Here is a 72089-nt window from a genome sequence, read left to right as displayed (position 1 = left end):
TCCCACCCTTCAGTGACCTTCCCTGTGATAAAACAGAGGTACCTGCCAAAAATGAGCGAAAATCGTTGTAAAACGAATGTTCCGGAGCCAAAACACGCAGTTCGGGGTCCCGGAAATGGGCTGTTAAGCACCGAAAATTGTATTTGACCTCGAAGTGGGTTTCTCAGCCCCCAGTGTCCCTCAAAATGGATGAAATAGGATGTATGCCAAAAATCAGAGCAATAGGAGATGGTTAAGCGGTCCCGAACCGAGGCACACGGCCTGACGGCTCCGAAAACCGGGAACCGGACTCCGAAATGGGAAAAATGGCCTACGGCCACCAAATGTAGCCTACGAACATTGAGAGATGGTCTACGGGACCTCTCTCTCCCCTCAGGAAAAGAAACAGAGAGAACCGAGTCTGGTTCGCAAACCGAGACAAGGCACAGAAAAGGGTTCGGGAGTCCGGAGGCAGGGCTCACGGCCGCGACTCTGAAACTTCTGAACAAGCACATTATGCAATATCACCAAGTGCTCAACTGGTGACGTCTGAGTCTCAAGGTCGGTCAAAAATGGGGTGTCTACAGTTGCCCCTCTTTGACAGAACTCGGAAGTCACAAGTGACGGGAGTGAATGTCAAAGCCCAGAGACGACCCATTTTTGACAAGGCCGAAGACTTAGACAAACATAGAAGATAAACAGAAATGTGCCCGTAGGCAGGGGGCAAAATGCAAAATGATATGCGAGAAGGTTTTGAAGATTGGACTTATACGCTACGCGAAGCCGGTTTTTGAAAGTTGGACTTATACGCTACGCGAAGCCGGTTTGAAGAGTTGGGGATTCATGCAATGCACTGTAACGTAGTGGCTAAAATGCAATGTAATAGCTAAGAGGTAAAGGTACCTTACAGGGGCAATTGGCAATGACTTACCTCATGCTGCTGGGGATTTTTCGCTCCTTCTTGGTTGAACTGCAGGTACCACTTTTCTTCCTGACCAAGGTCGCAGCTTTCCCTATTCTCCAACGGGGTGACAGACTAGGTTGGTTCAGTATCCAGAATTGAGGTGCATACAGATGCTATCTCAATCTATGGGGCTGCCATACAGATTTCAAGCCGAGGATATACCCCTGGGTATTTAAACCAGACTTTAGTCTCGGAAATCCCGAACCTTTGTGTTCTAGGCATAAGCCATTCAAACTCTAGTTTCCACCGTCTCAGTTGGTCTCCTAGGAACTCACCGCAAACACAGGCAGGTGGCTATACCAGACCACCGAAAGTCGTTCGGGCACGACAAACACCAAAGGAATTGCACCTTTAGAGGATTTAAGGTCTCCTAGACCGGGGAGTGCACAAGACAGTGCGATGCAGAGTGAATGCACAAAACAGTGCTAAACAGATGCACAAAATAGTGCGATGCTAAAGGTGTACAAAACAGTACGAGCAAGGTGAATGCACAAAACAGTGCGATACAAATAAGGTGCGCAAGATAGCGCGATACAATGCACTAACAAGTACAGGTGAGATGCGCAAGATAGCGCGATGGAATGCATGCAAAATGCAAGTAAAGTGCACAAAACAGTGCAATGCGCAAGAAAGTGCGAGTGATTTGAAATGCACAGGACAGTGCGATACGCTAAACAGCGCGATTGAAATACACTAAACAGTGCGATTGATTCGAAATGCACTAGACAGTGCGATGCGCTAAACAGCGCGATTGATTTGAAATGCACTAGACAGTGCGATGCGCTAAACAGCGCGATTGATATGCACAAGACAGTGCGAGTGATTTGAAATGCACAAGAAAGTGCGATTGAGGTGCGTAAAATAGCGCGAAATGTAAACTGTGCAAAACAGTGCAATGCCCAAAATGGCGCGATTGAAATGCACTAAACAGTGCGATACGCTAAACAGCGCGATTGAAATGCACTAAACAGTGCGATACGCTAAACAGCGCGATTGATTTGAAATGCACTAGACAGTGCGATACGCTAAACAGCGCGATTGATTTGAAATGCACTAGACAGTGCGATACGCTAAACAGCGCGATTGATTTGAAATGCACTAGACAGTGCGATACGCTAAACAGCGCGATTGATTTGAAATGCACTAGACAGTGCGATACGCTAAACAGCGCGATTGAAATGCACTAAATAGTGCGATACGCTAAACAGCGCGATTGATTTGAAATGCACTAGACAGTGCGATACGCTAAACAGCGCGATTGATTTGAAATGCACTAAACAGTGCGATACGCTAAACAGCGCGATTGATTTGAAATGCACTAGACAGTGCGAGTGAGATACAACCACAAGATGCACAAGACAGTGCTAGTGAGATACAAAGTGTAAGTGCACAAGATAGTGCGAGTGAATGCATGTTCTATGCAAATGAGGTGCATTTTCTATGCAAATATGGAAGAGTGCATTTTCTATGCAAGTATGGAAGAGTGCATTTTCTATACAAGTATGGAAGAGTGCATTTTCTATGCAAAAGATACGAGCATTTTCTATGCAAGAAACAGGAGCATATTCTGTGCAATATTGAAAGCAAATTCTATGCAGAATCGAAAGTAGGCATATTCTATGCATGAATCATAACGATGTGTGGCACGCATGCAACAGAAGTGTATATGAAAGTGCACATTCTATGTAGTAGAGGAGCATCAAATATGTACTCTGGTGCCTCTGATTTATCTCTTAGAGGACTTTGCAACACACTCAGCTCAAAAGGGGCACACCCTGTTCATATTGGCGGGAGATAACATCTGCTGCTGCTGCTTTAATTGCCGTTCTGACTTGAAGCATGCTTAAGCTTGGAGTAGAGGCACACTCATTCTTCAGGGCACTGGCAAGGCCTGAAGAGGTACATATGGAATGCAATCTCAGAATTTTCTGAAGGTGAAACACACTCAGATGCTCAAAATTTTCCCTATTTTCTTTTGCTTTGCAGTCCGGAACTTATATAGTTTCAGATAGGTCCTTGTTTTGCTGTTCTGACATGACTTGGGCTGAACCCTGCGGTTTTATGAAAGAATGAATCTTGTTTTGCACCAATGTGGAGAATGGCACAGCACTCTGAGCACAAGATGATTTTTGAAATTGAGAAATGAGTTCTCGACCGAGTATTGAGCCTACAATTGAACACAGCAAAACGACTCAACAAGGAAATAAAAGGCACACAACCTAGACACATCGGGTAACACTCGAAACGACTCAAAACAAAAATTGAGATAAAACAAAAAGACACGACACTCAAATGTGCACAGGGAGCCTGTTTCACCGGGTAGTGTTTCCCACCCTTTCTTATTTGTGGTTCTCACATCACTCGGCCCTCAAGCTCCGTTTTTTTTTTTTTCTGAAAAAAAAAAGCCCCTTTCTCACTTTTTCTCTCATCGTACATCTCTCTATTCTTCAATCTCTCGTTTTTCATCCCTCCCCTGGGTGGTTGATGGATGAACAGGAAGTTGCGGGCTCACGCCCAACATAATCAGCTCGCGGCTTTTTCCTTCGGTAACATCTGTCGATGCGCCGGATGAGGGAATGGAGCATCTTGATCCATTCCGAATTATGCTTCGCACTCGGCTTGATACCTCGTTGCTTGGAGGATGAGAGAGCTTTCAGCCCTTTGTTGTTAACTTCAGTTGTGCCCTATTCTGGCAGGTAGAATGCCCTTCTTGGCAAGAATGCTGACAATGGGAAAGACAGGAAGCCTGACTCAACTGTGCCCGTAGTTCATCACTTTAGCCATTTTTTAGTTTTAGTTTTCTCCTAAAAAAAATTTGACCAAAATGAGAGTTAGATTAACATACTTGTTCAATTTTCTGATTTAAAATCATGCAAGTTAGGCAGTGAGCACTGAGAGTTTTCCTTTTTTGGGTCCAAGAAATGGTCCAGTTTTAAAAAATGGAATACTTTTCGAGAAGATTAGTCAACCTCAGTAAAAATTCTCAAAAACTATTTTCGCAAATGACCACTGCTCAATGAGCATGGGACCTACTCTTGAGATGCGCAACCTCGGATCTATGGCAATGGAAAATTGCCCCTTGTCTGAAGGACACTGCATGGCAACGGAATGTTGCCCCTTGTTTGAAATGACACTGCGGCGTTCTGAATGGCAACGGAAAGTTGCCCCTTGTTTGGATAGCACCGCAGCGCATTGAATGGCAACGGAAAGTTGCCCCTGGTTTGAATGACACCGCGGTGCATTGAATGGCAACGGAAAGTTGCCCCTTGTCTGAATGGCACCGTAGTGTATTGTAGTTAGTCCTCAGAGCGACGAACGCAACCAGACTCTCAGATATAGAGAAGGCAAAGATTATCAGAACCATTACATGGACACGATTGAGTTTGAAGTGTTTTACGGCTGGACTTCAGAATGAAGTTGCCTACGTATCCCAAAGATGGGAATCAAGCCTCACGTAGTTCAGGGTTAAGGTACACTCGGGTATTAACCTCTCCTTTTTAGGCTCCAACTTTTGCCAAGGCGCCCGTTGCGGGTTTTCGACCTTGCGAGCTTTGTTCTTCTTTTCTTTTCAATTCTTTTCATTTCTTTTTCCTTTTTTGATTTTTTCGTTCTTTTCTTTGCATCTTTCTTTTTTGTTCTCTTTTTTTCTTTGTGCATTTTTTTGCTTCTTCTTTCTTTGTATTTTTTTTCTTGCTCTAACTTTTGCCTGGGTCGCCCTTCCGGGTTTTCGGCCCAGCGAGCCTCTCAAGGGTAAAAGTATAACAAGTCCATGCCAAATGGTTTTGAGATCCTGGAGTCATCTGAATCCGGGAGAATGGCTGCTGCTTTGCTTTGTAAGCTTCTTCTGATGAGATCTGATCTTCTTGACCTGACTTCGATGCCTCTTGTTCGAGGGCTGCTTCAAATCTAGCCACGCAGGCCTCACATCGTTGTTGACCGTCGAACCTTCTGATTTCAAGTTCAAGGTTTGGAAGCGAAGGGGTTGAGTCTCAAGGCTGAGAGCGATCCTAGGCTGCACAATCTCAAGAGCGATTCCACACAGGTCTTCGCAAGACCGCGCAAAACATTTTGTTTTTGAAAGTTTTTAAGAAAGCGACAAATCGCTCGCGCTGAAGGTAGTGTGAAACCAGTCTGGATCAAGCCAGGGTCCTTCTCAGTACTTACGCTAACAAGCATGATTTCATTCATTAAGGGCTTAGCATGCCTCTCTTTCTCTCAAATGATCAAAGTTTTGCAAATCCCGAGGAATTCCTTCCTCTTCGTTTTCACCGCAGTGTTCGAAAAGTTTTGAAAAACTTAGGTCAATGCAATGATTTCGGGGTGCAGAAGAGTAGGCGAAAAGTACTGCTGTTTCATTCAAACTTTCTAGCACAACTGGCACATGGCAGAAGCAAATATGAGAGTGTGGAGATCACTGCTGTTTCATTCAAAATCTGTTGGTACAACTGGCTCCCTGGCAGAAACAGACCCAAAACAAAACGAAAAGACAAACACAAAACAAAATGATGATGCCCGAGGTAACACCCCCCGGGACCACCTGACTCCTATACAACAGGACTGACTCGATACAACAAGACAGACCCGAAACAAAAAGAGACTGACTCAAAACAAAAAGACAGACTCAAAACAAAACAACAAGACTGACCCAATACCCGAGTCAGAAACTGGCATTCGCAAATGCTCAAAACAGTGCATGCCCTTCCCACATATCTGGAGTAAACTGAGCGCTGCCCGCAGGTGGTTCATCCCTCCAATCACATCACATTATCCCCTACAAATTCACTGATCAAGTGCCGATAGACTTTGCAGGACCTGGTGCGGGGATGACCCCATTGTCAAATAGATCCTGTACTTCATGGCGAAGACGGAAGCAGGCGTTGGTAATATGGCCAGTTTGTTGATGGTACGCGCAGTACTGGGTAGTATCATGTGTAGCCGGAAGAGGGTTCGGGAGAGGCCGAGGCTCAAGGAGTTTGAGATGGCCTTGTCCAACAAGGATTTGGAGAGCTTTGGACAAAGGCATATAGAGGGCATGGAAGACCCTCCGACCTCGGGGTTGGTATTTCAAGGTTTGTGGATTGTTGCTGGACGCACCAGCAAAGGGATTGGCGGGTGCTGGCCTAGTTTGCCGATCTCTTCCAAGTGGATGATTAGAGCTAGTAGGATCGTCTCTAGTATGATGACCTTTCTCCCGGCTTGCCCCTTGATTCAAACTGCCCCTAAGTTGAGTAGCGAAAGTGTCGTCCACAGCTTTTGCAACAACTGCGAGCACTTGCTCTTTGTTCAGTCCCTCGGCTTTCAAAGCCTCAACAGCCAACAGAAGATGTTCATTGGGCTCCATGCCCGCCGCTATCTTGTTCCTCCCACTCACCTCCACTCCTCCAAGGGATTGGCTTTCCTCAAATGCAGCCCGTCCCAACATCGGGGAGTCTCTTGACATGAAGTTCTCGGTATGTGGTGTGGTCGATGATGGAGCCAATGTCCCGGAGGCCAGATCCGTCACGTTTTTTTGAAGATCTTTAATCATTCCCATCAACTCAGAAGTAGTGGGTTCACGGGTTTGAGATGGTTGAGGTTCGGGTGTACCCATCATGCATAAGTCCATGCTTTCTGGGATAAACACCTCAGGCTTGGGTAGATGGGCCGGGGTGATGTATATGCTGGGGTCAAAGGTGGATGGCAGTATGTGGATGTGATTGAGGTAGGCAGGAGATGTTTGGTCATTGGGGTCCGAAGGTGGAGCTATCGTCCGGTTGTCGATGAGATTTTGGATCTCATGACGAAGGCGGTAGCAACGGTCGGTGCCATGACCGCGCTGCTGATGGTACACACAGTACTTGGCGGGGTTATGTCTGGCTGGGAGTGGGTTGGGAAGAGGTTGAGGATCGAGGGGTTTGAGATGCCCTTTTTCCATCAAGGCTTTTAGTGTGCTAGTCAGGCTCATATAGAGGGGGGTGAAAGTTCTACCCTGAGTTCGGACTGGGCCAGCTGTTTGTAGGCTCGGTTTGGCAAAAGGGTCGGCTGTGGTGACCGTATTGATTTCGGTGGGTTTGGGAATGCTACTACCAGCGTTGGTACTCCTTGAAATTACCTTCCTTGTCAGTTCCCTTGTCCTGGGAATGATCCCGCTGTTGAACGCATTCTCGACTTGAACCCCCAGCTCATGCAAATTTTTGAAAGTGAATAGTGGAACGACTATCAACTTTTGCAACATATCATGCTCGAGGTTTCGGACCATCATCTGCACTTGATCCTTCTCAGAAGGGCGACGATCTGTCATTTGTGCTGCCTTGGCTCTCCACCTTGCAATGAATTCCACAAAAGGCTCTGTTGGGTTCTGGCGGGTTGCTTCAAGCTCTTGGATGGTCATTTCAACTTGGGTATTGTAGGAATACTGATCGACAAAGGCCTCAGCCAGTTCTTCCCAGTTTTGCTTCACTGTATCCTCCAGTTTGGTATACCAAGTAGCTGCTACACCCGACAGGGTTCTTCCATACAGAGAGAGTTTCTGTGGCTTAGTCAGACCCATCGGCTTCAGGACATCCAAAAAAAGTCGGATATGTACCATTGGATCTCCAGACCCGTCGAAACGGTCGATATATGGCATTTTGAATCTGTCTGGGAGCCGGATGGAAGCCTCGGTGTGCCCATCCTCAATGCCAGGAATGGAGTTAAGGCCCTGTGCCTTTTTGAATTGCTTCTCAAGGTTTGCAATTTTCACTGCGGTCAGATCGGGGTCATTAGCATCAAGGGGATAACACCTCTCATTAGGCTGCACCAGGGGTCTAAAAACTTGAGCTTGAGCCAACCCTTCTCGAGGATCTGGATCCTGCAAATCTTCAACCGGCGGAATTGGGTCAAAGTTCGGCTGGGGTCCCAAGGCTGGATGTGAGGTAGATGCCCCAGATGGGCGCTGCGTTTCAATACTGGTCTCAGCCTGCATGGCAGTTCCCTGACTTAGCGCTGCTGTCACGGCCGCAAACTCTTCCGAACCTTGTGCCATCACAGTCTGCTGAGTCTGAACAAAGGTGATGTGACTGGCGACTGACGGATTAGATGAACAGATGAGCCTTGACCGGCTTTTCTTTACCTTGCCTCAGCGAAAGAACACTGATTACCCTTGAACTGAATCTCTGACCTGGCAAAGTCTATCAGCACAAGTTCGATGAACCTCGGGGGATATCGGAGCCTTCTGAAGCGACAGTTCCAAGACTACCTAGCAAAAGAGAAAACAGAAAGCACCTCAGCCTGATTTCACCTGAACAGATACGAGCATAGTTGAATGAGTGTGCCCTCTACTGAATTCTGCACAAAATTCGGCCTCAAAATCTGAGTCTGATACCCACAGGTAAAGCTGACTCCCAAATACTGATAGTAATGCCCGCAGGCATGATGCCAAAATTCGCAAACTGGTGCCCGCAGGCCTGATGCCCAAACTCATATACTGATACATGCATTCCTGTAGAGACGCACTCTAAAGCACATAACAGATAAGTGAGAGCCAAAACACCCCTATGTTAGGGTAAGGTTTCCCTGTCCTATTTTGTCAGGAGCTAGGGTTTCACTATGCACACAGCGGTTTCAAACAACCTATAAACGGGTAAGCAACCTGTCCTAATTTGGAATAGTCACTATGGATCCGAATATGCATTAGGCCGAATGGTCAAAGAGGGTGCCCCGGTAAAACCGGGGTTTGTGTTCCCATACTGGCAGAGCCCACAACCGGTCAGCCTTATGGTCATGCCTTGACAAGACAAGCCTCCGGCAAACCGTTCAGGAATAGCAGATGGCAAACACGGTGTCCTAGGCGCACCAATGCAAATGCAATGCAAAGAAACACACAAGTGTAGTCAAAAACAGATATCATGAGTTCGAGTCAAGTTCTCTAAATCCCCAGCAGAGTCGCCAGAAACTGTAACAAGCCCGCGGGGGACCTCGCTACAGCTCGGACTCGACTTTTCGTCAGTCACGGTTCTAAGTCTGAACCAAAGAGTCCAAATCCGGCAAATCGTTTTTGAGAAAAACAGATTTTTGAAAGAAGTGCCAAACATGGACTGCTTTGCCAGATACAGAGTCGCCACCTAAATATTTTATTTTGGGAAATTTAGGAAACCCTGACTCGGTGCCAAAAGGCCACGTGTCCGTCATCACCAAAGTTGCCTCGGCTCGGGAACTTGGGTACGATTGGGGAAGGTCACTTCGTGAGCACCCCCGCTCGCCCGGTCATAGACCGGCCTCTACTAACCATGATATCAATTTTTGAAAACATTGTGAGTTCTTATACCGGTTATTAGCCTAGGTTACTATGTGATGCGCACAGCATATAAGTATAGACCGGGTCGCCCGAATTGGAACAAAACATTTCATGCTTGTTTTTGAAAATGGTTTGCTACCCGCAGGTAGGCTTGAAACATTTTGATGATTCATTCCAATTCAGATAACCCAACCTTCACCCACAGGCATTCAGGCAGATATATCAGATAAGCACATAGCCTCATGGTAAGCATGCTATCATGGCATTCACTCACACGCATGCAAGGATGCTAAAGCATAAAACTTACCGGGTACTCCAAGCCAAAACAAAGAATTACATTAGAAATCATGCATGAATCCTAAGTATACAGAAATGCCTAATGCAACACATGCAAAAATGCAACTATAGTAGGCTCGGCTATTCTAAGATGGCATATGAAATGCTACAATTAACATGTATTCAACTTTGAAATTGAAAGTACAATGCAGTTAGTATGATGCGCCGAGCCCGGTGCATGCAATACAGATGAATGAATGCAAACATGCTGTCATACTGTATGCCAATTTAAATATGCCCTAATCTAACCATCGTAAGCGGATAAATAAAAGGGAGAAAGACGTGGGGTTGGAAGACATACATCACACTCACGCACACTTATTACAGTTGTGCCCTCACTCGGAGGGTCCGAATAAATAATACAGTCCAAATATTACAGTCCCCAAAATAAAAGAATATTACAGTCCAAAATATTACAGAATTCTAATTAATTAATGAATTAACTAGAAAGCAAATAAACTGGCGTGCAAGCCAGGGACTGTCTTGCTTCTGGTGGATGATGCATGTCCGGGTTGTCTTGCGCGGAAATCCACCGGAATGCCCCAATTAGCCTCTGTTTACACCTGTTATTTTTTGAAAAGCGTGCCAAGTCCCGGAAAGTTGCTGATTCCTGATTTTGCTGCAACAGAGAGCAAGAAAGGGGCATAGCAATGTATTTGCACAAATATATGCATGTCTCGATCCTCGTGCCACCAATCACGCATACCGAGGCATGATGGCAGAGGAGTCGAAATGCACAACTCAATATAGGATGAATGCACATGAAACTACAGCTAAAACCTAACTCCATCATGGATAATCCGGAGTGTCGGTGACTGGGGGAATTGAGACACATTCCGTCACTCGGAGTACGAAATGTACCTCGTTTCCCGTGCCCGGGCTAACTCCTATTCCGGACACGATGCAATATGCATGATATGCATGAAATGCAACTAAGATATAACCCTAACATACACAATGCTATGGAATGACATGCCTCGAAATGCGTGTACACGGGCACGCGAATCGAGAAAATGACGGAATGCTGAAAATGAGATGCCTCGAAGTGCGTGCACACGGGCACGCAAACCGAGGCGATGACAGATACAATGAAAATGAGATGCCTCGAAGTACGTGCACACGGGCACGCAAACCGAGGTGATGATAAATGCGGTGAAAATGAGATGCCTCGAAGTACGTGCACACGGGCACGCAAACCGAGGCGATGATAAGTGCAATGAAAATGAGATGCCTCGAAGTACGTGCACACAGGCACGCAAACCCAGGCGATGATAGATGAAATAAAAATGACATACCTCGAAGTACGTGCACACGGACACGCAAACCGAGGCGATGATATGTGTCTCGAAATACGTGCACGCGGGCACGCCAACCGAGGCAATGATATGTGTCTCGAAATACGTGCACGCGGGCACGCAAACCGAGGCAATGATAGGATTTGATGAAATGATATGGAAATGACAAATGGGCTTATACCAACATGAGTGAGCCTCAGCCGCACTCACATGGGATGCCGATCGGATAAAAATGAAGTGCCTCGAAATGCGTGCACACGGGCACGCAAACCGAGGCAGTGATAAAATACAATGAAATGGCATGGAAATGACAAATGGGCTTATACCAATATGAGTGAGCCTCAGCCACACTCACATCGGATGCCATCGGATAAAAATGAAGTGCCTCGAAATGCGTGCACACGGGCACGCAAACCGAGGCAATGATAAAATGCAATGAAATGGCATGGAAATGACAAGTGGGCTTATACCAACATGAGTGAGCCTCAGCCACACTCACATCGGATGCCATCGGATAAAAATGAAGTGCCTCGAAATGCGTGCACACGGGCACGCAAACCGAGGCAGTGATAAAATGCAATGAAACATGGCAAAAATGATATGCAAGCATGCCAATGGAATTTCAGCAACAAAATATGGGGGAAAACAGTCCCGAAATGAAGCGAAATGACATGAAATACAAGGAAATGTCCCGAAATGCAACATTAGGCACCCGAAATGGCCTATAGCTATGCTAAACATGCACAATATGGACATGCAATGCAAAGAAAGAAGCTAGACAGTCCCAAAAGATGCACTTTCACAGTTATAAACATGGTCAAACTGCAAGTATAGGTAGGGGAAAAATAGCATGCAAGAATAGGGGCCAAAAGAGGGGTAATGAAGCAAGTGGTATAAGAAAAACCCAAACTGAAAAATTTCCTTCTACAACACTGAAGATGGACCAAAAATATGAACATTTACAGTATATGGCAGCCTCAAAATCAGTATAAAAACATGCTAAAAATATGATGCAAAATGAGGCTCAAAAGGTGCTAAAACATGAAGTATACAAAATAATCACCAAACAGAAAAAAAGTGTGAATGAAACATGAAGTATAGGCCAAAATAAGGCCACTTTCAGTTCGGACCAAGGTCCAAAAACAGAAGCAAAGAGGGCTATCAATTTATGCAAAAATGGAGCCAAACAAGGGATATAACTACAAGTGATACATGGAGACACCAAACAATGTTGAGCCCTTCTCCAATGTTGAAGAGGGGCTCAAAATAAGCCCTAAGTCAGTTTACCACATGCTCGAAAATAAATTTCTCATGGGTCAAAAATAGCATGCAAAACTATGACATACAAGATGGTCAATGAAGCAAGTGTATTATGGAGGGCTCAAACAGGGTTGAGCCCTTAATGAGAAGTGAAGATGAACTCAAAATATGGCCCTTTTCAGTTAGGGCCGGAGCTTGAAACCAAAAAGAAATGAGGCTTAGAAATGGAACAAGATAAAGGGTCAAAAGGGTAAAAGTGTAACTTACCCTTGAAGATCCGAATTTTTGTTGCTTCTTGGGTTGATTTGCAGCTTCTTTAGCCTTCTAGAATCCCTCCTTGCTGCTGGAAATGAGATGGTGGTGGTAGAGCTTGGTGGTGTAGAAGGAATGATGGTTAGGGAGTTAGGGTTTTTTGAAGAATTGATAAGGAAGAAGATGGAGTTGGCTATGGAAGCTTGAAGAGCAATTTTTCTAACCCTTACAAAGGAGGCCACCAGCTGGTTATATGGACAAAAAGAGGGTGTAAAGGTGGGGCAAAAAGGAGGGTAAAACTCCCCCACAAAATATCCCCCGGACACAGAAAATATCTGGGGGATATTGCCCCACAGCTGTAAAGTGCACAGTGCAAGGAACACGGCCGGCCTATCACTTTTTCTGCAGGTGGCCGGCCAGCCACCCCTACTAGCCGGCCAGCCACCCCCCCTAGCCGGCCAGCTAGGGGTCAAAAGGGTCAAGTTGAATTAATGGCCGGCCACCACTTTTTAGTGGCCTCCCATGTGTGTACATCACAAATATGTGGTTCAAAGTTTAAGAAAAAAGGTCCAAGGGGTTCAACATTAGCCCGGAAGAAAGGGGTCAAAAGGGTCAGGTGACCTTAATGGCCGGCCACCAACTTTTAGTGGCCTCTCAGGTGTGTAGATCACAGATATGTGGTTGAAAGTTGGCAACGCTAGCTCTAAGGTATTCAACATTAGCCCGGAAGTGCGAAAAACGGGCGCCGGGAGGCTCGGGAGGAGAGATAACTGGCTGCTGCAACAATTGCTGGCCTCCCACCCTTCAGTGACCTTCCCTGTGATAAAACAGAGGTACCTGCCAAAAATGAGCGAAAATCGTTGTAAAACGAATGTTCCGGAGCCAAAACACGCAGTTCGGGGTCCCGGAAATGGGCTGTTAAGCACCGAAAATTGTATTTGACCTCGAAGTGGGTTTCTCAGCCCCCAGTGTCCCTCAAAATGGATGAAATAGGATGTATGCCAAAAATCAGAGCAATAGGAGATGGTTAAGCGGTCCCGAACCGAGGCACACGGCCTGACGGCTCCGAAAACCGGGAACCGGACTCCGAAATGGGAAAAATGGCCTACGGCCACCAAATGTAGCCTACGAACATTGAGAGATGGTCTACGGGACCTCTCTCTCCCCTCAGGAAAAGAAACAGAGAGAACCGAGTCTGGTTCGCAAACCGAGACAAGGCACAGAAAAGGGTTCGGGAGTCCGGAGGCAGGGCTCACGGCCGCGACTCTGAAACTTCTGAACAAGCACATTATGCAATATCACCAAGTGCTCAACTGGTGACGTCTGAGTCTCAAGGTCGGTCAAAAATGGGGTGTCTACAAGAACGTTAGCACATTCATAAATGTGCCGAAACTAAACACTCACGTCCTAATGCATGGACAACTGTAATTCATTCCACGTAAGCACATAAACACATAAGCACTTACGAATTTCATTTCCGGATAATGATAGTCCCGAGGCGTTACTAGAGTTCCGGTTAGAAATAACATTGATCAAGTGCTTTTCCAACAAGACTCCCAGAAACTCAAGGATCCAATCAACATCCCAGAAATTAAATCCCATACCCACATAGTCACATAAGCATGTTATCAATTAAGCACGTAGCATATAACACTACATCTAAGTCTCTATCAAGCGAGACAAACCCATTGTGATACTAATCACTTCCCACATACCCAAAGTATTCGAACCCGGTACGCTCTGATACCAAGTTGTAACGCCCTCAAAAAAACAACATTAAACTAACCACATTCTTTTATACATTAGAGTTCCATTACATAAGTATTACATGTTAACATCAAAACAAAATGCCCTACGGGCTTACAGCTTTCCAAGTTAACACTTGGTTACACAAAAAGGAGTACTAACTCATACACTTTAAGCCCTTGGCTTGTATTTACATGTAATACATCAAAAAGTAAAACGACAACATTATGTCCGCCTCTAGCCTCCCAAGCTATGTCCTTGGAGGTGGCATGCTTCCTGCACCTGAAAATGATATTCCCATATAGGGTGAGCCACAGCCCAGTAGAGATACACTAAACCAACCATTAACAATGACTAAAAGATTAGCAATTGATAGATGGCTAACACAGATACGTTCACATAAATTACACATTTATGTCATACAACTTATGAGTCTAAGTTTCATTTTCCCTTTTTCAACAGATAAGCATGCTAGCTCTATCATCATTTCCACAGATATGTATAAAAACTATATCCCACATTCAGATAAGCATATTAGCTGTATCCACACATCACAAAGATAAGCATATAAGCTCTATCTTCACTTCTAGACAAGCATAAGAGCTGTATCTACGGAGTTCATCCCCTATCTTCTCCCAACACTATCCGGTTTAGAGGTACATCCCCTATCTTCCCCTAAACCGCGGAGTACATCCCCTATCTCCTCCTCTACACATAACGTATATAAACACATTGGTTCTATATACAATCACCCAATACATACAGTTAATGTATTCTATCAACCGTCAAGTTCCATGACACATTTCATTGATTAGTTTCAGTTTGCCTAATCACCATGCATTGTCTACAACAATCACGACTATCCTCCACCGAAAGCCCAAGCAGTTATTTCTAAACAGAAAATAAATGCACCAATGGATATTCAATCAACATTTCATTTCCTCATTTCTCACCATTAATTATCCCAATTAATCAAACAATGTAATTAGGCCATTTTCCATAATTACCATTTCAACCCTTAGGTCCCATTTTTCATCAATGATTTAACATTTATTCCATTTCTCTATTCCAAACATGCACTTAGGTTTATTATGAATAAAACCCCAACTTTTGTAAAATTACACAAAAGCCCCAAACTTTCACAAAATTACCAAACCAACCCCAACATCTCAAAATACCAAACTTTAAAGACAAAATCCATAGATAGGAGTAGGATATCCCTACCTCGAAGTTTAAGCCAAAAAGGAGATGAAGACTCGAAGATCAACGTGCTCCAAAACCAAACTTTTTCAGATTAAAACGAAGCTCTCAATGCCCTCTATCTTTTTTAACAAATGGGAAATTTGGCTTTGGATTTGATATCTAAGAAAAAAAGGGAAATTTGCCCTTATTTATGTTAAATAATTATTTTGTACAGATAATGAAATTGATATGGAAATTATGAAATTGGGACGATATGTGATTGAATGGTGTAGTTAGATTTGATAAATCACACACCTATGGAAAATTTGATAATTTATCTGTTGATAAATAGTATATCTGTTTAGAAATATCTATTTTGGGCTATCGGTGAAGGATAGCGATGATTGTTGTAGAAACTGCATAAGGATTAGGTAAATTGAAATTAATCTTTTGAATTATGTCATTGAATATGATGGTTTGACTAAACCATTGAATATGTGATTTGGTTAATCATTGTATATGATGACGCTTTTAAATACATTGTATATGTATTTTTGTTTGGGAAGAGATAGGGGATGTACTCCATTGTATGAGAGGAGATAGGGGATGGACTCCATTGAAAATTCAGTTGGCCGGAGTGTCCAGGGTGAAAATCCTGAAATCTTATGTGTATATGGGTGTGTAGACGTCCCCGAACGCCCCGGGAGGATGAGTCCCGTTCTGTTCATTTGGGGTTACTACAGTTCGGACTCGACTTGTGTCACGGTTCTTAATCTGAACCAAAGAGTCCAAATCTGGCAAATCATTTTGAGAAACAGATTTTTGAAAAAGTAGTGCCAAACATGGACTGCTTTGCCAGATACAGAGTCGCCACCTAAATATTTTTAAAATGGGGAAATTTAGGAAACCCTGACTCGGTGCCGAAGGCCACATGTCCGTCATCACCGGAGTTGTCTCGGCTCGGGAGCTTGGGTACGATCGGGGAAGGTCAGCTATGAGCACCCCCTTTCGCCCGGTCTGAAGACCGGCCTCTACTAACCGTGATATCCGTTTTTGAAAACGTTATGTATTCTTATTCCATTTATTAGCCTAGAATTACTATGTTATGCTCGCAGCAAACAAGTATAGACTAGATTGCCTAATTTGGAAAGAAACATTGCATATCCGTTTGTTTTGAAAATGCTTTGGAATTTGCTACTCGCAAGTAGGCTAAAACACGGATTTCAATGAGTTTTTCCAACTCAAACAATCCAACCTCCACCCCCAGGCATCCGAGCAGTTTATAACACATAAGCATCTAGCCACATGTTAAGCATGCTGTCATGGAAATATTCACACTCATGCGATATGCTAAAGCGGAAATACTTACATCGTACTCCGTGCCAAAATAGAGAACTTGTTAGCAAAACATGCATGATCCAAGTCCATGTTAAGTGCCTAATTTATCGCATACAAAGTGTTGCTAGAATAGGCTCGGCTATCCTAAACATGGCATGTGAGAATGCACAACTATCACATATTCAGTTTAGAATTTGAAGTACAAATGCAATTAGCGTGATGTACCGAGCCTAATGCATGCAATACAAATGCATGGATGCACGCATGCATAGCATAAGGTATGCTAAATTAAACGTGCCCTAATACTAACCATCAAAGCAGGTAAGTAAAAGGGAAGAAAGAAGTGGGGATTGGAAGACATACACACCACCCACGCACACTTATTACAGATTTGCCCTCGCTCGGAGGGACCAAATAAATATTACAAATTAATTAACTACGCAAGCTAATTAATATTACAAATTAATTAATTTAATTAACAATTAAATAAATTAATTAAAACAGAAAAATTGCCTCGGGAAACGCGCTGCCATGCATAGGCTGCCTCTGTTTTCCCTGCTTTGCTCCTCTGAAAACTGCCAAAGTCTCAGGGATGCCTCTCAGGACACTGGGGGATATCATCGGCTGAGCAGAATTTCCACCGGCAGTAGCATTTAGTCACCGGCACAAAATAGATCCACCGGCCATCGATTGACTGCCGGTCGGCACTAAATACTGCCGGCCGGCAATAAATTCCTGCAGAACCTGCAACTCACAGCAGCAGAGGGCAAGGCAAAGCATGGCAGCACAATTCAAGGCATGTATGCACCAACCATGTCCCTTATCATGATAATGACTCAAAGGGGCATGTGCCTCGATTCTCGGACCACCAATCACGCATTTCCATGCATGATGGCCCAAAGAACCAAGTATGCAACTTTGATTTCAAATGCATGCAAACCAAATCAAACCAAAGTCCTAATCCCTATCACCAAATCAAGGGACAAGGAATGCATACAAAATGCAATGCAACCTAAGCATACAAGCTAAGGATGCAACATGGCATGGGGGCAAGCTTATGCAAGCATACAAGCATACATATGGCAATGCAAATAGATGGAAAGATGGACTTATGCATGAATTAGGCAGCTCCAAATAGGCCTAAAACAGTAGCCATAATGCCTAAAAATGAAGGCTAAACATACATACACACATACACATGTTAAGGCCCAACACTTAGGCACAAAGCAAGCAACATTCAAGCACACTTGAAAGAGGCAATCATGAACAATTGGCATGCAAAGCGAGCTCTAAAATCATGTTATAAAATGATGCCAAATCACATTAAACAAGACAAGCAAGTGCATGCAAGCATGGTCCAAGTACTTGAAGCAAGTCATGAAGCTTTGAAGCATGTTTATCACAACAAACATGGCATGCATTAAACTACTAAAATAGTTTTTTAGCATGTCAAAACAAGGCCAAAGGACTCCTTAGATGGCATCTAAGTGGCTCAAATACAAAGGCATACATAGACACCAAAACATGGAGCATTGCTACACAAGCTTCCAAAACATTAAAGAGGCATGCAAGGCAATCAAACAAGCATGGAAATGGGACTGAAATAACATGTGGAGGGACCCCAAATCACCAATTCGATGCAAAGATGTCATGCTACACATGCACATACTCAAGGCTAACAAGCCCAAATACAAAGGAGCTATATCAAGCATGCCAAAATCGACCCAAACACTTATGGAAAGACCTAAAACATGGCAAAATAAGCACATAATCTTCACAAGACTAAGCCTAAAACATGCTCCCACAAAGGCTAACAACCTAAGGCACATTAAGGCATAAACATGGCATTACAAGGCAACTATGCTAAGCATGCATGGAATACCAAAACCAACTTAAAGTCATGTTATATTAAGGATATATAAGCATGAAAAACAGCCCAAACATGCTCAACACACACTCAAGCATAATGCTCTCTCAAGAGGCCAAAATATGCCCTTTTCAAGGACAACAAGGAGAGGGGGTGGCCCTCTCCTTCTTGGGACTTCAAAGCATCATCCTCACCACTGAAATCCCTCAAGATTTCAGTGGTGAAGAGATCTCAACACCAAAATCCCAGAGCTAACACAAAATGGCTCAAAATGAGGCCTTTCAAGGCCTAAGGGTGGTCAACTACCCTCAAACAACAAAACACTCTTAATAAACAACAAAGAGGGTCTAAAACAGAACTTTTTATGTTATACAATAAGCACAAAAATAGCTCTAAGATAGGAATAAAATCAATGCAAAAATGGGGGAAAATGGGACTAGATTCTCACCCTTGAAGCCTTCTTCACAAATGGTGCTCCAATGGCCTCCTTTAGCATGGATCCTACACCAAAACCTCAAAAATAGCCCTTTAGAACCTCAAGAGCCAAAGGAAGGTGAAACACTAGGTGTTTGTGTGCAATAGTAAGAACTAAACACTATTTTACACACACAAGAAGGAAAAGAGAGAGAGATAGGATGTGTATCTAATCCTAACCCTAAAACCAGAGCTTGGTGTGTATTTTTCTCTCCCTCCAATGTCCAAAATCTCCAACCCTTGCAACAAGAGAGAGAGCTCCTCTATATAGAAGCTTCTTGTCTTGTAAAGCTTACAAAACAAGCTTCATAAGAGGGAGATCCCTCCATACACGTGTATGGAGGGATGCAAAAGTAAGACAGCTGTCTAAAAATATCTGCAAAAGCAGATGAGCTGCAATCGGCCGGCCAAAAATGCCATCTTGGCCAAAAAGAGTGCCGACCGGCACAAAATAGTGCTGACCGGCAACAAAAAGTGCCGGCCGGCAATAAAAATTGCCGGTGGCAGCAAAATACCAGCCGGTGGCCTCTAGCCACTGCCGGTGGTGGGGTGGGGATGGTCTACAAGCCCCACCCTGCCTCTCAAGGGCAAGATGCAAGTGTTTGGTGCAAAACCAGACACTAAACGGTCGAGTTCGGGGATCCTGAGGCAAGGCGCGCGAGCCGAGACCTCCGGGAACTCCAAACGAACACAAACATGGAAGATCACCGTGTGTTCAAACGGTGACGTCCAAGTCTTGAGGACGGTCAAAAATGGGGTGTCTACAGGGTGCCGGTTCCCTCGGATGTGAATCCCGCAAAATGGCAAGAAAATAAGAAGTGTTGAATTGATGAATGTAGTAAATTGTGAACCACTGAGTTGAAAACTCATTTTGATTGATTAGATGATAATGAACTTAGTTAATTGATTTACCCAAAATGGATGATTGGAAACGAATCGATAATATGGTTATTTATATTGAATGGTCTTGCAGAGAATAAATGTTGGTTTAGAGTATTGCACATTTATCTGATGCTTATGCTTTAGTTAAATCTCATTTATTGTTTTAGCATATCTTTATTAGGCTTTGGCTCACCCTACTTGGAAAACCATTTTCAGGTACAGGTGACATGCCGCCTCCAAGGACATAGCTTGGGAGGTCTAGGGGTTGAAGACTTTATTTTGTTATTTTGCTTTGTACTAAATGTTTACTTCAAGCCGAGGGCTTTATATGTATAGAGTTTAGAACTTTTTTTTGTTATAACCAAGTTATCTCTTGGAAAGATGTATGCCCGTAGGGCATTTATTTTGTTATTCCTAAATTAGAATTACATGCTATAGTTTCAAAACGAACGTTTATGAAAGTGTTATGCATGTAATATCGTTTGTAATATAAACTCTGATGAATGAAACTATAACATTTCTATTTTGTTTATAGATCTTATGAATGGTTGATTTATATTATTTTTTTGAGGGCGTTACAGCTGAAATTTCATATTTGTCACGGGGAAGCTGTCCGTGACAACCACACGATGGTTTGGGGGTTGTTTTGAATTTCCACCCCCTGAACGCCATTTTTTAACTAAGTTTAAGGCGTTTTCTACTCTAAATCCTAATCTAAAGGTTTGAATTACATTCCATCTATTGTCACAGGTCACATTTGTCATGGGGAAGCTGTCCCTGGTAACCCACAAGGTGGTTCGGGGGCTGTTTTGAATTTTCGCCTCCAGAACGTCATTTTTCGACTAAGTTTAAGACATTTTTGAGTCTAACTCCTAACCTACGAGTGTTGTTTATATTCTGTCTGTTGTCACAGGTCGTATTTGTTTCGAGGATGCTGTCTGTGATAGCCACACGATGGTTTGGGGGGCTGTTTTGAATTTTCGCTCCTAGAACGCCATTTTTCGACTAAGTTTAAGCCGTTTTCGGCTCAAACTCCTAACATACGGGTGCTATTTACATTCTATTTGTTGTCACAAGTCGTATTTGTCATGGAGAAGCTGTCTGTGACAGCCATATGGTGGTTCGGGGGTTATTTTGAATTTTGCCTCCGGAACGCCATTTTTCGTCCGTGACAACCATTCAGTCCTTTTTTACATAAGGAAGAATTATCTGGGAGGGAGAGGGAGAGGGAGAGGGAGAGGGGAGAGAGAGAGAGAGAGTACCTTTGTGATGTTCAAATATATCGACGGGTTGGATGGATAATACAATTTTGTGGATGGATTGGTCAAAATCAAAACTTAAAAATGGTAGATACATAACTATATGAATCGAAATCAGTCAAAAACTTCAATCGGTAAAGAAAACAAGCACAATGATGAAGAAATCTACAGAAAATTGAACGAAGATTATGATATATATATATATACATAACTATATCTACATGTATCGAAATCAATCAAAAACTTCAATCGGAAAATGTGACAATCCTCACCACTGATTAGTGTTAATCTATGATTAAGCATGTTAAGTGACTGATTAACTGAAATTCTGACTGATTGATTAAGTATATTAGTTTAAATGCATTTCTATTTGTTTGACTGTTAATTGATATGTTCATGTTTTATGTTTTAAATGGCAAATTGAAGGCCTTATCGGCGACTAAATCTGAAATTGATTAGTGTTTTATGTTAATTAGAATTTATGTGAATTTATGGTAGATTTAATTTAAATTTGATTTGGCATAATTAAACTAGATTAAATAAAGCTATATTACATTAGTTACCCTAATTACTAAAATGCCATCTAGTGGGTCACTTCACCAATATTGTTGAAAGCTTAGTCTTGCATCTCATTCTTGTTCATCCTTGAGAGACCAAAACCGAGAGAAAGAGTGAAAGAGGAGAGACTTAGCTTCATTTGAGAATTGGCTTGGAAACTAGAAGAATTGAAGGTTAATTGTGCAAATTGAGCTTATATATCTTGCATTCAAGACCTAAGGTGGGACATTTACCTTCTTGTTTGTGAATTCAAGTTTGTTCTTGCATGGTTCATGGTAGATAGAAGCCTAAGGTCATAAATTGGTTTTAAATTGTTGAATTGAAGCTTGAATCATGCTTGCATGTACGCATTTGTGAGTTTTGAGGTTATTTTCATGAAAATTGTTACGTGCATGTTCATATCTTCATTATAGTTCATGAATTCATCATGTTTTTGAAAGAATTGACTCATTTGATCATGTATTTGAAGCTTTGAATTTGGTTGAACACATGCATGTTACATACACTTTGTGTTCTTGAAGTTTATTTGAAAATGGTGTTTAATTGAACTACCTTTGGGCTTTGATTCCTCAAATTGATCTTCAAAACATGTTATACTATGAGTTTACAAGAGTTTTCCAGAAAATTAGCCTAAGAGGATCGAATTAGATGCTTTAAAGTTGAGTTTTGAGCTTGAGGTTCAAATCTGGAAATTCCAGATTTTGGACTCACGCTCGAGTGGGGAACTCCACGCTTGAGCGTACACTATGGGTTCATGCAGTCCGCTCGAGCGGGGAAGTGACGCTCGATCGGGGAATGCGTGTATCTAGTACTTTGCATGTGTTTACAGTCCGCTCGAGCGGGGGAATGCACGCTCGAGCGAGGACTTGTGTCTCACGATCGAGCGAGGTCGAGCGCCCATCGAGCGTGAATTTCATGCATCCAGTACATTTGCAGTCCGCTCGAGCGAGGAAGTCACGCTCGAGTGGAGCTCCTTTGTCTGCATGTCCACTCGAGCGTAGAAAGCCACGCTCGAGCGTGGACCCCTATTTCAGCAAATTTTGAAAAGTGTTTAAAAGTGCATCTTTGCATCCTCTTTCCATCCTAGGCATTCCTAGGGCATGTTTGTGAAGACCCAAATATAAAAAAATTAAGTAAATAACTAAATAATAATAATAATAATATTACAATCTCAAATATTTTGATGGTGAATTCTAAAGTGCAAATTAAATATTTGGAGGGTCTTTTAATTAATTTTACAACCTAAAATAAATTTATGGTGAAAGTCTTCAATTTAAAGGCAAGATTTATTATTTAAATAAATAAATAAATAAAATAAAATTAAGTGTCAAATTAGTAAGCATATTTTGATCTAATAGTAGTTGTATTTTATTTAAATTAATGGAGAGATAAAATAAAATAAAATAAAACAAAGGACATTTTTGTCTAGAGTCATTTATGTTATGTATAACAAAGAAAAGAAAAGAAAAACCCTAGGTTCCTAATACATTCTATAGTAGCAGCCACAACAGCCACGGGGAGGAAGAAGTTTGAGAGAAAAGTAAATCCAAAAATTATCAAATTAGTGTCATTAGAACCGGTTACGAGTCTAGTTTCGTACATTTTTGGCCTTGCATTGATTGCTCGTGTATATTAAGAGAACCGTCAATTTCTTTAAAGTGCTGCAGAAAACAACCTGTTTGGATATAATAAATTGTAGATAATTATTTTGATAAGCAAATCAAGTGAAACCATTTGGGTTTGAAACTTAGGATACATTAGATCATATCTGGAGGTTATTGGAATTTTTTGAATAGCGTGGAGTGGGTTTTTGTAATTTTCAAAGTTAGCGAATAGGTTGGGAAGGCTTGTTTGAAATTCTGTTTTATCTTAAAGTCACAATTAATTAAGTTTTGACCGGAACCCATGTCTTGGGTGATTTTAAACGTTGAAGAACATGAACTTAGCTAATATTTAAGAGTAATGGTGAGTTGGGTTGAGCCGTGTTAGTGCGCTTTAGTTGAGGTTACTTAGTTCCTATTTTGTAGTATTTTAAATTAGTTGTGACGTGTAGTTTTTTTTTATATACTTCGTTCAGGGCACTAGTTGGACTTTTACACTCTATTCGATTCAAGGATTATATCATTTCGTTTCAGGTGAGTAGTTTCATGCTACGTATTTGTATAAATGTTCCCTTACCCTGAACTGTTGGAAAAATTAAATTGTTGTTTCATGATTAAACTATTTTGATAAATTATTATATTATCAATTGAATCAAATTATTTCTAAAACACGTGTGAACTTGGCATACTGTAAACTATTTGTTTTGGTCTCATGTTTATAATGATGAACCACCATGTTTTGCGAAAACTGATGTGTATTGATTATTGGGACCATGTGTGTATTTAGTCCAGGGAAATTATTCCACTGTGTGTGGTGACTCTGGCCACTAGGGAACAGATCCGGGTTGGGCCGTGATGACTCTAGTGCTCAACGATTGTAAGGAACAGACCTTTAAAAACAACTAGGTGACCTTCAATCGGATCGTCTTTGAGAAAAGGCCCAGGTGCCACCCTGAGGATGACTCTTAGTTCGGTATTGGATCCAACGGGGCTTATAGCCTGAGAAATGTGTGGCAGATTATTTGTTTTTATTGGTACCCAGAAAAGTATTGGTGTTCATGTTATAATCTGTTTTACGTGAAAAATGTCGTTTATCATGTTCTTGCGAGACATGAGTATTTTAAGTGTTGAACTGTGGAACCTTCTTTTTGAAACAGATTGTATTTACCAAACTGTATGTCAATCTAGTTTCTGTGATATATATCTTATTTTGGAATTGAACACTGTTTTCAAAACTGTATTTACTATCCATGTTGCTACTCACTGAGCTATCAGCTGACTTAGTTGTTTACCATTTCCAAGTGTTAGATGGACTTAGAGTGGACTCATGGCGTAACGGGGACTCAATTGCATGGACCTCTAGGGCATTTATTTAATTTTCTTTTAGGTTGCTTTGTCGAGTTTTGTGCATACTTTGTGATTGGGTTTTATTTAGAATTATTTTATTTTGTGGGTTGTTTATATCCCATAAGTTTGGATGGCTTTTGATTACGGTTGATTTTGCCGTTTATAATTGTGGCATGTCTGGATTGAGTTTTGGTTATTTATTATTGGACTATTGTTTAGTTGTTCAATGTGATTGGATTCGTGTTTAGGCTTACGTGTGCCTTGGGCTAAGTCCCTGTGGGCCACGGCCGGTCATGCCCGGATTTGGGGTGCGACAATTGTGGTATCAGAGCCAGGTTTATCGAGTTACATATCTTGCCTTTCATCATTTAGACGAGGTCCGAGTCCCTATAGTCCTTAGTAGTGTTTGGTTAAGTTAGTTTTGTTTAAACTTGTGTTGAATCTTTCTTGATTTAATTTTGGAGGTTAAGAGTTAGTACCTAGATATCTATTTGGATTGCCTTTTCCTTGTGGTCGTTTAGATGTTTGTATTACCATGTGTACTCCATTAGGAGAAATAGTAGTGTTAGGAGATGTATGTAGATCTTGTGAGGTAAACTTGGATGGTAGGATTGTTCTGGTGGATTTGATTTCCTTAGAGGTGAAGGATTTTGATGTGATTTTGAGTATGGATTTGTTGATGAAGCATCACGCCTCTGTTGATTGGTTTAGAAAGAGGTTAGTTTTTGCTATGCCAAGGCAACTTGAGTTTTTCTTTCTGGGGGATAGGAAAGGGTCTTCTATCTATTTTACTTCTTTCCTTTAGGCTAATCGAATGTTAAGTAAACGGTGTCATGATTATTTAGCTTGTGTGGTGAGTATCGAACAACCAGAGTAGAAGTTAGAGGAGTTGCCTGTAGTAAGTGATGTGTTGATGTTTTTCTAAAGGATCTACCTAGACTTCCTCTAGATCGTGAGGTAGAATTTTCCATTAACTTGGTCCCTGACACGACACTTATTTCTAAAGTGCCCTATAGAATGGCGCCGTTGGAGTTGAAGGAGTTACAAACTCAGTTATAGGAGTTGTTAGACAAAGGTTTTATTAGGCCTAGTGTTTCACCTTGGAGAGCACTTGTGTTGTTTGTGAAGAAGAAGGATGGGTCTATGAGATTGTGGATTGATTATAGAGAACTGAACAAAGTCACAGTGAAGAATAGGTATCCTTTGCCACGCATTGATGATCTGTTGGACCGATTTCAGGGAGCTTAGGTATTCTCTAAGATTAACTTGAGGTTAGGCTATCACTAGTTGAAAGTAAGGGATGAAGATATTCCCAAGACCGCTTTTAGAACCCATTATAGGCATTTTGAGTTCCTGGTGATACCTTTTGGTCTCACAAATGCACCCGTCACATTCATGGATTTGATGAACAGAGCATTTAAACCGCAACTGGATAAATTTTTGGTGGTGTTTATTGATGATATCCTAATTTATTCGAGGAGTAAAGCAGTGCGTGAGCAATACTTGAGGGTAGTATTTTAGATCCTTAGAGAGAAGAGACTGTATGCAAAATTTAAGAAGTGTGAATTCTAGTTGAGCAGTGTATTCTTTTTGGGTCATGTGGGAGTAAAGATGGGGTATTTGTGGATAGCACAAAGGTAGTAGCAATTGTTGATTGGCCACGACCTACTTCGGTGATGGAGGTACATAGCTTCTAGGGCTTGCTGGTTATTATAGATGGTTTGTGGAAGGATTCTCCCGTATTGCTTTGCCACTTACCAATCTCACTAGGAAAGGGGTCAAGTTTTAGTGGAATGATGATTGTGAGTGTAGCTTCCAAGAGTTTAATCAGAGGTTGACATCAGCTCCAATCCTTGCCTTATCTACTGATGGTGGTGGTTTTGTGATTTATAGCGATGCTTCACGATAGGGTTTAGGATGTGTGCCCATGCAGCATAGGAAGAAGATTACTTATACATCACAACAGTTGAAAGTACATGAGAGAAATTATCCTACACACGACTTGGAGTTAGCAATAGTGATTTTCGCTCTTAAGAGCTGGCGACATTATTTGTATGGAGAGTCGTGTGAGATTTACACTGATCATAAGAGTTTGAAGTATATTTTCACACAGAAGGAACTAAATTTGAGGCAAAAAAAAAAAAAAAAAAAAAAAAAAAAAAAAAAAGATGGCTTGAGTTGCTAAAAGATACGATGTGAATATTTTGTATCATCCGGGAAAGCCAAATGTGGTGGTAGATTCCTTGAGTAGGAAAGTAGCAGTTGGAGATGTAGCTGCTTTGTCTATTGAGAGTTGTTTGGTGGAAGACATTAGACGTTTGAGGCTTGAGGTTGTTATGCCTGGTGATAGGGCTTATTATAGTCAATTGATAGTTCAACTGACCTTGAGAGAACGGATTCGTTTAGCTCAAGAGATTGACCCCCAGTGTGAGCGTATTAAAGGAGAGATGGTAGAGGGTAAGCATGTAGACTTTGTGGTTAGTGATGGTGGGCTGCTTAGATTTTGTGGCCGAATTTTTGTTCCTGTTGGTGGTGATTTGAGGAAGGAGATTATGACGGAGGCACATAGTTCTAGTTATAGTTATAGCATTCATCCTGGAAGTACTAAGATGTATCGGGATCTTTATGAACATTTTTGGTGGAATGGTATAAAGGGAGATATTGCAGAATTTGTGGCTCAGTGTTTGGTGTGTCAACAGGTTAAAGTGGAACATCAGAAACCTGCGGGGAAACTACAACCCTTACCTATACCGGAGTGGAAGTGGGATCATGTTACCATGGACTTCGTGTGTGGATTAGCTCGTACTAGTAGTAATCACGATGCAATTTGGGTAGTTGTTGATAGATTAACCATGTCAGCACATTTTATTGCAGTACAGATGACCTATTCTCTAGCTCGATTTGCACAGTTGTATGTGAAGGAGATTGTTAGATTGCATGGTGCACCAGTGTCAATAGTGTCAGATCGGGACCCTCGTTTTGTGTCTAAGTTTTGGGGTGCATTACAATCAGCTATGGGTACTCAGTTAAATTTTAGTTCAGCTTATCACCCTCAGACAGATGGCAATCAGAGAGAACTATTCAAACCCTTGAGGATATGTTGAGGGCTTGTGCCTTGGAGTGGAGAGGTAATTGGGATGATTATTTGCCGCTCATGGAGTTTGCCTATAATAATAGTTATCATTCTAGTTTGGGAGTAGCTCCTTATGAGGCTTTGTATGGGAGGAAGTGTAGGTCTCCTTTGTGTTGGTATGAGGTTGGTGAAAGGCAAATGTTGGGACCTGATTTGGTGGAGGATGCTACATAGAAAATTATCACCATCAGAGAGAGATTATTGACTGCCCAGAGTAGACAAAAAAGTTATGCTGACCATCGTAGGAGAGACTTAGAGTTTCATGAGGGGGATATGGTATTCTTGAAAGTATCACCATGGAAAGGAGTGATCAGGTTTGGAAAGAAAGGAAAGTTGAGTCCTAGATACATTGGTCCATTTGAGGTATTGGAGAAAGTTGGTGAGGTTGCGTACCGTGTTGCTCTACCCCCTAGGTTGGCAAGAGTGCATAATGTGTTTCACGTGTCTATGCTGAGGAAATATGTGCACAGTCCGTCGCATGTGATAGATTATGAGCCGCTTCAGATTAGATAGGATTTTTCATATGAGGAGATACCTGTTCAGATTTTGGATTCGAAAGAGAAAAGGTTGCGTACAAAGGTCATTAAATTGGTAAAGGTATTGTGGCGTAATCATCTAGTTGACGAGGTGACTTGGGAGCGCGAGGACGAGATGAGCGAGAAGTACCCACATCTATTCACATGATTTACTCAGGTTAGTTTCGAGGACGAAACTTTTCTTTTAGTGGGGAGAATGTGAAGACCCAAATATAAAAAAATTAAGTAAATAATTATATAATAATAATAATAATATTACAATCTCAAATATTTTGATGGTGAATTCTAAAGTGCAAATTAAATATTTGGAGGGTCTTTTAATTAATTTTAAAACCTAAAATAAATTTATAGTGAAAGTCTTCAATTTAAAGGCAAGATTTATTATTTAAATAAATAAATAAATAAAATAAAATTAAGTGTCAAATTAGTAAGCATATTTTGATCTAATAGTAGTTGTATTTTATTTAAATTAATGGAGAGATAAAATAAAATAAAATAAAACAAAGGACATTTTTGTCTAGAGTCATTTATGTTATGTATAACAAAGAAAAGAAAAGAAAAACCCTAGGTTCCTAATACATTCTATAGTAGCAGCCACAACAGCCACGGGGAGGAAGAAGTTTGAGAGAAAAGTAAATCCAAAAATTATCAAATTAGTGTCATTAGAACCGGTTACGAGTCTAGTTTCGTACATTTTTGGCCTTGCATTGATTGCTCGTGTATATTAAGAGAACCGTCAATTTCTTTAAAGTGCTGCAGAAAACAACCTGTTTGGATATAATAAATTGTAGATAATTATTTTGATAAGCAAATCAAGTGAAACCATTTGGGTTTGAAACTTAGGATACATTAGATCATATCTGGAGGTTATTGGAATTTTTTGAATAGCGTGGTGTGGGTTTTTGTAATTTTCAAAGTTAGCGAATAGGTTGGGAAGGCTTGTTTGAAATTCTGTTTTATCTTAAAGTCACAATTAATTAAGTTTTGACCGGAACCCATGTCTTGGGTGATTTTAAACGTTGAAGAACATGAACTTAGCTAATATTTAAGAGTAACGGTGAGTTGGGTTGAGCCGTGTTAGTGCGCTTTAGTTGAGGTTACTTAGTTCCTATTTTGTAGTATTTTAAATTAGTTGTGACGTGTAGTTTTTTTTTATATACTTCGTTCAGGGCACTAGTTGGACTTTTACACTCTATTCGATTCAAGGATTATATCATTTCGTTTCAGGTGAGTAGTTTCATGCTACGTATTTTTACAAATGTTCCCTTACCCTGAACTGTTGGAAAAATTAAATTGTTGTTTCATGATTAAACTGTTTTGATAAATTATTATATTATCAATTGAATCAAATTATTTCTAAAACACGTGTGAACTTAGCATACTGTAAACTATTTGTTTTGGTATCATGTTTATAATGATGAACCACCATGTTTTGCGAAAACTGATGTGTATTGATTATTGGGACCATGTGTGTATTTAGTCCAGGGAAATTATTCCACTGTGTGTGGTGACTCTGGCCACTAGGGAACAGATCCGGGTTGGGCCGTGATGACTCTAGTGCTCAACGATTGTAAGGAACAGACCTTTAAAAACAACTAGGTGACCTTCAATCGGATCGTCTTTGAGAAAAGGCCCAGGTGCCACCCTGAGGATGACTCTTAGTTCGGTATTGGATCCAACGGGGCTTATAGCCTGAGAAATGTGTGGCAGATTATTTGTTTTTATTGGTACCCAGAAAAGTATTGGTGTTCATGTTATAATCTGTTTTAAGTGAAAAATGTCGTTTATCATGTTCTTGCGAGACATGAGTATTTTAAGTGTTGAACTGTGGAACCTTCTTTTTGAAACAGATTGTATTTACCAAACTGTATGCCAATCTAGTTTCTGTGATATATATCTTATTTTGGAATTGAACCCTGTTTTCAAAACTGTATTTACTATCCATGTTGCTACTCACTGAGTTATCAGCTGACTTAGTTGTTTACCATTTCCAGGTGTTAGATGGACTTAGAGTGGACTCTTGGCGTAGCGGGGACTCAATTGCATGGACCTCTAGGGCATTTATTTAATTTTCTTTTAGGTTGCTTTGTCGAGTTTTGTGCATACTTTGTGATTGGGTTTTATTTAGAATTATTTTATTTTGTGGGTTGTTTATATCCCATAAGTTTGGATGGCTTTTGATTACGGTTGATTTTGCCGTTTATAATTGTGGCATGTCTGGATTGAGTTTTGGTTATTTATTATTGGACTATTGTTCAGTTGTTCAATGTGATTGGATTCGTGTTTAGGCTTACGTGTGCCTTGGGCTAAGTCCCTGTGGGCCACGGCCGGTCATGCCCGGATTTGGGGTGTGACAATGTTTAAGGCATCTTAAAGAGGATATTGATGTAGAGCCACACCGAGTCAAGATAGGGACTAAGTTATTGTTTCCCAAACGTGCAACTTAGTGTGTGTTCATCCTGTAACTGTGTAGGGTTGGCATCCAAGGACGCTCACTAGCTTATCTGTAGCCCAGAACTCTGTGAGTAACAATGTTGTAAAGATATATTCAACCATGAATATTTTCTGAATGATCAACTGTACTGCTTTCTGAAATGATATTTCTTACTGAATGAATGTTTGTCCTATTTGCGAACTGTATTCGTGGCATCCATAGTAATTTACTGTTACTGTACTGTACTGTCACAGAGATCTCTGTCGGTTCCCACGTTGGAACCACTACTGTTTACTGATATGATGGCCATCAATTAACTGTTCGGTCTGTCAAGACCTACTATACTATTTTGCTATTGGATGTACCACTTATGACTGCTATGATCGAATAACTGATATACTGTTCAAATGACTGTTTTACATACTGAAAGGACATTCATTCCTAACCTCTTTACGCATATGTTATTCACTGGGTTTTAGCTCACTGCTCATATATATATATATATATATATGTAGGTGTACAGGCACCGGACCGTTGCTAAGAGCGTCAAGCTAAGCTCTTGTTTTGTCAAGCCAACCTTTGTGCCTTACTGCGAGGTTCCAGATCTGTTCAAGCTAAGGCTGCTTAGGGGTGTTTTAGATTCCCCTTTCTGTTTCTGTTTTGTATAAACTGTATAGACTGACTGTACCTGTACTGTACTGTTATGGTAGGGATTTGGTTCCTAACCTGAATATCTGTATATGATGTATGTACATACTGTTTTTGTTTTGAATGTGAGCATGCTATGAAAAGTCTTTTTGCATACAGACTGTCACAATTCATTGGACATCTTTCATTTATTGTTTTGGCTTCCGCCAGCCTCTGTACTCTGTATTACTGTTATTATTGTTAAACAGGCCTTCGGTAATCACGGATTACTGGCCGGTTACGGTGCTAAACCTATAGGGGCGGGTTTAGGTCGTGACAGAAAAGGACAGAGAATAATCTGAATGTCGATGAGAGGCGAGGCAATGGTGAGCTGTAGTGGTGATGTTCGACGATGGAAGATTAACAGACACTGTGGTCATGTGCGATGCTGAGATGAGAGGCGGTGGTGATTGATTTTGTCTGTGTGTGTGTGTGTGTGTGAGAGAGAGAGAGAGAGAGAGAGAGAGAGAGAGAGAACCGTGTGAATACTAACAGATTTGGGCAAAAATTTAGGCACCAATATGAAATATTTCCCACTAAAATTTTGAACACATTTGCCGGTTAAATTTTTAATGGCCAAAGATAAAAATTAATTTTTTATTTTTCACTCGGCGACTAAATAATTTTAATAGTCAAAACTCACTATTTGGTGAATAAAATTTTATTTAGTCGCTGAAAATAGATTTTTGCGACTAAATTTTTAGTCATCAAAGATAAACATTAATTTTTTATTTTTCATTTGGCGACTAAATAATTTTAGTAGTCAAAACTAACTATTTGGCAACAAATTTTTTTAGTTGCTGAAAATAGATTTTTGGCGACATTTTTAGTCACCAAAGATAAAAAGTAATTTTTTATTTTTGGAATTTTTAAAAATATTTAAGAGGTGCAAAGTACAATAAGCGGGAGATGAACTAGTTACTGTTTGGAATTTTTCAAAATAATTTTTTGAGTTTTCAATTTGTATTTTTATATTTTTAGTAATTTTTAAAAATATTTTAATCAAGTTTTTTTTTTTAAACTTTTTAGATCCATTTAATCTTGATATACTAAAAAGCATAAAATTTATACAAAAATCTTTAAAAAATTTATTGAATACAATAAAATACGAAAATGTATTAAAATTTATTTTTTTAATATTCTTTGTATTTGTTGAACCTTTTTAAAAAAAAGTTTCACTGATATTATATTTTTTAAGTATATCTAGATAAAGTGTATCTAAAAAATAAATATTCATAAAATTCACTAAAAAACAAAAAATATATATATATATATATATAATGAAAAAAAAACTCAATTTGTAGTACAGGAAAAAAAAATCAACCAAATGGCCAACGGTTAAAAAAAGAGGGCATCAAGATGATAAGGAATTTTTTTTTTGTTTTTTTTGCTATGTAGGATAAGAGTTGTTAAAAAAATAAAATTAAATAAATAAATAAATTATTTATAAGATAAGGGAAAATATCTATATATACAATAATGCTATATGTAAACTATGAAAATGTACAAATAAACTCCTTAATTACAAAAATGTATCAATTGAACCCCCTAATAGAAAGCCACGCTTGGAAGTGTTGATTTCAGTGGAAAAGTTAAAAAAAATACTAGAAAGTTAAAAAAAATTAACTCATAAAGAAGTCAATTTTTTTTTTCCATTCACTTTATTTTATACAATTTTTTACTAAAAAGTTAAAAAGTCATTTTCAAACTTATTTATGTTTTCAATAATGTTATGCATGCATAGGACCAAGCACAAAACCAAATACAGAAATTGTTCATTTGAATGATGTTTTCAATAATGTTACGCATGCATAGGACTAAGCACAAAACCAAATACAGAAATTGTTCATTTGAATGATGTTTTCAATAATGTTACGCATGCATAGGACTAAGCACAAAACCAAATACATAAATTGCTCATTTGAATGACCGGCCGGATGACCAAGCACTAGACCAGATGACAAGATGATAACCTCGGTCGACAAGATGATAGTCGTGGTCGATGAGAAGACAACCGTGATTGACAAGATGATAGCTGTGGTCAACCACCTTGTCATCCGGCCAACTGTTCGGCCGATCGTTCGGATGAACAGTTTATGTGTTTGGTTCTGTATCTGGTTCCTTGTGTGCGTATCATTACTGTTATTTTTTTTACCTCACATTTTAGTCAAAAAGTTACTAAAAAAACTTGTTTTCCAAATGGGCTTTATATAAGCATGACTCTTCTAAAGGTTTAATCCTAAGGAGAGATCATAAGTTCAATTCTCCCTAAAGAGAGTTGAATTAGGAGAAAAACACAAGAATGGGGAAATGAACTCTTATAATGTCAATCTACCTAATAAAATTATCTTAAAATAGAAACTCCTATATAAAAGAAAACAAGTGAAACAAAATAAAGAATAAATTATACTGATCTTTTTGATATTAAAAAAAAAAAAATCTACAAATTTAACACAATTATATTGAGGGCTTTTTTAATAAGTTAAACCAAATGAAATTAATACAGAAAATATAAGGACACAAGAATAAGTAATGATAAAGTATACAATTAGTCGCCAAAGATAAAAAGTAATTTTTTTTTTCATTTGGTGACTAAATAATTTTGGTAGCCAAAACTAACTATTTGGCGACTAACATTTTTTTAGTTGCTGAAAATAGATTTTTGGCGAGTAAAAGATAAAAGTATTTTTTTTATTTTTTATTCGATGACTAAATAATTTTAGTAGCCAAAACTAACTATTTGGCAACTAAAAAACTTGATTTTCTAATTTGGCGATAGCTTGCGTGTTCAAGTGAGTGGAGTTATTAATTTCTACTATGGATTGACCAGTCACTTGCATGAATGTCTTTAGAGTGTCTTCTAAAGATGAATTTTGTTGTTGTGGTGCAGCAAACTGAAAATTAGCTTGAGGGGCAGTAGGTGGATTAGGTTAAGGTTGATTAAGAAACGATTGGGTAGGAGGACAAAAACCTGGTAGAAATTGATTATTCGATTGTAAAGGTTGTCCACCTACATTCAGGGGAGGTTAATTCTGTTTCCAAGAGAAATTTGAATGGTTTCGCCAATTGGGGTTGTATGTCTCTGAAAAGGGATCCATCAAGGATAAGGGGTCACTGCTGTGCGTGAAGTACAGCAGTGACTGTGGTGCCTCCATTTGAGGTGTATTATGGCCTTATTTTTGTGATTCAAACCGTCCATTTTGTAGGATTGGTTTTCCATAGTTATTCAACGCGTTTGCTTGCTCAAAATAATAGCCTGAATAACCAACCACAGATGGACACATCTCTGTGGTATGCATAGGACTAGCACATATAGAACACACATTACTATGAACTCGATTGGCGGATTCCATGGTCTTATTCAAAACTAGTGCCTCCACTTTTCGGGTAAGGCTATCTAATTTTATTTTTATCTCAGAATCGTCTTTTACTTCATACAACCCTCCTCTCTTAGATGAAGAAGTTAATTTTTCTCTATGAAAAGTAAAATCCCATTGCTGGGAGCTCTCAGATAATTTATCAAGAAACTCATAACCTACATCACCCCTAAGACTTAAGAAACTACCACCATTCATGGACTCAATCATGTTACGGTGTGACTGAGTCAATCCGTTATAAAAATATTGCACAAGTCTCCATGTCTCAAAACCAGGGTGGCACTACTACAAAAACAAATAAATATCATACTTTTTTTTTTGTGTGATGTATGTTATTTAATCACACATTTTAAGTTTTATTAAAGTGTGATCTTTGGGAGTATTATTAAAAGGGGTCATTTGATCACATCTTTTAAAAGTGATTAATAATATTTAGATCACACCTTTTAAGTGATTAAAAATATTTAGATCACATCTTTTAAGTGTGATTAATAACTAATAAAATCTGTGATAAAAAAAGGATTCGACATATTTGAAAAATAATCAATATTATTTTTATATGCACATTTGAAGAATGTAATACACACTATATACTATACTTTGAATCATAACTACATATTGAATGAAATAACGTCATATATTTCATAAATGAAAATTAAATGTTCAAAAGTATATACAAAGGAATTAAATAAAAAAAATTTAACTGTGCTTACATATATTAAAAAATGAAAAAACTTTAAAAAACTAAGTTATTTAATTCTTTGACCATATTTTGCATCTCTCTAAGAAATTTCTGACCTGAAAAATGAAAACACAAATTAATTCAGAAACTGCAGGAACATATGAATAAACTAACTATTTATAGAGACTATTCTAGTCTTACAAAAGATACAGTCGGACTTTTTCTCATCACACTGACTCTTCATCTCCTACTTCAATAGAAAAAGAATTACCACTTTGATTGAATAATCAATTCTCATGGAAAAAATGGACCAAATATCTTAAGATAGCTGAATATGAACTATGACTACAGGGCAAAATGATCAGGAGAAGGAACAGGGTTATGCAAACATTTTATCCGTGCCCTTGAATATAGGAAAACTCACGTGCTAAGAAGCATAGACACGGACACGTGACACGACACGAATACGACACGGACACGCCGACACGTTAATTTTAAAAAAATGCAGGACACGACACGTGGAGGACACGCATGAAATATATAATTTTATATATTTATTATATGTTATATATATGAATATATCATTCAAAGATAATAAAAAATGCAATATAGCACTATTTCCTATAAATTTATATGGTTTTTGTTTTATTATTGTATCTTAAGTTGTTTTGTTCAAACTTATAATTAGTTTTACATATCTATAATCAATAGACACATGTGTTTAAACAATTGACACGTGTGTCCTCCAAGTGTCCAAAGAGTGTCCGGGTCTTTAAAAATATTTAAAAAATAGGACACGTTTTGAAGAGTATCGGACACGTGTCCAAAGAGTGTCGGTGTCCGACACGGACACGACACGGATACGTCACCTTCTTAGAAGTGTCCGTGCTTCTTAGCTCACGTGTTAAAAGATTTCAGCAGTTAACTCATCATCAGACATGAACATGCAGAAAACAAATTAATAGCAAGAAGAGAGTTGTCATCTCCATTTAAAAATTGATAATTATTCCAAGACATGAACATGTAGAAAACCAATTGCTCCATTTCTTAAACCACAAAAAACAATTCGTTCCTGCAACAAATTAAGATCTTCAAAAAAATAAAAAATAAAAAACTACTTCTACCACACTCTTCCAAGGAATTCTGTAAATTCATTGAAATTTTAGAGTTTATCACAGATCAAAGGATAAAAAATTTAATCCTACATGACAAAATTTTCAGAACAGTATAATTATATAATTCATTTTGTGTTTTATGATTTGTAGTTGGTTCAGAGTATCTAAATATATCCACATACCATAACAATATCTTGGGGATCCACTTGCCAAGAAAACAAATATTCCAATGTCATCCTGTGAGCGACTGCATATTGTGCGATCAACACCAAACGAAAAAATATATAAATATGAGAAACATGCAGGAGAAAAGATGGAATGCCCAACCTGCTTTCACATTGTTACTAGTGAAGCCTCATTGTGTGAGATTAACATCAGACACTCAGATTTATGTGATAACTGGAGGCTTCTCCCTTCCAGTGAAGTCCTTCAGCTTTGATACAGAATAATACCTCAAGCAGTACCTTGGTTCAATGCATTTCCTATAGTAAGAATCGTCTGCATTACTTGACGCAATTTTGCAGATTCTTTTACCTATAATAACGGGTATGATATTAAGGTACTGAAAATGATTTCTCACTAGTTCTAACTTCAAACCCTAAATAAAAGGAAGTACCTCTCTAGCAGCAGCATTAATTGTGTTCAAGTTACATCTTAAGTCATTCACCTGAACAAGTTCAAAGCTATAATATAAGCACAAACAGCTAGAAATAATAATAGCATTTGTTCTCAGATAATACACACAAAAATAAAGTCCCAAATCAATATACCTGACTGGAAAGAGTAATTCTGAACGCAAATACTCATAATTTGGACTCCACTCGCAGGACATTCATCAAGTCCAAGAAAAATTGAAATGTTCATCAAGCACAAAATTTGTTATCAATACCTATACAGGATTTTTGCACTTCCCTTCCCTCCATCATCAAACCAAAACAAAAACCTGTTCACACTTTCCAAGCATATCGTTGGTCCCATTGTAGTTCTGAAAGAAAGAAAAATTAGTAAGAAACAAATAAAATAGTTAAACATAATTTTAAACAATAAATGGATTGTCAGTGGATAAATGTCCTCCTTAAGTCAGGCTAATAATAAAAGACCCAGTTGCAAAAAGTTTTTGTTTAGACAACATTCAAGTTGGGCAATATGAAGAAGCATATATTTCACAAACCTGAATACCATCAAATATATTCCCCAAGATTCCAGGACACAACTCCACCGACAGAGGCTGTAATGTCAATGGACAAGATAAATGTTAGTGCATTTAATGTTTGATCTATAACTACTCAAAAATTCTAACAATAATATTGTAACAAACATAACAAGATTACCTTGTGTGTTCGTAAAACAGGATCATTGACCGTCAACCCAGCTGTTTCTTTATACACGGAGATGATATATAGACAACAAATTATTGTCAATATTAAGTTGTTTTAGTTCCACCATGTACAAGATGATAACTATAGTTACAAGAAACTTGGTGCAAAGGGAGAGCAACAGTAAGGAATGAGACACATTAAATCAAGAAAGATGATGATGTGCATTAAAGACCTACGGGGCTCAATTAAGGCCTAGGTTAAAAAGCTCTTAACAATATTTGTAGAATTTATATACATATATATAAGCTATCATTAATAAGCATCAAGGGCAACTTGTACACATAAGCCCCTAAAGACACAACAGAGTTTCATAGTTCGATTGTGTAATGAATGTATTGTTGTTGGCTTTTTGGCTTTTCGAAGGGTATTTTTGTGAATGTGAGCGTACCAGCAAGGATCAATCAGTCCTTACAGAAATTATGATTGCCAACCAATTATCAGACGATTGTGTTTTAGTTCTTTTCAGCCTCAATGAAGAGGACTTTTACTGGTGGCTTGCCTTAGGAGAAATTAAGAGAAATAACAGTAATATGAAGAACAATTGAAGTATCTCATAAAAATGAACACTTACAATGGTCCGAACTCAGCCTCGGAGAGGTTTACAACAGCAATCTACTTGAATCTACTTGAAGCTACTCCTATGAATCGAAGTGCAGTGCGAGTATTTAAAGTGCAGGTATTTAAAGAACAGGTATTTAAAGACTGGAAATGTAAAAGACTGGAAAAGAAAATATATGAAGTAAATGACTGATTTGTATGATCTGAGTCCGTTCGTTTTTCTGGGGGCTGTCCTGCTATTTATACTCCTCAGTGATGACCTTCGAACTGCACTTCGAACCGTCGAACTGCTCCTCCATGATCGCTGATCATGCTTCCTTACAAGTAGCTCCATTACGCCATTACTGGCAGTTGAGCTTCCCTCTTGTACTTGGATTTGAATATGAATAACCGTTGAAGACACGTCATCTTGCATCCCGTTATTTGATCTAGTGTTACTCAGATCATGTGAGGACCAATATTTATTGCCATGTGTACGATCAGGATTAAAGGCTTGAATAACCTTCCTTTATTACCCTTACTATGCCACGTGTCGAACTGTAACTGGCTTTTACAAAATATGTAGCCAACATTACCCCCCGCACTAATATACCCAATACTTGGTGATATTAGTGGATTGCAGTTTTCCCGCGCTTCTAGAACGTGTATGGAGTCCATATTCTGGAAACACAACCGTCATCCATTTGGAGATCATCTGCATTAACTCGTCGAACATCCCAATACCTTAGTATTCGAACAGGCTATGGCTGCATCAACTTCCCTTTCTATTGATCAAGCATATGAAGAGCCTTTGAGTGATGTTGTTCCCCCTCGAAAGAACCTCCACGCATTCATTAGCCACCTTTACCCGCCCTTCTATATTCAGGTAATGGAGGCTTTTGCAGATTATAAACCTTTGGACTATGAACATATTGCCTTTAATCCCTTGGTTTACAAACTTACAGATACAAAGAGTTCTTCCCCTAAGCTCCCTTTGTATTCTGACCGAACTACCCTCGAGCCTTTGCTTCGACAAGTTGCAAATATGGAGCTAGGAAACTCTTCTTCACAGACCTCTGCATGGGATGAAACTGTGACCTCTTCATCCTCTGGGGCTTCTGGCTGGACAAGCTGGTCAACTCCTGAGACTTATGATTTAAGGGAGCGAATCAATCACCATTTTGTTGAGTTTACTGACCCCTTGGAGTTTCCCTCCTACACTCGAAGCTCAGTGGTCTACCCTTACGTGCCCATTGACCTTCGACATAGCTTGGAGGAGAATCTGCTTGTGGCTTGGTATACTTCTTCCATGCCTACGAAGATAATGCACCCTGCCCAGCGTCCAGAAGAAGCACAAGGGTACACCCCTTCATTTTTAGCCAAAAAGGCGAAGATTTGTTCTTCTGATTGGCTTGACTACATTAATGCCTTTGTTCCTTCTGCTCCCGTGCCATCTCTCATAATAGAAGCATCCACACCTTCTTCTGCATCTGCATCCTCTGAGATAGGAACACCTGCTCCTTCCCCTTCGTCTTCTGAAGCAGAACCATCTTCTCCTTCTCCTTCTCCCATCCTTTCCTGGACAGAGAAACTAAGACTTGCCCTTCCCATGGACAAAGTCTTTCCACCTTATCAACCTTCGTCAACCCCTTCTCCAGCCGAGCGAAAGCAGGCTCAACTTTTGCTCGCGGCTTTCTCCCACCTGCCCTTCAATGTTCTTGAGGATGACATTCCTCTTAAGAACTTTCAATGGGCTTATGATATCCTCACTAGGGGTCATGTCCTCAACCCTCTTGCTCAAGCAGAGCTCCATTTGTTTTTGGACCAACTCCCAGTGCTCCTCTATTGGCATCAGAATTCTAAGATCACCATCCAAAATCTGGATCAAACTTTCATCTCTCCGAATTCATGCCCAATATGAAGCAGAGAATTTTATCGAAGAGTTCGATGACTTCAGGAATAAAGATTCTGCGTACTGGGATGATTTGGTTATAGATGAATTGGAACAAAAATCGAGGGAAGAGGCTTTCGAAGCAAAGGCTGAAGAACTCTATTACGAAGTGAGAGCTCATCAGCTTATGCAATCAACTTTAGAAGAAATAGAAGAAATAATAAAGAAAGAACAGAAATTTATTGACCATTGCTGGACAAAATTTCATGACCTTGTTATTTATTATATTCCTTATTTTTATGAGCTTGAATTTGTACCCAGATAGAGTTACTTAATGTAATCATCTTGGCTTTAATACAAACAAAGTCTTTCTGTACTTTAACACTGTTTGACTCTGTTTCCTTTCATCTCTAAAAGCTTAACTCATAACTTCGAATTGAACAATCTCATCCTTCGAATCAACTGTTTAATGAAGTACTAAAAGAACCAATCATGTCTTTTTCCAATTCATGGAGTAAAATTGACAATTCTGGCAGATATTATTTTAGTACTTCGATTTCAATGACTTTACTTTTTCAACACTAACTGTAACCAATATATGGTCGTGGTTGATATAGCCAATCAATTTTAAACTGATCTCTTTTGGCTTCGAAGGGCAAACTATGGTAATTCCTTCTTGCTCATGTAGAAACCAATAATTGGTCTTGGATGTTTCGAACAGTGCCCCTCTTCCTTAAAGAGTCCTAGGGCTTGCTTCGAATGTTGTCATTTTGACTAATAACCTTCAAACAGGTCTTTGGATTTTTGAAGTAGACCAATACTTTGAGCATTCAGGCATTTTTAAGCATGTAGTAAGCTCTGAACAGCGCTTCTCATACTCAGAGAATACTAGGGTTTGCTCCGAAGGTCGTTACTTTGATTTATAACCCCTAAACAGACCCATAATCAAGCAATTTAGCACCTTTAAGCATATACTAGGCTTCGAAGCTGACTTATGTATTTCGAAGCCGTTGTTATTTGATTTTTTTGACGCCAAGATCTTGTTTTCGAAGCCAAATATTTCATTTCGAAGCTGGCCCCAATCCCCGGAATAAGCTCTTCCCTCCAAAACTATCAATTTGGAAGAAATTCCTCGCATTCGTACTTTTAGTACTTAACGACTTACGGGGTATAATTTCGGACACAAAGGTTTAAAAACCCTCTCGTTTGGTGTTCCGAAATCTCTTGCCTTTTACAAACCCTTCTCTCTACTGGTTCTTCTGATCTTCTTTGCTCTTCTTTTGCTTACTACCAATGGATCCCTCTTCTCTAAAAGTACTTGCTGGCGACCATATGAGCCCTACCATGGCTTTGAAATATTGTATCGATGAAGAAATCAGCAAGCTGACATCTGGCGAATCAAGTAACATCGATGGTCGTCTTTTCGTTCCTCGCCACAGCAACAAACAGGAGTACATCCTAGGTCCTATCTTCCGGGAAGCTCCTGCTCAACTCCCAGCTCTGTACCCTCGTTTGGAGGACCATTTCCTTCTCTACGAAGGAAGGCTTGATTGGGGAAGTTGGAGGGTAAATCGTCCTCATCGTTGCTGGCCGACATTGAGGACTGACTGGGAGGAATGGTATGACAGAGTGGTGCCTGCGAGGGAAGATGACCTGCAAGAGCTTTATATCCTTGATGCCCTTCGACTTTCCAGGTTCATTATTCCTGAAGACCCCTTTTTGATTCCTGCTGCCTTATGTTTTTGGAATATGGCTTTCAATTTCTTCCAGTTTCGGTGCGGTATGATGGCCCCCACCGTTCTTGATATTTGCCATCTCCTAGGGCTTTCACCCCATGGTTCTCCTTTTACTCCCAACTATCCAGACCTTCCTGTCAAATTTTCTCTTCCAGCCCTAAACTCTTCTTATAGTGACTTCGTAAAGGCTGAAAATAAAAGAGAAGGTCCTGTGCGGGACAGAGAATTTTTCTCCTTCATATTATACTGGTTATGCAAATTCCTCTTTTGCACCTCATCTCAGAGGATTATGCCTGAGTTTGCTCCACTTGCGAAGGCACTTGTCTTGAAGAAACATATCGCTCTTGCTCCTTATCTTCTAGGTCATGTCTACAGAACCTGCTCCCAATTTTGCGAAAAACCCCTCGATGCTAACCAAGGAGGTCCCCTCTGGGTGCTCCAACTCTGGCTCTTTGCTTATTTCACTGACCTACATCCCAAGTGTTTAGGATTCCTTGTTCAGGATCCTAGTACTTACGGGGAAAAATATGCCAGGATTGCCCTTTACCCTGCTTCCTTTGCTTATTATTTTACCTTCTTTTATCAACTTCCTATCTCTCCATCTGCTTCCTTCTTTTGTCCTTTCGAAGCCAATAGAGGGCCAACCTGGCTACAATCTTTTCTGGCTGATAAGGAATGTTCCACTTCTCCCCACAAAGATATGTGGGCCTCTATATTATTACCAAGGGAGCTGTTCATTGGCACTCTGAACCCTCGAGCCTATAAATGCATATCTGAGGTATACTGCCCTTCTCAATTTGCAAGGCAATTTGGGCTCTCTCAAGGGATACCTGTTCCTCTTTGCAGTCTTTCAAATGTCCATCTCACTGCCAGGGATTTGAGAATACCCAAATCCAAGCCAGAGGCAGCAGTACTCAGACTACTGAAGGAATTGAGTGAATTCCAATTTATCCCCTTTCGCCCCTTTGGCACAGTTTTAAAAAGGTTTAAGAACTGGTGGACAGCCAATATGGAAGTGCGCCTCTCTGCACACCCTCATGACTTGTTAGTGGGGTTGGGATTGCCTTCGAAGGATAAGTCAGCAACAGGCCAGAACACTTCTCCCCCTCCTGAAGTTGCCACCACCACTCCTGCCACTTTACCTCTTCCAGCCAGGGTTACTAGAGCTGCTTCGAAGAAGGGTGAGTATCTTCAAGTTCTTCTCCTCCCCTTTTATTCCTGAATCTTTTGTTGGTTTCCTTATACTCATGCTTTTGGTGTAGGGTCTCCACAAGAAGAGTCCCCCAAGAGAGCCGAGACTTTAGCTATTCTCAAGAAGAAACAACAACAAAAAACAAAAAGGAGACTAGTCCTTCCTCCTGAAGTACCTGAATCTCTTGAAGAAGAAAGAGAGGTTGAGCTAGAGGAGGAAGTGCCCTTACAAAGAACAAAGAGGCGAAAGGTAGCTGTATCTTCATCTGATGCCATTGAAAGTCCTGTTAGCGAAGCAATCATTATAATAGCGGAGAAAGAACTTATCTCTGGAGAGTCTGAACCTCGATCTGAAGAAGGGGAGGTTGGAAAAGAATTGGTTGTATCTCTGCCGAGGGAGAAGAGAAAGAGAATGACTGTTCCTGTCACTGACCATGTTGAGGACTCTACTCATAAAGCAGCTGCCAAGGCAGTCGAACAAGAACATCCCAAGGCAATCGTTGTATTTGAGAGGGCCAAGAAAAGATGGCAAGAGCAAATGCTAAGAGAGGAAGCTGTTACTGCCGATGCAACACAAGGGGAAATGGTAAGAAGGCAGCAGACTGCTGGACATTACTCTCTCCACAGTTCTCCCATCAGTACTAGCGCCTCTGGAACAAGTAATTTCTTCCATACCTCTGCTATTCTTTACTTTTGTCAGCTTGTGGTATTGAAGTTTAACATTGTTCTGCATTTCCTCCTTTTGCAGCGACAACTACTGCACTCACCTTTCCAATGAGGCCTTCCTCAATTTCGGTTGAGGTAGATCAAATGCAGAGTGTCAGGGTTGTTCGAATCGCACTACCATTTCCAAAGCCTATACTTGACGTACCTTCTTTAAGTCCCAGTATTCCTGCCTCTCTCTTTCTTGGATTAAAACCATACCTCCCTTTTTTGGCTCGTGACCTACCTCAGTCTACTTTTCCTTCGAGCCTTGTTCCAACTGCTACTCCATTCCCAATGGCAGTTGTTTCTCCCACAAAAAATACTGGTAGCCCTTCAATTCAGGGTTCATCACCAATGCCCACTTCCAGCCCCTCTTCTCTTGATTTGCTGGTGGCCAAGACCATAGAGGCTGCCAAAGATGCTCCATCCGTTTCTCCCATCCCTATGCAGCCCCTTGCGTCTTCCACCACAACACTCTCTATGCCCTTCATGTCAAGGGATGAGGTAGACATTTTTGAGGGAAGACTAGCTAGTCTCTTTGACATACCTTCTACCTCTCCCACCTCTACTGCTGAAGCTGAGCCATTAGCCTTGGCTGACTCCCTATTGGAAATCTTCGAGAGTTCTCCTTCCTCCAGCAACAAGCCTTTTGTACCTTCAGTAGATTTGGACACATGCTTGCAACTGTTGACTTCCTTTTCAAGGATCCCCTTCGAGGCTCTACAAAGACCTATCATCAGGAATGGGTTCCTTCAATGCTGTAACATTGCTGAACAGTCTGCAATGAGTGTCTCAAGTCATCTATCTCAAGCTGCAGCTACTATTGATTTTTATCTCAACATTTGCCATGCTGCTAAGACTGCGGATGATAAGCTGGATAAGGACCAGAGTTTTGTTTCTCAAGTGCATACTGAAGTATCAACTCTGAAAGAACAACACTCTTCTGCCTCCCACTTTCGAGTCCAACTTCTGGAGAAAAAAGCTCAGCTCGAAGAGGAGTTAGCCGCAGTAAACCAAACCTTGGTTCGAACTGATAAGAAATTGCACATTACCAATCAAGGGCTGGCTAATCGAAAAGAAGACATAGCTGTGGCTATCCAATTATTTCCTTCCCTTAGCAATAGAAAAGCTATTGTACAAAAACAACTAAAGCATTGTAATGATTTTTGGGCCAATTTATGGCACAATGTACTTGATTCTTTATGAAAGCACAATATTTTGTATATCATTTGAACAAGCATGTGTTTTTGCATATGATGCTTGCATATGATGTTTTACTCTATCCCTTGTGTTTCCCAAATGGTTGGAAAATAAGGTTTTAAATATCTGCCATTAATCTTTTTGGGATGTACATAACCATTCAAATTTCTTAAATGGTATGCTCCAAAAGGCAGAATCCTATGAATTTGATATGGTCCTTCCCAATTAGGTGACCATTTGCCAAACTTATGGCTTTTAATCCCAATTGGGAGTATTGTTTTCCATACCAAATCACCTTCATCAAAGCCAATGTGTTTGACTTTCTTATTGTAATTCTTGGCTGCTTTCTTCTTTTGGAAAAGAATGCTATTTAATGCCAAAATTCTGGCTTCATCTATGCCTTCTAATTCTAAACACATACTTTGATGGTATTGTTCAGGATTGAATTGATCTTGACATCTTACTCTCAAAGATTTAACATTAATCTCTACTGGTAAGACTGCATCATGTCCATACACCAAGGCATAGGGAGTGACTCCTGTGCTTGACCTCGGTGAGGTTCTATATGCCCACAGAACATCCAATAACAGGTTATGCCAATCCCTGGGATTGTCATCCACAACCTTTTGTATTCCTTTTTTCAAAGATTTATTGGATGACTCAGCTTGACCATTAGCTTGTGCATAATAGGGTGTGGAATTAACAAGGCTAATTCCAAATTCTGCCACAAAAGCCTTCACCATCTTCCCATCAAACACAGTTCCATTATCAACTGTTATGGTTTGCGGGATGCCAAATCTATGGATCAAATCTTTAATAAAACCAATAACTTCTGTTTGGTCTACAGCCTTGTATGACTTAGCTTCGACCCATTTAGTGAAGTAGTCAGTGGCCACTAGAATGAAACAATGATGCTTCGAAGAGGGTGGGTGTATTTTTCCCATCATATCCATGGCCCACCCTCTAAATGGCCAAGGCTTCACTACTGCATGTAGGTCAGTTATGGGCACGTGCCTTATTGTGCCATGCTTTTGACATGCCTGACACCCCCTTGCATATTCTATGCAGTCTTTAAGGATGGTTGGCCAATAATAAGAATGCCTTCGAAGCAACCATCTCATTTTTACACCAGGTTGATGAGCACCACAGATGCCTTCATGAACCTCAGCCATGGCTGTTAATGCTTCTTTCGGGCCTAGACATTCTAACAATAAGCCATCTCCCCCCTTTTTGTAGAGAGCATTACCATATATCATATATTGCATAGACTGCAATTTAACTTTTCTACTGGCCTTCGAAGATGGACCAGCCAAGTACTGCATTATTGGATGCCTCCAATCTTGTTCTTGTAAGTCATTATGATTGACTTCCAAGATCACATTCCTTTTATTCAAAGGCTGAATTAATTTCTGATATGTTGTTTGGCTTATGTCCCGTTGGGTATTATCCCTTCTCTTGAAGTTCGAAGCCTTTTGAGCCACATCATTGGCTCTATTGTTCAAGAATCTTGGAACATAGGTTACATTTGCTATTTGACACTGAGAAAGAAAATGTAATGCAACAACATAATATGGCAGGATACTTATGCTTTGACACTTGAAAATTCCTTTCACTTGGTTAACCACCAATTGAGAATCTCCAAATATGTCAACTGCATGTACTTGTAATCCAATAAGAATTTCTAATCCCACAATTAAGGCTTCATATTCAGCCTGGTTATTGGAACAGGTAGCTTCATCTACTCTAAAACCATGGGTAGTTTCTGTTCCCTGTGGAGACTTGATTACAATACCAATTCCAATTAATCCATTTGCTTTCGACCCATCGAACCACATTTGCCATGGCTCAACACTGGTTATACCAAGTTCCATTATCTCCTGGCTCTCTGTTTGAGATGGATGATCTGCCAAGAAATTGGCTAAAACCTGCCCTTTTACTGCCCTTTGAGGGACATATTCTAGATGAAATTTTGATAAGGCAAGTATCCATTTGCCAATTCTTCCCCTCAACATTGGTCTAGATAACATATATTTAACCAAATCTGTGGTTGCAATTACCAAGACAGTTGTAGGCAAAAGATAATATCTTAATTTTATTGCAGCAAAATACAAAGCAAGACACAACTTTTCAACAGCTGAATACTTACATTCACAAGAATTTAAAAACCTACTAAGGTAATAAATAGCTTGCTCCTTGCCTTCTTCATTGTCTTGAGCTAAGAAAGCTCCCAATGAATCCTCTGCTGCAGCTATGTATAACTTCAAGGGCTTGTTCCCCTTTGGTGGCATCAACACTGGAGGTTTAGCCAAGTAGGCCTTGATACCTTCGAAAGCAATTTGATGCTCTGCTGTCCACACAAATTCCTCTTCATCTTTCAGCCTTAACAAGGAAGAAAATACTTTAGTTTTCCCTGCAGTGTTAGAAATGAACCTTCGAAGAAAGTTAACCTGCCCAAGGAACCTTTGTAATTCTTTCTTACTTGATGGGGGTTTGGCTTCAATGATTGCTTTGGCTTTATTCTGATCAATCTGTATTCCTTTCTTGTGAACAACATAGCCCAAGAAATTTCCAGATGATACACCAAAAGCACATTTAAGAGGATTAAGCTTTAATTTGAACTTCCTCATCCTTTCAAAAGCTGCTTCTACGTGAAACAGGTGCTCTTCCATGGATTGGGATTTAACCACAATGTCATCAATATAACATTCCAGATATCCTCCAATAAGATCATGAAAGATAGTGTTCATGGCTCTTTGATATGTAGCTCCAGCATTCTTTAGACCAAATGGCATTTTAACCCATTCAAAGGTGCCAATATTCCCAGGACATCTGAATGCTGTCTTGTGGATATCTTCCTCCGCAATGCAGATTTGGTTATAGCCGGAATGCCCATCCATCATTGACAAGACTTGGTGACCTGCTGAACTGTCCACCAGCAAATCCACTATAGGCATAGGGTACTCATCTTTGGGAGTTGCCAGATTTAAATTTCTGAAATCGATACATACCCTCATTTTGCCATTCTTCTTGACTACAGGCACAATATTAGATAGCCATTCGACATACCTGGCTGTTCTAATAAAACCTGCCTTGAGGACTCTAAGGATCTCTTCCTTGACCTTCTGAATTACTTCTGGACTCATCCTTCTTGGTTTCTGCTTATATGGCCTGAAATTAGGCTTCATAGGGAGCCTATGTTCCACTAATGACCTGTCCAATCCTGGTAGTTCATTATAAGACCATGCAAAGCAATCTTTGTATTTCTTCAGAACAACCAAAAGCTGGTTTCTGTCCAGAGCATTCAAACAAGAACTTACATAAGTGGGCTGTTGTACAGAACCTTCCCCTAGATTTACTTCTTCTAAAGGGTCTTGTGCATGAGAACTCCCTCTGGTTTCTGCTACCTTTGAAGTGATCTTCAAGCTTGGTTCTGCCCCCAGGTTCTTTAATTCAATATCTCTGTCCTCCTCCTCATAGACAAAATCTGTCCACAAGGCTTCCTCTTCCTGTATCTCCTGGACTTTTGTTTCAATGTCCAAGGCACAGTACTTACCAAGAGTCAAGACTCTAGCCTGTTGCTGCTGCTGTTTGCAGCCAATTATTATGGCCTCTCTCTCTTGATCCTGAACTTTCTGGACTATTGCTTTTATATCCAATGCTGAAAATTTAATCAGAGCCAAGGATCTGGCTTCCTGTGGTTCCTCTCTTTGCCTATAACCAGGCATCATTGTCATCTCTAAGGACAACCTCTTCACCAGCACTTTTTTGGACTAAGTGCTTCAAGTGTGCCACTTCCTCATCAGCCGTCACTTCGGCTGAATCGTCATCTTTCATCAGTATACTGAGCGGCGACACTCCCTCAATATACAATTTAGCCTCCGCAAAGTCTGCACAGGCTATGAAGGGTTGAGGATCTGCATCGATTTCCTCTGTCTCTCCATTGCCTAAAGCCATCATGATTTTCTGATGTAAAGAAGAAGGCACACATTTGTTAGTGTGTATCCAATCCCTTCCAAGCAAAGCATTGTATTTAGCATTATTGTCGATTACGAAGAATGCTGTCATACAATCCCTGGTTCCCACACTTAAATTAATGGGTAGAATCCCCTGAGCCATTTGCTTATCTCCAGCAAAACCAGCAATGGTTGTGCTGGTTGGTATCAACCTGGGATTCTTTTTCCCTAGTTTCTTCAAAGAAGATTTCGGGAGTAGGTTTACTGCTGCCCCATTGTCTATCAGGACTCGGTTCAGCTGTATCCCATCAAAGAAAGCCTTGATGTACAAAGGCTTGACGTGCTGCGTCATCGAATCCGAAGGGTACTCAAATGGATACGATAGATTGATGCTTACCACTTCCTCACTTTCGTATTCATCTTCCATTGGGGTAACCATTTCGAAATTATCTTGCACCATACTTGCCTGCGAGTCTTCACTGGAGATCTGAACTGGATCAACTTCTTGCCCTTCTTGATTTTCATCTCCAGCTTGGAATTCCTGTGGTAGTATGTGTACCATGTTCACTGAGACTGGGGGAAACGAGCCAAACTGAATGGCTGGCTGTACTTGTTCCCCCTCTTGGTTGCTTTGGTCGACTCCCTCAGAAACATCCTGCATGATGCATTCTGGTATTTCATTGCTAACTGATCCCTTCGAAGGATCTTTCTCAACTAGCTCTTCAGTTAGAAACGTTTGCTCAGCCATGAAGGCTTCAAACATCTCTTCCTCCACGACCTCTTTCTTCTGGCTTACGCTACTCTCTTCTTCGGTCTCGCTATCTGTCTCTATCAGAGTCTTCTCCAATCCGACTAAACTAGACTTCTCTCTGGCTGTTAGTTCGGCATGAACCTTAGCCAATTGTTCTCGGCTGCAGACCACTTTGCTCTGTGGAACCGACTTTGGAGCATGGTCTGACTTTGGGTTCTTCCTTCCTTCCGTTTTGATTAGTGAAGAATTTTCTCCACTTTCCTTCAGATCTTTCTGGTATTGGGTGTATCTGCGCTGAATTTTTCTCCTCTGTGATCTTGAGATGACTGGGACCATGTCTGATTCCCTTGTCTTTGGGTGTTTAAGCAGCACCCAGTTATTCGGAGCCACCATAGGAGGCCTGATCATCCTGCCTTGGTTTACAACATCTCTTCGAACAGGCAATTCTCTAGGTTTGTTTTGCATTACAAACCAGTCTGGGACTCCAGGTACCCATGAACTTGCTGATTCAGGTGCTGAACTGCCCTTTTCTACCTTCGAAGCCATCTTCGAAACTGGCCGTGAAGGTAAGTGCTTGGTTTTGTCCTCATGTTTTGAATCTGATTCAAACCTTCGATAAGGGTGATCATTTTCTGTCCTGCGTGAAACTGGTCTGGGGGGCCAATCTCTGGCTTTGATTCCATGAACTGAACCTCTCTCCAGTTTTCTTTCAGAATGGCTACTCTCCATTCTATAATAGTTAAGTGGCCTGGATTCATGCAAGAGCTTCTTGCCTTTGTCGTGCATTCTATTCACCACAGGCTCAACCACTGGTGGTCTCTGCCTATCACTAGCCGGATACGGCCTTTTGTTGTAAGCATTGGTTGACTTAGGATGTCTCTGAACATCCCTGTAGTATTGCTTCCCATCAATTGGAAGCCCCTTCAACCACTTGTAACTGAGTCTGCACCTGGGGCACATTCTCTGCATCATCGCTGCTTCCAAGGAGTTGTCATCTAGTGTTTCCTCGTCAGATTGCTCCTCCTGATGTGAGAAACCTTGTCCAATAGCTGGTGGGTTTCTAGCCTCCTTCTTAGCAGTTATCTGGTTGGCAGTATGCATTTGCACGTTGACCTCTTCCAATTCTTGCAGAGATAGATTCTGAAAGTTTGGTACAACCACATTAGCTGTGCCTTCTCCAACTTCTGGAAACGGATCACTGTCAATTCCCATGGCTTTTTCTGTTTTAGCTGGGAACTTCAAACTTCCTTTCCGAATCTGTTCTTGGATCCTGTCTCGAAAAACAATGCAGTTTTTAGTCGAGTGAGACCAAGAATTATGCCATTTACAGTATACTTTTCCTTTCAGTTCATCTGGAGATGGTAGTTTTACTCCTTTTGGTAACTTAAGGAAATTAGCCGCGAGCAAATAATCAAAGATGTCATCTGCTTTTGTTAAATCGAAAGAGTATTTTCTGTGAAAGTCTTTCTTTTTAAACTGCTGGTCTATAGTTGTATCCTTATGAATTAATGCTTCACAGATTACAGGTTCTTTGCCTACAATCTCTGCTGCATCTATTTCATAATTAGGATCTCTATAATATGTTTTATATGATGCATTATTTCGATCTTGTTCCTCCTCTAATAATGCTTCATATCGAGACACCTTATAGGTCAGTTCGACCAAATCTCTGAATTCAGTTGAATCAAACTTCTTTCAAAGCCTGAATTCTAAACCATTTTGAGCCAATCTGACGAATTCTGGCTCTGGCAGAATGACTCTACATTTATTTCGAGCCCTTTTAAATCTGGCAATAAACTGAGTAGCCTTTTCTTCAGGCCTTTGACTCAATCTAGCCAAATCTACCATAGATACTTCTGGCTCTGATTGGAAGAATTGGGCATGAAATGCCTCTTCCATTTGTTGCCAATTTTGAATGGAGCCAGGTGTAAGGTTGATGTACCATACAAATGCTCCCCCCGTTAGGGAATTTGGAAACAATCTCAGTTTCATATAGTCATGGTTAGTAAATTCACCGCATTGAGCAGCAAACCTAGCAATATGTTCTATCGTTGATTGATTTCCAGTCCCATAAAAAAGGGTAAAATCTGGTATCCTGAATCCCCTTGGGTATTCATGTACCCTATCCACCAATTCTGGGTACGGTTTTCTGTATATAGGAGTCTGGACCCCCCGAGCCATTGGTCCACATATCTCCCTAACAATATCAGCAATCTGGTCTCTAGGGACCATATTTTGTGCCTGCTGAACCACTACTGGAGGGGCAAACACAGGATTTGGTGGACAAACTTGTGCTTGTGGTCCTCTTGGTCCATAAGGTGGTAAATTTGGGGCTGGTTGTCCTTGCGGTGCAGGTTGCTGTTGAGGGTATGGGTAACCTCTTTGAGCATGACCTACGAAAGGACCTGCAAAAGGTGCTGGGACAGGTGTTGTGTCTCTGCCATTTGTAGGAAAACCCTCCAACCCCCCGGGTGTAAATTCAAATAAGGGATTAATGTACCCCCTTGTGCCAGGTATGGCTTCGAACATGGGATTTGTAACCATTATTATGCCAGTTTCTTGTACTTGGCCAAATCCACCAACTTGTGTGGCTTCATTATTAAGTACTGAGGCGTTTTGGCCTGCTATAGGCCTTGAAATGGGTTCATACCAAGACTGAGGTGATGGTCTTTCAAAATTTTGGGTACTAGTTTGACCATTAGCATGTCCATTAATTTGCATAGGCTGTTTTTCTCTAGCCAATCTTTGTTGGGGGACATTTACAACTTCCTCCGTGTGTCTTGTGTTTGTTGGTTGGTGGTTATTCATTCGATCCAAAAAGGATGTTGCCCACCTTTCCATTGTGTTCATTAATTGTTGTCCCATGGCATTTACTAAACCATCCCATGGATTTGTTGGTTGAATAAATGGCATAGTGGACGGTCCAATTCCTTGGTTTTGTCCAATAATATGAACATATGGTTCTTGTCCAGAAGTACTGGTCTGTTCGACCATAGGTTCTGACAATATAGGAGTTTCCACAGGATGTGTTACCACATTATCCTCTGGATTTGGTATTTCTACCTCTCCTTCCACGCCTTCTTCCAAGCGTTCATTTTCTCCTTGTCGTCTTCTTCTAGCCATTTTTAATTAAGTCCCACTGGGCGTGCCAAAAATATATGTTGGCTTTTTGGCTTTTCGAAGGGTATTTTTGTGAATGTGAGCGTGCCAGCAAGGATCAATCAGTCCTTACAGAAATTATGATTGTCAACCAATTATCAGACGATTGTGTTTTAGTTCTTTTCAGCCTCAATGAAGAGGACTTTTACTGGTGGCTTGCCTTAGGAGAAATTAAGAGAAATAACAGTAATATGAAGAACAATTGAAGTATCTCATAAAAATGAACACTTACAATGGTCCGAACTCAGCCTCGGAGAGGTTTACAACAGCAATCTACTTGAATCTACTTGAAGCTACTCCTATGAATCGAAGTGCAGTGCGAGTATTTAAAGTGCAGGTATTTAAAGAACAGGTATTTAAAGACTGGAAATGTAAAAGACTGGAAAAGAAAATATATGAAGTAAATGACTGATTTGTATGATCTGAGTCCGTTCGTTTTTCTGGGGGCTGTCCTGCTATTTATACTCCTCAGTGATGACCTTCGAACTGCACTTCGAACCGTCGAACTGCTCCTCCATGATCGCTGATCATGCTTCCTTACAAGTAGCTCCATTACGCCATTACTGGCAGTTGAGCTTCCCTCTTGTACTTGGATTTGAATATGAATAACCGTTGAAGACACGTCATCTTGCATCCCGTTATTTGATCTAGTGTTACTCAAATCATGTGAGGACCAATATTTATTGCCACGTGTACGATCAGGATAAAAGGCTTGAATAACCTTCCTTTATTACCCTTACTATGCCACGTGTCGAACTGTAACTGGCTTTTACAAAATATGTAGCCAACAATTGTGTTAATATTATATACACCCGAAGCCTCTAAAATCTTCTAGATGAACTGCTCCTATACTCCTGCCCATTGTAGTCCAATCAAAGTCTATATAGCTTTACACTGTAATGGCTTCTACAAAATCCTTGAAAGGTTATATTCAAACGTGTAAGTGGCATGTGTAAGCTAGAGCAATAAAACAAAAGAGTGGTATCAACAAACCAGAATCACCAGACATTTCATAGGCACTAGTTAAACTCATTACAAAATTGACTTACACGCATACACGTTACATTTTAATAAAACAGTAAAATAGAAATCTGAGCTCATAAAGCACAAGATAAAAATTAAAATTAAAGATTAAAAAAAATGCCAATTACAATTCACACAAGGACAGTACAATTCACTCAATCTAACAACAAAGTGAACAACACCATTAGCTAGTATACCAAATTACATTCATAGTGCTACTCAATTCATCGAATCAACAATACTTGAGGCACTACTACCAAAATGATGAGAGAGCAATAATAACCAAAGATCATAAGATATCCAATAAGCAATTACACAATCAACACAACAAAAAAATGCCCGATTTGACTCGGTTCTCTCCTAACTACTTGTTTACCAAAAATCGATACACAATTCTCTCTACATCTAACTCAGATGCACCTATTCAAATCAAAATCAAGACAAAAAATGCAACTAGATCCAGAGATCTAATCAATAAACAAAAGCAACAAATTTCAACATCGATACAATATATCGTTGATTCTGAAATCAATCAACTCACAGTATTGCCGAGAGCAACGACATTGAGAAAAGTGGAAAGTCGGCGCGAGGACGATGAGTTTTCGTTGACATCTTCGTTGGCAAGCAAAGCAGATGCTTGGCATATCGAATCGGCGAGCTGAGCCAATTCGTCGATCGCGTCCATTGACTCGATGAATCAAAGAACTCGATTGAAGAGAGAGAGAGAGAGAGAGAGAGAGAGAGAGAGAGAGAGATGAGATGATCAGATCGAAGGAAGAGGAGGGATCGAGATGTATGTAGAGAGAGAAAGAAACCCTAGGTTGATACAAGATGAAAATGATGATGGAGAGAGATCCACCGATAATATCTGTGTTGTTGAGCAAGTAGTAGATAGTAATTTACAAAAACAAAAAACAAAAAAAAAAACAAAACAAAACAAAAAACAAAAAAAAAAAAAACAAAACAAAACAAAACAAACAAAAAGTGAAATAAAGTTAATGTTAAAATTTATTAATTAAAAATAAGTTTTTTTTTTTAAATAAAATTAAAAAATAGTTAATATTTGTGTGCGTAGTTTTTTTAGTAATTTTTTAGACTAGTTTTAAAGTTGGTTTTTTTTTTTAATTATAAATATACCTAAATAAGTCTAAAGAGTTAAACGTATTTTGAATTTTTTTTTTTAATTTGTGTTTTGGTGTTGGGGTTTTTTTTTAAAAAAAAAAAATTTGGGAATTGTGTATTTTATAAAAAATCAAATTGGAATATTTTGTACAATCACACCTATTTAGGGAGTGTGATTATATGTATGATTAAAAAGTAGTAATGTATACATAATCAAACTTTAATTAGAAGGTGTGATTAAAAAATATATAAATAATTACACTTTAATTAGAATGTGTGATTAACATATATACATACATATATATATATATATATATAATCACACTCATTTAAAAAGTGTGATTAAAAAGTAGTAGTGTATATATAATCATACTTTAATTAGAAGGTGTGATTAAAAAATATATATATAATCACACTTATTTAAAAAGTGTGATTAAAAAGTAGTAGTATATATATAATCACACTTTAATTAGAATGTGTGATTAAAAAATATATATATAATCACAATTATTTAAAAAGTGTGATTAAAAAGTAGTAGTGTATATATAATCACACTTTAATTAGAAGCTGTGATTAAAAAAATATAAATAATCACATTTTAATTAGAATGTGTGATTAAAAATTATATATATAATCATACTTATTTAAAAAGTGTGATTAAAAAATAGTAGTATATATATAATCACACTTTAATTAGAAGGTGTGATTAAAAAATATATAAATAATCACACTTTAATTAGAATGTGTGATTAAAAAATATATATATAGTCACAATTATTTAAAAAGTGTGATTAAAAAGTAGTAGTGTATATATAATCACACTTTAATTAGAAGCTGTGATTAAAAAAATATAAATAATCACATTTTAATTAGAATGTGTGATTAAAAATTATATATATAATCATACTTATTTAAAAAGTGTGATTAAAAAATAGTAGTATATATATAATCACACTTTAATTAGAAGGTGTGATTAAAAAATATATAAATAATCATACTTTAATTAGAATGTGTGATTAAAAAATATATATATAATCACAATTATTTAAAAAGTATGATTAAAAAGTAGTAGTGTATATATAATCACATTTTAATTAGAATGTGTGATTAAATATATATATATATATATATATATATATATATATATATATAATCACACTTAATTAAAAAGTGACAAAAAAATAAATATTATCACACTCAATCAAATTAAGTGTGTTTAAAATATCAATTTAATTTTTTTTTATCACACTTTCAATAAAAGTGAGATATTTTTTTTTTTATCAAAAAGTGATCTTTAACTATTTTTATAATAGTGTGGGGGACACTTTAAAATAATGTCTTTAAATCTTTCCCAACTCTCATAAAATTTCTCATGTTCTTCCTGATAAAATCATAAATTTCTCTTCTTAATGCATTAGTTTTGGACAATGAAAAAAATTTAGAAACAAATTTCGTGACAAGAAGCTCCCATGAAGTGATAGACACATGTGTGTAAGGATCTTCTTTCTCTAACCCATAAAAAGTAAAGGTACTTACGTGTAAATTTTAATAAGTGAATTTATTGTCTAATAAGTTTTATAGAAAAAATCTGTCATAAAAAAAAAATTATTAATTGTAAGTTTTAGCAAAATTTTATAAAAATAATGACAAAAAAAGTCATTAATTGTCAATTTTTAGCGACATATATAAAAAATTGTCACAAAAATTATTTTTAACAATAATTTTACCAAAACTTATTTTTAATAAAACTTGACGAGATTTAAGTCCAACTATTAAAACCTATTGATAATTTACCTTAAAAAAGTAGGAAGGAGTTGGATTATGTGTGGTTTTAGCTCGATTGCATTCGTTGCTGGCAGCACTATGCAAGGAAGATTCATGGTTATGGGTGAAAATAAATCCCTAAGAGCTTTGGGCTCATTAGTATTTTCAATATTTTCTCCCATGTCTAACTTTTTAACAATTTGAGTCAAAGATATTTTTATTCTTTATTTTACTTTTTCAAATTGACAATTAAGATTAAAAAAAATTAACGAAATTCACCATGTTTGGTAAGTACTAAAAAAATTATGTTTTGTTTTTTTGTTTAAAAAAAAAAACTTATATTAAAAAATATTATTGTTCAAGTCCTTATAATTTAGAAGGATATAATTTTTTTTTATAAAATTTAAAACAAAAAAAATAAAAATAATAGCAATTAATAATTTGAACACATGTATTTAAAACAAATTATATTTAGACAAATAATATTATGACACATCATTATGACACATGTGAATATTGATCTCATTCTAATTGTAATCATATAATTTGAAATTTTATTTTATAATTGTGGGAAAATAGTTCGGAAATACTCTTTGGATCCTGTGGGACGCTCGTGATCCTCAGCCAGCCACTTGAAAAGGAATGAACACACCGGTCGGGGGTGCTGGAATTAGCACTCCGACGGACAAGTCTGTATATACTCTCTTGGTTGCTTGGGTTTTAAGTTAAGCATACTAGTTCTCACATACCTCTCTTTGGTTGATGTTCTTCTATTTATATCTCTCCTTGGGTCTTAGGGTTGGGCCTACCTTTTATCTGCCGTGTAACTATTCACTCGGCTCCTTTTGTTGCGAATTGCTCTTTATTCGGCTCCTCGCTCAACTGGTTGTGCGGCCGATTAGGATACTTCTGGGTTTATATAAGACGGGGCCGAATACAATATATATATCTCAACTCTCCAAGTTCAGTTATTCGGCCTCTTTGCATCCCCTAATATTCGGCCCCCACAATTGCCTCTAAACACTCCACTAACAACAGTTAGCTGGTGTGTTTGGTTTCGAACTCGAAAAGTCAGAGCCAAAATTCGGCGGCTAACCTCATTCCAACGCGAATGTCAGAGCTCACACGCATTTCGGTTATCATTACAACTTCCCGCCCCTTCGTACGCTTCTTCCATTTATTATAATTTAAAATTTTGTTGTCTTTTCGAATGCATACACATTTTTGAACACTTGAAGCTCTTGGTGTGCCTTCCGATTCACTTCTGCAACCTCCTTTTATCTCTCATTGTCTTCTCCGCCTCTTGTAAGTTCTCTTCCTCTCTACTTCGAATCCCTTTTCATGGTTTGTTTTTAGTTTATCGAACTCCATAGACTAACGAAAATGGCAAAGCATTTAAAAGACCTCCTTTCTACGGATTGAGTCTCCGGCTTTCGACGTCATTTTTTCATCCCTGATGATGTCCGTCTGTCACTTGTGACAGACAACACCCTTGATATGGAGAGGGCTGATGAAAGCACAATCGTCTTCCCTCTCTTATCAATTGCAGAGAGCGGAGTCCGTTTCCCCCTTCACCCATTCCTTAGAGCCGTCCTTCCCCATTGGGGTCTAATCCCTTCCAACCTAATGTAAATTTTTTTCGAATCATAATGGGAATTATAGAGTTAAACCATCGCCTTAGGATTAATCTCGGCGTACCTGCTATTCAGCATTGTTATGCTTTGGCCAAGTCTTCTGGCCGGCATGGGCGCTATTTCCTTAGGGCCAAGGACACCGACCATCGGTTAGTGACTATGCTTTCCAGCTCTAGAAAGTGAGTCAATGATATCATTGTCTGAGGTAACTGGGAATTCGGCGAAGGCGAGGACAGCCTAGATCCTATTCCTAGACGGAGAGGCGAATCAGGTGGCCACAACCCCTTTGTGTTTATTTTTCTTATATTTACTCGGCTTTATCTTTGCGATCTCATGGTTTTATTTGTGCAGGAAACGATTTGAAGAAAGTTTTGGTTTCAACCGACGACGCCGTTCTTGCGGAAATTAAAGTCGAGCTCCAATACTTTGGTCATCCAAGCCTTCAGAAACAAGGGAGGGTGGACCACATTCTTCTTCGATACGAGCCGACGTATATGACGTTTCCGGCGGCAGAAAACATCTCAGTTCCGAGGGGCGAAGAGTTTCTTACGGCCCTTATCTTATCCAACTTAAAAAACTTCAGGCAAGTTGGTTTGGATGGATCCGATTCGGAGCAGGTGGAGGTAGCTAAGGAGGTCATTGAGTTGCCAAACCAGTCTGAAGCCGAAGTAGATGAGGCTTTGAAGTTCGCCTTTGAGGAAGCCGGCCTCAATTCATCCAAACCTCCATCCACCTCAGGCCAAGGGGACGTTCCCTTCGATGACATCTTTACAGGTTTAGAAGATCTTCCCGGCACGTACCCTGAGGATATGGCCGGGTTGTCATTCACACAACTTGCCAGGAAGAAAAACGCCGAAAGAATGGCCACCCGACGGACAGCAGAGGCCATTTGATCAGAAATTCCACCCGCTGCCAATGCTGAGTCCTCTCTGCCTGTTGTCTGGAGGGAGACGGCTCAAACCCAAATGGCCGTGTGTAGACCTCCCCGAACGTACCTGGGAGGAACGAGTCCCCCGTTCCGTTTGATATTGGGCTCACCACAGTTCAGGACTCTAAAATTGTCAAGGTTCGTAATCTGAACCAAAGAGTCCAAATTCAAAAAATCGTTTTGAGAAAATAGATTTTGAAAGAAGTGCCAAACATGGACTGCTTTGCCAGATACAGAATCGCCACCTAAATATTTTATTTTGGGAAATTTAGGAAACCCTGACTCGTTGCCTAAGGCCACGTGTCCGTCATCACCAAAGTTGCCTCGGCTCGGGAACTTGGGTACGATTGGGGAAGGTCACTTCGTGAGCACCCCCGCTCGCCCGATCAAAGATCGGCCTCTACTAACCATGATATCAAGTTTTGAAAACATTGTGTGTTCTTATTCCGATTTTTTAGCCTAGATTTACTATGTGATGCACACAGCATACAAGTATAGACTGGATCGTCTAAATTGGAACAAAACATTTCATGTTTATTTATTTTGAAAATGGTTTGATGGTGCTACCCGTAAGTAGGCTAAGACGTGGATTTGCCACCCTCGGGTGGGCTTAGAAAACATGATTTTGCCACTATCTAGTGGGATTTAAAACACACATTTGATGAATTGTTCCAATTCAAATAACCCAACCTTCACCCACAGGCATTCAGGCAGTTATATCACATAAGCAATTAGCCTCATGGTAAGCATGCTATCATGGCAGTCACTCACACACATGCAAGGATGCTAAAGCATAAAACTTAGCGAGTACTCCAAGCCAAAACAGAAACTAATCAGAAATCCATGCATGATCCTAATTATACAGAAATGCCTAATGCAACACATGCTAAAGTGCAACTATAGCAGGCTCGGCTATTCTAGACATGTCATATGAAATGCTACAGCTAACATGTATTCAACTTGGAATTGAAAATACAATGCAGTTAGTATGATGCGCCAAGCCCGGTGCATGCAAAACAGATGAATGAATGCAAACATGCTATCATACTGTATGCTAATTGAAACACGCCCTAATCTAACCATCATAAGCAGGTAAATAAAAGGGTGAAAGACGTGGGGTTGGAAGACAGACATCACACACACGCACACTTATTATAGTTATGCCCTCGCGCAGAGGGTCCGAATAAATAATACAGTCCCAAATGAATAAATAATGCAGTCCCGAATAAATACAGAATCCTAATTAATTAACAAATTAATCTAGGAAAGCGATAAATTGGCATGCAAGCCAGAGACTGCCTCAACTCTGCTCCGGATGATGAATGATGCATGCTCAGGTTGCCTTGTGCGGAGAATCCCTCGCGATGCTCCGGTTTGCCTCTGTTTGCAATTATTTTTGGAATGCGTGCCGAGCTCCGGAAGGCTGTCGATTTCTGATTTACTGCAACAGAGAGCAACAAAGGGGCATGGCAAAGTATTTTCACATATGTATGCATGACTACTCTTCGGGGAGTGTAGTCCTCGATCCTCGTGTCACCAATCACGCATATCGATGCATGATGGCCGAGGAGTCAAATTGCACAACTCAATAGGGAGTGAATGCACATGAAAACACAACAAAACCTAGACTCCATCATGGATAATCCGGAGTGTCGGCGACTAGGAATTGAGACACGTTCCGTCACTCAAAGTACGAAACGTCCCTCGTTTCCCGTGCTCGGGCTAACTTCTATCCCCAACACGATGCAATATGCATGACATGCATAAAATGCAACTAAGATACAACCTATCATGCACAATGCTAGGAAATGGCATACACGATGCACGAGATAACATGGCATACACAATGCGCTAACATACGGCCTAGCATACACAATGCTATGAAATGAAATGGCATACACAATGCAATATGGGCTTACACCAACGTGAGTGGACCTCAGCCGCACTCATATAGGAGGCCATGAGATGAAAATGAGACACTCGAGATGCGTGCACGCATGTACGCAAACCGAGGACTGATCCTAAGGCACAAATGCCACTCTAACAAGGCACGACAAGGCACGAAATATGGCATACAAACATGTAAGTTTCAGCACTGAAATGTGATGCAAAATGATCCCTAAACATGGAAACATGGCACCCGATGCATGGAATGAGACCCAAAACATGAAATTAGGTACATGGAATGACCTATGGCTATGCAAAGCATGCATTATTCAAACATGAAGTGTGAAGACAGAATCAAGACAGTCCCAAAACAAGAATATTACAGTTTTAAGCAAGGCCAAACAATGGACACAAATAGGACTAAGCTAACATGCAAAAATGGCCGCAAAAGAGAGATAATGAAGCAAGTAGCATCTTCTGGCCCTAAATGGCCAAGATCCCTTCAACAAAGTTGAAGAGGGGCTCAAAATGAAGCACTTTACAGTTTACAACAAGCCACGAAAACAAACACAAGTATGGCTAAACTATTGTGCAAGAAATGGGCCAAAAGGGAGACAAAGAAACAAGTGATGGTTTCTGGCCTCAAACAGAGGAGGACCCTTCAAAAAAGTTTAAGAGGGGCCCAAAACAAGGTGTTTTACAGTTAGTGACCAAACCAAAAACAGTGCACATGCAAGCTTAAAATACTATGCAAAATAAGGCCTAAAAAGAGGTTTAAACACAAAGAGCAAAAAGGGAGCTTCAAAAAGTAAACATCCCTTGATAAAACATGAAGAGGGGGTCAAAATAAGGCTATTTACAGTTCGGACCAGAGCCTAAAAATATAAGCACAATGGGCTAACAAAACATGCAAAAATAAGGCCAAAAGAGGGATAAAGAGGCAAGTGACAAAAGGAAGCCTCAAAAAGTGAAGAGCCCTTCAACAATGTTGAATAAGGGCTCAAAATAATCTACTTTACAGTTTATAACCAAGCTCAAAACAGTTTACAAATAGGCCTAAAATACTATGCAAGAAAGAGGCATACAAGAGAGGTAAAGAAGCAAGTGGTAGCTAAAGACCTTAAACATAGAAGGACCCTAAAACAAACATGAAAAAGACTTCAAAATAATTCTATTTTCAGTTAGGGTCGGAGCCCAAAAATGGAAGCAAGTATGGCTTAGAAAACATGCAAAAGAAGCTCAAAAAGAGGGAAAGTATGGCTCACCCTTGTAGACCAAACTTCAACAGTCTCTTGGCTTGAGAAAAGGTGCTCCTTGCCTCTGGAAAACCAGCTCCAAGTGTTGGAATGGATGGTGGTGGTATGGTGCTAGGTGGTGGTGTAGAATTGGTGTAGGGTTTGGGAGGTTTTGAGGGTTGGAGTGTAGAGAGAGACAGATACAATGTGGAAGCCTCAAAGCAAATTTTGTAACCCTTCAGATGGGAGCTGGAGGTGCTGTTATATAGGCAAAAGAGAGGAGAAAAAAGGGGGGGAAAGGAATTCAAGTTTCCCCCCAAAAGTTGGCCCCCCCGGATACACAATCTGGGGGGAAACAAAATACATATTTGTAATGTACCTGGAGAGAGGATCATGGCCGACTGGTTTGCTAGGGTTTAGGTGGCTAGTCGGCCTTTCCCATGGCCGGTAGGCCAAGGGTCAAAAGGGTCAAGCAGTATTAGTGGCCGGCCATGCCAAAAAGGGGGCCTCTCATGTGTGCACAACACAATCATGTGGTCAAAAACTGGAGAGTATGAACCAGGAGAGAGAAAAGGCCACTTTTAGGAGGGGTTCAAAAGGGTCACACACAATTACTGCCCAGCCATGTGATATTGGTGGCCTCCCAGGTGTGTACAACACAAATATGTGGTTTAGGGCTGGAAAAAGTGGCCTTAGGGTGGTCAACATTGGCTTTCAAGTGAGAAAAACGGGCGACGGAGGGCGATGGAGGAATAAAACTGGTTGTCAAAACAATTACTGGCCTCCCACCCTTCTACGACCTTCTTAACAATGAAACAGAGGTCCCTGCCAAAAATGAACCCAAACCGATACAAAATGAAGGTTCGGGGACCGAAACGCGCAGCCCGAGGCCCCGAAAACTGACTGTTAGGCACCGGAAGTGGTGTTCGACCACGAAGTTGGTCTCTCGGGCCACAGTGTCCCTCAAAAGGGAGCAAATAAGATGCATGCCAAAAACCGGAGCAAACGGAGGTGGTTAAGCGGTCCCGAACCGAGGCACACGGCCAACGGCTCCGAAAAACCAAAAACTGGACTCCAAACGGGCAAAATGGCCTACGACCATGAAACGTAGCCTACGGCCACTGAGAGATGATCTACAAGACCTCTCTCTCCCTTCGGGAAGAGAAAACAGAGAAAAGGGAGCTTGGTTCACAAAACCGAGGCAAAGCATGAAAGAGTCCGGAAGTCCGGAGGTAAGGCTCGCAGCCGAGACTCTGAAACCTCTGAACGAGCATGATATGCAACATCACTAAGCGCTCAATCGGTGACGTCTGAGTCTTAAGGTCGGTCAAAAATGGGGTGTCTACAGTTGCCCCTCTTTGACAGAACTCGAAAGTCATAAGTGACGGGAGTGAATGTCAAAGCCCAGAGACGACCTATTTTTGACAAGGCCGAAGACTTAGACAAACAGGTGAGATAAACAGAGATGTGCCCGCAGGCGTGCCCGCAGGCGAGGGGCAAAATGCAAAACGGTATACACAAAGTCGAATGTAGCTCATGATCATGCAAATGCAGCAAGCTGTAATGAGGCAAGTATTCGCAAATAGATGCAACAGTTTTAAGCAAGAATGCAAAGCAACAACTACATTTCATGCAGTTAGGAATGCAGAGAATTATTCAATTCTCGTCGCGTCTCACACGGAGAAGATACGATACCTGCGCGATTCGTCTGGTTGCACCAGCTTCAACTGAACCGTACATACAATATCGTGCCTGCAAAAGAAAGAAACTCAACAAGCACAACATATCTAACAACATATGTTCAATGTGATATCGAATGCAGACAATTACGGTGTCGATGAAAAAGTGCATCGCAATGCGGGAAGAAACGCGTGTGACAACGCGAGTTTAAGCACGGAGGCTCGGTGATATCAAAGAGACGTGCATAACAATGCAAGTATGTGTATGAGAATGCAAGTTATGCGCATGATAATGCAGAACAAGCGTAAACCGGGATGTATGTTTGTCACAAAACAATGAGCAAGGAAATGCGCGTTTCGACGAGGGCGACTCGATCACGGCCTCCGGTTCACCTCCCAGAGAGGTTACAACATGTTCAAAAGGATATATCTCACTTTTGATGAGTAATGATGAGACACGCATCGGAAGTTGAAGCTGAGGTTCCGGCGGAGCGATTTCGCGACAGAAAGTGCACTTCTCTTGTACTTTTTCAAGTTCTGGGAACTCCAATCCTCCCCAAAATTTGTAGGGACCTTGGGGGGCATGTGGGGAACACCACCGGCCATCTTTATTGGGAGAGAGAGGCCACCGGCCAGTTTTTGAAAAGGAAATGGCCGGCCTTCCAGAAAAGGTGGCCGGTCGACCACCTAGCCTAAATTCGGGGCAATTTCATCTTTTCAGCCTCTTTTCTTTAAATACACTCATCCAAACACTTCGTGCTCACAAGTGCAGCTCCGAAAACATCTCCTCTTGCTTCCCAAACCATTTTCTCCCTCAGATCTGTGCTCTATACGCGTTTTCCAACGTCCCACGCAAGTTGTTTTCTCGAAATCTTTCAGTTTTAAGCACTTTGAACCGATTAAATTTTGATTTCGGGGCTTCTTTTATCATTTTCGCCACTTGAGGTGAGTTTGTCTCAATATTTGGAAGATTTTCTCGGGAGTTGACTTTTGTTGACTTTTTCATTTCCAGAGAGTTGACTTTTGTTGACTTTTTCCAATTTTGGCTCATTTTTGCCCCTTTTGCAGATTTTTCGAAATGGCTGGTCATTTCCCCCACGGTGGAGGTCCTTCGGACGCTGGAGGTGATCTCGATATCATGGCTCTGCCTCCGGGGGTTCGACCTTTCGTACCCGAGAGGAACGACCCACCGGCACATATTCTTCCACGGGCTGTTTTCTATCACTTCACCGATTTCGACGAGCGAGCACCCGGGGATCTCCTTCTGCGGGAGCCAGAGTATCACCTCTCCCATGAGGCACGAGAGGTATTTACTTCGTTCTTACCTTTTCTGTAACATGGTATGAATTTTTCATGCATTCTGTTCGCATTCTGAACACACGGTTCAATCACTTGAATTCCTGAACACTTAGCCCATAAATTGATTGTGAACACACTGCGCACACCAGTTGAGGGTTGAACACGCAGCCCACACACTGACTTTCTGAACTCACAGCCCAAATTGAAGGTGAACACGCAGCACACACTGATTAGGAGTTGAACACGCAGCCCAAAACACTGATTTTCTGAACACACAGCCCAAATTGAAGGTGAACATGCAGCTCACACTGATTGAGAGTTGAACACGCAGCCCAAACATTGATTTTCTGAACACACAGCCCAAATTGAAGGTGAACACGCAGCACACATTGATTGAGAGTTGAACACGCAGCCCAAAACACTGATTTTCTGAACACACAGCCCAAATTGAAGGTGAACACGCAGCACGCACTGATTGAGAGTTGAACACGCAGCCCAAACATTGATTTTCTGAACACATAGCCCAAATTGAAGGTGAACACGCAGCACACACTGATTGAGAGTTGAACACGCAGCCCAAAACATTGATTTTCTGAATACACAGCCCAAATTGAAGGTGAACACGCAGCACACACTGATTGAGAGTTGAACACGCAGCCCAAACACTGATTTTCTGAACACACAGCCCAAATTGAAGGTGAACACGCAGCACACACTGATTGAGAGTTGAACACGCAGCCCAAACACTGATTTTCTGAACACACAACCCAAATTGAAGGTGAACACGCAGCACACACTGATTGAGAGTTGAACACGCAGCCCAAACACTGATTTTCTGAACACATAGCCCAAATTGAAAGTGAACACGCAACACACACTGATTGAGAGTTGAACACGCAGCCCAAACATTGATTTTCTGAACACACAGCCCAAATTGAAGGTGAACACGCAGCACACACTGATTGAGAGTTGAACACGCAGCCCAAAACACTGATTTTCTGAACACACAGCCCAAATTGAAAGTGAACACACAGCACACACTGATTGAGAGTTGAACACGCAGCCCAAACATTGATTTTCTGAACACACAGCCCAAACTGAAGGTGAACACACAGCACACGCTGACTGAGAGTTGAACACGCGGCTCACTTACTTTACTTTGCACGCAGCCTATTCATTTTATTTGCACGTAGCTTATTCATTCTATGCTGAAACATGTATTCATTTTGAATGCAGGTGACTTCTCGCACTGTGCGGGGATATGGCTCTACCGCGGCGAGAGATTGGTACGCCGAGCTCCCGAAGGCTGTTCAGGATTTGGTTGACTTGGCGAGGTTTGGGCCCTTCTGTACTGGGCTATCTCGTTGTCCTGCCAGGAGGACGTTGATGGCCGCCTTGGTGGAGAGGTGGTGGGACACCACCAACTCCTTCCATTTTTCTGCCACGGGGGACTTGACTATGACCCCGTTTGACTTTGCTGTACTGACTGGCCTTGACGTGGGAGGTTGGCCCATCCCTTACGACGAGGACATGGGCCAATGGAAGGCTGCTTGGATATATTTGCTGGGGGTTCACCCACCTGTTGATAGACCTTCGGGGGAGAGTCCGATACACCTGGTTCTCTTCTCATTTCCGGCGAGTGGAGATGGAGCCCGGGACTCCTGAGGAGGCAGCACAGTATGCCCGCGGCTTTCTGATGTTCCTCTTCGGGACCACTTTGTTTGCCGATAAGGGGAACACTGTTGGGCTTTATCTGTTGAGTGCTTTGGTGGATCTGTCACAGGTCAGACGGTATGACTGGGGTGGCGCCGGCTTGGCTACCCTTTATTGCTACATGAGCGCGACCTCTCGTGGACGGGGGGACTTACTTGGCGGCTATTAGAGAGCCTGGGAGGTACTTTCTGCCCTCTTAATTTACATTTCTGCTCCTCATTACTTGCACTTTGCACACACGGCGCACTTTATACTCTGTATCGTGCACTTTGCCCTCAGCACTTCGTATTCTGCTTTGTTTTCCACAGTTGTGGGTCTATGTGTATTTCCCGATATTGGCCCCGGAGTTGGTGGTAGAGGGACCTCTCGTGACCCCGTACTCACTTGTATTTGAAGGCCAGCACCGGCCAAGACCTCGGGAGTCTCTCCTTTATCTGCGGCAGTATTTCGACACGGTGCGGTCGACGGAGGTATTTCAAAACTCTCAGTTCTTTCTGTTTTCATCTTTGAATTGTCCTGTACATTTTCGATTTCTGCTTGGTTTATGCGTCTGTTATCCGTAGATTACATGGCAGCCATGGGCGCCTTTAGGTGAAGGTCTCCGATTCCAGTTTGCCGGAGGGCAGGGTGCCTCCCGGTACAAGATCCTGTTCGAAGGGCCAGTTGGTAGGGCCTGGTTTTTGGGGGACCGCTTCTTGCGTCAGGTTTGGGGGTACACTTCTCAGGACCCTCCCTCAGCACCCCCAGTCGATATGCGGATTGCTGATAGGCTCTCTTCTCGGGATGTTGTTAGTGCTATGCTGGGTACTGATGCTCTGCTACATCTTGAGGAGGGGGATTATGCTACTTACCGTCACATATACCTGATGCCTCCATTGATGGGAGTTCGTACTCCGATGATGAGGCCTGCTGGCATGCCATCTTCGAGCCAGGCCCGGGCTCGGGCTGCAGACGCCCCTTCCACCAGCAGGGCTGGTACATCTAGAGGTGGGGGTGGATTGGTTCCCCCGATTCCTCCGACTTATCCTCATCCTGGATAGCTGGACATGCCGACCGAGTTGATGGGGTGGCAATATGGGACTACCTCTCCGATTCCGATCCCAATAGAGCCTCCGATGCCCGGCCATTGATATGTCAGAGACCCCGACTCACCACCGGTATGTTTTACGGCTTTGATTCATTACTCAGATACTTGGACGTTCATTCCTTTACTGATATCCTTGCCTTTGCATCTGCAGCCCCCTGTTGAGTGCATGGATCAGGTGCTCGAGATGGTAGCCTCACTTGAGGGGATGGTCCTGCGGAGGGAGGCGCAGTTGTCCATCATGGGCTTCCAGGTACCCTTTAGTTTTCTGGCATTTATCATACTTCTGATGATATGCTGATTTCTACTGCATTGATAGGCTACTTGTGTAGAGCACATCTGACACACACCTCTCTTATACATTGTGTTTACATGTACCCACTTCATGTAGTTTTCTTGTATCTGCACCTGATGTACATATTTGGACTGATGTATTTAAATTGAACTCTTTATTCTCAGATGCCCCCGGTATATGCTCAGCCACAGGCCGGGCCACCTGGGCCTCCTCGGGGAGGTGGACCATCCGGGCCTTTTCGAGGAGCTGGGCCATCTGGGCCTTTTCGAGGAGCTGGGCCATCCAGGCCTTTTCGCGGAGCTGGAGGGGGGTCGTCTCGTAGACGCAGAGCACGCATTGTAGAGGAGAAGCCTGGTGAGGATGAGGAGGAGGAGGCTGCAGACCGTCAATCGGAGACATCTGCTGACAGAGAGGACGGCTCCGGTCTTGGTTCTGGGAGTGGAGGCGAGGTTGAGGGGGATCCCGAGGATGACGACTCCGATTCAGATGATGATGATGATGGCGATGGTGGCGGAGAGTCTATTTCACAGAAGAGGGCGAAGAGGGCCTCTTATTCCTGCTCTTGAGAGCACAAATGCGGCTGTTTCCTGTTTTATTTATCTTTTTTGCTAGTAGTTGTAGCACATTGTACGTTATCGGGCAGTTTTATTCTTTGTAAAACTTGTGCCTTAGTTTGTAAAATGTTGCAACAAGTGAGGCATGATGGAATGAAACAGCTTTTGAAAAAAGTGTTGTATTTTAAACTCTTAGCATCATATCGCATCACCAAAATGAGATTGAATGGAAATGTGCATTGTGCATTTTGCCCAGCCAGGTAGTGAACCGACGCAACAACTTAACTTTCTAAGATATAACAAAACCTTAGCAAGTTTACAACTTGATAAGCAAAACACAATAGTGTTGACAACTCAACAAACAAGACTCAAACAAAAATTGCTTAAACAAAGAGTAACAACTCAAAAACACAAAACACGACAGCTCGACAAACAACTCGATAAGCAAAACGACAACTCGATAAACAAAACAACAACTCAATAAACAAAACTTAACAAAACAAAGTGTACTTCGGACGATCTGGGCAACGGAACGCATCCGAAACAGAGGGAAATAGAGGCCTTCGACACACCCGTTGCATGGAAATTCTTGAAACTTTCTGTTGGAGGCTAAAACAGGGCTAAAGACACACATTGGAGCATGGCCGGCTACTTTTGGGAGCCGGCCGGCCAGATTTATTGCAAGGGGGAGGCCACCGGCCAGGTTTTGAAAAAAGAAATGGCCGGCCTGCCAGAAAAGGTGGCCGGCCGGCCACTCAGCTCAGCAACCATCAAATTTCTGATACTTGTCCCCTGAATAGTGTCTTTTCTTCTTTAAAAGCCTTAGCTCCGTGGTTCATTCAATTCATCTTAGTTTTGCACAAAAATGGAGGCGTTTCTTGTTGAAAATCTCACAGCTTGGATCGCTTCTCTAGATGGTTCGGAAAAGTTGAACTTCCGGGGTTTCGGCTTGAATGCACTGTTCGCGCTGAGTCGCACTCCGCTGCACCTTCCTTTCCTCCATGCCGCGGCGAGGTTTTGGAACCCGGCGACGCATGTCTTTAGCTTTGGCGGGCAAGAGGTATGTCCAACTTTTGAAGATTTTCAAGTTTTGATGGAATCTGAATGTCATGAAGAGATCTTGCCCCAGTTCCGCTTTGGCCACGCCCAAGCTTTAGGGCGGATGTATGGGCTCACTGCGCATGACGCTCGGTCTCTGATCTGTAATGGGGAACTGGATATCCTCCGTTTGATTCATCGCTTTTCTGACGCTGGTGACCGCGGCAACCATTATTGGCAAGGTTTCCGGCAACACGCCCTTTGCTTGTGCCTCCTGTCTCACTGTCTGCTTTCCCCGGGCTTTGGTGGATTTAGCATTCGTCTGATTGAAGTTGCTCAAGGCTTGAAAGAAGGAAAGAGCTGCATCGCCATGACCTTGGCCGAGACACTGATGGGCTTGGATGCTATCTATTGCCGGGAGACGACTAGATTTGCTGGGAGTTCACTGCTGCTGCAGGTAATGTTTCCCACCCAATCTTACATATGTATTTGCTCACATCACTCGGCCCTCAGGCTCGGTTTTTCTCACAAAAACCCTTTTCTCACTTTTCTCTCACCGTACATCTCTCTATTCTTTATTCTCTCATTTTTCATCCCTCCCTAGGTATGGTTGATGGACAAATTGCGGGTTGTGGACTCTTGCCCAGCCTACTCAGCTCGAGGCTATTTCTTTCGACAGCGCCTAGTCGATGCCCCTGATGAAGGGTGGTGGTTTGACTGGATGTGCAATTTGTCTGCAGGTCGCATTGCTTGGCGTTTTTCTTGGCTCAATCTCCCGGCAATGAGCTATAGCATGTCCCGGCTGATCGGGATCCAGTTGATTGGTCTGACCCACTATGTGTTCTACTTTCCGTTCCGGTTCCTGTGCCAGTTCGGTCATGATCAGATTTGCCCGCTGGAGGGGATTGAGTACCCGGCTGCTTTCTCGGTCAGAGGTGCACAGCTTGCCCGATATGCCACAGCATGGAGGACTAGAGAGCTCCTGGCCCCTGCTCCCACTTTCAGTTGCACTTTGTGTGACGAGTGCTTGGATTGGCTCAATGAGGAGGCACAGATCGGGCCCAGCATGGCATCAGAGGCTTCGACTAGCTCTGGGAGGGGGCGCAGGGATACTCGACTTGACTATGCCCCGGATTTATTGCTTTATTAGTACTTTCAAGTTTTCTTTATGAATGTAATAAAAAGCAACTTCGATTGTATGCAAGAGTAGGAGAACTCTGTTTTGAAATCAATGAAATTGAAGGTTGTGGTACTGAAAATTTTCCGCTTTGGTCCCAAAATGGTCTTAGTTGTAAAGGGATTAATTTGAACAAAGTCAACTTTTATTAAAACTTTTCAAAACCATTTTCGATATGGATCAGAACTAGACACGCCTAAGATCTGTCACTGAGATGCATAACCCCGGATCCTAGCAACCGGAAAGTTGCCCCTAGTCTGAATAGTACCGCAACACCGCGTGGCAACGGAAAGTTGCCCCTAGTCTGAATAGCACTGCACCGGAGATTGCGATAAATGCTGATGGATAAAGATGACTGCGATGGTCAAAATGGACAAAGTTGATCAGAGAAAAGTTTATGGCTGAACTTCAGGATGAAGTTGCCTACGTATCCTAAAGATGGGAATCAAGCCTTACATAGTTCAGGCTTAGGTTCACTCGAGTATTTTCACTCTCCTTTTACGCTCTAACTTTTGCCAAGGTCGCCCTTTGCGGGTTTTCAACCTTGCGAGCTCAGTTTTTATATTTTCCAATTTTTTTGTGCTCTAAATTTTTCCT

At 40.9% G+C, this 72089-nt stretch overlaps 1 long non-coding RNA gene across 4 annotated transcripts; it reads right to left on the bottom strand.

Annotated features, from left to right (window-relative positions):
• Nucleotides 1-35379: 35379 nt before the first annotated feature.
• On the bottom strand, nt 35380-55025 carry LOC145804384 (uncharacterized). 4 transcript variants are annotated; one of them, XR_014345992.1, is made up of 8 exons: nt 54625-55025; nt 37890-37936; nt 37730-37786; nt 37329-37543; nt 37175-37225; nt 36886-37092; nt 36741-36805; nt 35380-35559 (listed from the first exon to the last, which is right to left on the bottom strand). It is a non-coding gene; the product is annotated as an uncharacterized LOC145804384 (long non-coding RNA). The 4 variants fall into 4 exon arrangements; XR_014345990.1 differs by lacking the exon at nt 54625-55025 and having other exon boundaries at nt 37890-38035; XR_014345991.1 differs by lacking the exon at nt 35380-35559 and having other exon boundaries at nt 36562-36805; nt 54625-54958.
• Nucleotides 55026-72089: the final 17064 nt, after the last annotated feature.

This window comes from Camellia sinensis, chromosome 12 (assembly GCF_055761805.1).
Source record: "Camellia sinensis isolate YWXY chromosome 12, ASM5576180v1, whole genome shotgun sequence".
Taxonomy (NCBI): Eukaryota; Viridiplantae; Streptophyta; class Magnoliopsida; order Ericales; family Theaceae; genus Camellia; species Camellia sinensis.
Note: the sequence above shows the minus strand (reverse complement) of the source record. Positions and strands in the feature narration are given on the sequence as shown.